This window comes from Anthonomus grandis, chromosome 5 (assembly GCF_022605725.1).
Source record: "Anthonomus grandis grandis chromosome 5, icAntGran1.3, whole genome shotgun sequence".
Classification (NCBI taxonomy): domain Eukaryota; kingdom Metazoa; phylum Arthropoda; class Insecta; order Coleoptera; family Curculionidae; genus Anthonomus; species Anthonomus grandis.
In genome coordinates this window covers 15,172,239-15,224,301 of record NC_065550.1, presented here as the reverse complement: position 1 = coordinate 15,224,301, position 52,063 = coordinate 15,172,239, and the positions used below count along the sequence as shown (strand labels likewise).

The following is a 52,063-nucleotide window of genomic DNA, read 5'->3' as shown; positions in this document are numbered from 1 at the left end:
TAATATGTAAGTTATGTTTTGAATAAAGAAGTATGAATAAAATAACTATATATTACTTCCTTACCTCAAAGTTACAATCAATCATTCTTCAGGTAATGTGTCGCGAAAGTTGCTGTATTTAGTCACTTTAGATCTGATAATGTTCAGAATGTATTTAAAAGTTTCTTTCTTCATACGTGTATAACCATGATACAGTAATTGGTCATTAGATAAGTCTTCCATAATATGATGAAATTCACCGAATTCCTCTCTTTTCAAATATATTTCACGCACCCACTCGGTTTTTCGATAGTGACGACGTCTCCGCAGTCTCCGAATTAGAAGAGAATTATCTTGAAGATATAGGTTCATTACGCTACAAATTCCAAACAAAACAAATAAAAAGTAAGAGGGTTTAATGAATACAATGTCACCGAAACACTGCTTATCCCTGGAAAAACGAGAGAACAATTATTTTTTATAAATTATTTTTATTGTACATATATTATATTTTATATTGTCATGCTTATTTAGTTTTTAAACTGGGTTTTGATAGAATATTTTAATTTATCTATTTCTGAGGAAGGTCGAATATTAAAATATGTTTGTTTTTATCATTATTTTAAACTTTTAAAGACAAATATTTCTTATTAGGACATCGTGATATTAGCTTTAAAAATGTCTATGAAAATATATATTTTTTCAAATGTGACAACAATGAATCTATGTTGTCATTGTCAATATTTACTTTTAGCCCCCTTAATATTTGTATCTGGGTATGAACTATCCTTAACACAATAAACACAGAATAGTAACACTTATCTTATTATTATGCGAATTCACTTGATATTAAACTACACGATAAGCAAACTCGCCAACCGGCGCTCAATCGTGAATTCACTTTCACAGGTTATCTCAAGTTCAATCCGTTTGACCAATCAGCTTTGAAAGAAATCGTAATTAAGTCCAGTGCCAAATTTGAATAAAATTAAGCGCGAGTTCAAGTTTAAATTCCCCTTATGTGCCAACTGTGCTATTTGATGTAGTTTCCTAGATTGGCAAACATGTACAGAATATAACCTGTAAATTTCACTTTTGGAACCAAAAGAATTGACCCTTTGAAACCACTTTTCACACACACTTTTTCTGCTTCAGAAAATGTCCTTGGGTAATACTGACACAAAATATATGTCATATGAAAAAAGAATATTTCTTCGGTAATTTTTATTTAAATTGCAGGTATAAAAATAAAACTTAATTGTATGATTTTATGAAAACAAAAATATATTATTTAATCATCTGGAAAATAAAAATATAAGATTTAATATATTTGAATACAATATATAATGAACACTGTTAATTTAGAATACAATACAAATTGTAATATAATAATAGTATGTAAGTGGAACATGTTATGTTTGTATCCCAAATACTGCCATAAATAAATAATAGTTTGAATAAATAACAACAAAGTTTAAAAACAGTAAACTTGTGCGAACTTCTAAGTGGAACAAAGAGTATGAAAAATGCAATATTCTATTTAAATATGCAATTATAATATCCTACATCCTCAACCTAATCATATTTAATGTTTATTATTGAGTTAACCATAGAACAAGAATTAAGTGAAATGTAGTTTATTAATACTTTCAATAAAACCTAAAAGTATCTAACAATGAATAACATAGTAACGGCAAATCACAAAAAAGATAATTGATACACTAATGCAAAAAAACGAAATATAAATTTATCATCAAACATCAAGGGACAACAATGATCTAGTTGACTATAGACTCTGCCTGCAATTTAAGGTGTTTTAAAATTGATTTGGGGTGTACAAAATTGAGAGGTATATTGAAAAAAGTGCCTTAGATATTGCATTTAAGAATTGAGCAGGCAAGTAGTAGTAGTAGTAGTAAGGGTGGGGGAGCTAGAGCTCAGCATGTAGGCCTAAACCGTCCCTTTTCGCCAACCCCAGAATCACCATCCCCTACGCCTTCACTCCCAATGCGCGGTCTTCACTACAAACAACAACACACCTACAAACAAATTACATCTGAACTAGTCTAGTAAAGGAAATAAAAATGAGAAAAATAAGATTTTGAAATGCTACCATTTTGCTATAGGTAAATGTAATGACTTAATATTATAAAGCCATAAAGCACTCAATGGGAGCTTTCAAACGATGTATCGCATGACTTCCCTTTCTATTTAATTTCATTTTTTAAAATAGCGTTTCTCCGCCATTCTGAAGTTTTACAAAATTAGCTAGGGCCCAAAAAGCATTATTTAGGTTGCTAATGATGTGTGCCAAATTTTAAATTTTTATATAAACGTATTGAAAAGATAAGAGGAGAGGGGGACTATTAAGACCCGCACTGTATATATTTTTTAAATTAAAAATGGTAAGGATTCCTTATTTAATATGTAAAATTTAAGAGTGTAAGGGTTGGTATGCGTTTAACTCAACTAAAGCAAATATAACCCAACTTAATACAATCCAGCCCAACCAAAACCAACCAAACCCAATTAAAGCAAACCAACGAATCCACGTCCAACCTTATTCATGACAATTGTCGCATTCCCTACGGATCATGCGACATAATTTTGATTTGTTTGATTGTCGAAAATGTTAGATGAGAGACATAAAAGACAGTTACTATAACTATTTTAATATCACTTTTTTCTATATTTGTATAGAAAAAGACATTGAAATAAACAAAATAAACTCTCCCATGAGACATCTTTATGTAGGGGAGAGTGGTACACAATGACACAATTTTTAGTAAATCCACTCTAGTGTGCGATTTTAACGTTTCAAAAATCTGCATTTAAGATGTCGTTATGCGTATATATATTCCTATAAAATTTAACAGTTACTGAATAAAAAAACACAATTAATTACATAGAAATTTAAAAAAAATATTTATTTCTGCATTTGTATCAATGTGTACCGCTAGTGGTAGTTTGAAATATAAGGTAGTTTACAATGAAACACATTGGAATAAATATATTAATGCAAAAAATCTTTATGTTTTTACGTTTATATCAGCGTACAATCATATTGTTAAACTCTAATCCAAATTTATAATAAGAAGAAAGCCCTTTGTTCTTTGTATTTATAGGTTTCAGTAATAACATAACGAAATCCGATTTCAGTCCCGTATGAATATCAGGAACATCCGGAAGGTAAAATGAATTGGACACCTTAACACTTTTCAAATTTCACTAATATAAATGAGTCTTCTAATCACACATAATCTTTTCCTGCTCTGAGGTAAATACTAATCGAACAGCATAATTTGGCTCCATTTAGGGTCATTTTCATCACATATCGCCTTAATGTGCTAAAGTTTATGTCAAACATCTCTGCAGCAACGCGAAGTGAAATTCCATTTCTTTTCACCTCTTGGACGGCTGCCGTCATTTGTTCGCTTGTAAATTTGGCTCTTGTTCGTTCTTTCTTGTTTCTTACCATGGTATACCTGCAACAAAAAAAAACGACAGTATAGATCGATCATAATGGTACACAATGGAACACATATCATTGTGTATTACCTGCATGTGTTTCAATGTGTACTACCGCATGCTTTAATTTTCAATTAAATGTAAGTGCGAAGGCTGAAAAATTTTGGCGCCAATATTTATAGGTTAAAACTTATACATCACAAGAAGTAAAATGACATATTAATAAAAATTAAATCTATTTATTTGAAGGTAACATACCTTTCTATGTTCGATCCTTTTTTCAATATTTATCCACAACAGCTTAAAAAAATTGTTGAGTTTTTAATCATTAGATTTTATTTCTATAAAAAATAAATAAAATATAATGATTAAAAACTCAACAATATTTTTAAGCTGTTTACCGAATTGCCTTGATTAATTTAGGAACGTTGACGTTTATAATTAACCGTCAGAATGTTCACGTTTCACATACATGAGAAACAGGTTGACATGACAAACAACCTGTTTGATTGCCCTATTCAGGGCAATATAATAAGTATAATAAGAAAAGTGTTAACAATATAATAAGAAAAGTGTTACTATTCTGTGTTTATTGTGTTAAGGATAGTTCATACCCAGATACAAATATTAAGGGGGCTAAAAGTAAATATTGACAATGACAACATAGATTCATTGTTGTCACATTTGAAAAAATATATATTTTCATAGACATTTTTAAAGCTAATATCACGATGTCCTAATAAGAAATATTTGTCTTTAAAAGTTTAAAATAATGATAAAAACAAACATATTTTAATATTCGACCTTCCTCAGAAATAGATAAATTAAAATATTCTATCATAATAAAAACCCAGTTTAAAAACTAAATAAGCATGACAATATAAAATATAATATATGTACAATAAAAATAATTTATAAAAAATAATTGTTCTCTCGTTTTTCCAGGGACAAGCAGTGTTTCGGTGACATTGTATTCATTAAATCCTCTTACTTTTTATTTGTTTTGTTTGGAATTTGTAGCGTAATGAACCTATATCTTCAAGATAATTCTCCTCTAATTCGGAGACTGCGGAGACGTCGTCACTATCGAAAAACCGAGTGGGTGCGTGAAATATATTTAAAAAGACAGGAATTCGGTGAATTTCATCATATTATGGAAGACTTATCTAATGACCAATTACTGTATCATGGTTATGCACGTATGAAGAAAGAAACTTTTGAATATATTCTGAACATTATCAGATCTAAAGTGACTAAATACAGCAACTTTCGCGACACAATATTACCTGAAGAATGATTGATTGTAACTTTGAGGTAAGAAAGTAAAATATAGTTCTTTTATTCATACTTCTTTATTCAAAACATAACTTACATATTATATTAACTACTGGTGTTTGGATCAAATTGCATACTGAGGGAGAGCACCTGTTGAGAATTGTGGACAAATATATTCTTGCGATAGTCCTTGTGCTGAATTATTTTGTGACATACTGAGATCAACATTAAACTGGGTCGAGTCACTAGATTGATCAAGCACTACCACAGGAGGTACAGCATTTTGTTCGTCTATAAGAACTTGTTGCAATTTTGATCTTACCATTAATTTCCGATGATTATCCGGGGATATCTTTTAAAGACGGCAGAAGGCTCATTAGAAATTGGGCATCAGGATCATTTGCAGTCTCTTGAAAGCACTTTAACTTTTGCTCTTCAATCTGTAATAGTCTTGTATCGATTTCATCTGCCTGACGTGTTTTAATTTTTTTCTAATGGGAGATTTAAATGTCTTCTTTGGATCGCTACTTGGTTCCGAAGATTGACCGGGGGACGGCGAAAGCATATAACTGCTACTTGTATTTGAACTATCTTCTCCATCAGAACTGTTACAGGTGTCTGGCACGCTACTTTTAAGCTCCTTTTTACACATTGTACTTTGAAGAAATAGCAGAAGCTGAAAATATGGTCATTTGAAATCGGGATATGAAGTACTTGCTTGGCCAGATTTTTTGTTGCTGACTTTTTTGAGCTCCTTCACAAAAATATCTCGTAGACCTCGCCATTTCTTTTTTAGCTCATAATCAAGGCAATTCGGTAAACAGCTTAAAAAATTGTTGAGTTTTTAATCATTATATTTTATTTATTTTTTATAGAAATGAAGTAAAAATGTTTTAGATCAATATAAAAGAGATTAGCCCGCGTTAATACTAGTGTATATTTTTAATATTTATGTCTATAAGTAAAAAGGTGTATAGGAAAATCGTCATCCATATAGAACATAAAATTTCTTGACATTCTTGTCTAAAATCCTGACATTTTTGAGATTTTCAGAAAAATACCAAAATTTTTAATAAATATATACTTACCGGGTGGTGCGTCGCCGAGCGAAACATAGGAAAACCCATGTAAATTTTAAGGGGCTTTTATTCTTTTTCAATTATTGGCTTCCCTGTACATTTTACAGAAAAAAATGTAAGATAACTTTTTCAAGAGACCAATCTGGCAAACCCTTGTGCAAAGTTTCAAAAAATTTTAATAAGCGAATCTTGAATTATTCAATTAAATGTAATTGCAAAATTAGCAAATTTTCGGTTCAGGTCAAACCAGACACCAGCAACCAGCAAACAAATGTTTCCCTGGTTTACCTGCTAATTTTGATTTACATTTGCCAGGAAGACGTTGCGCACTGCGCCACTGTGTGAACGCCAGTTCGAGAATAGCATTGTGAGGGTAGCGAAATTGCCATACAGGATTTCGCCCATATCCCAGATATCGTTCCTGCCAATCCTCTCTGCAAACGTCCTACTAAAATATTGAAAAACAACGACGTAGCAGGCAAATAGCAGAGCCATGAGTCCTAGAATCTCAGGACAAAACTTAAATTAATACTACTTAGATAGCAAAGTCCCGTAAGAGCCAATAGAACACTGAAAGTCGATTTACTGTTGCGCCCTCTGAATTTCGAGGATTAGTACTAACCGGAAATGAAAATGTCTTTGTGATGCCATAATAGCGGGTAATTTAAAATTTGATTTTGACGCCAAATTTGAATTTCGCTCTACTATACCAAGCGCTTTAAATTAGTGGGAAGTGCAAGGTTCTTTCAGAAATTATAGTACGAAAATAGAAAAAATGACAAATCGAGGACTTTAATTAATATGAGGACGAAAAAATCCCAATTAAAAGAGTGTTAAATTGGAACTTGTTAAATTGAATCATGCAGATTGAAAGAGTGTTTTTTTGGAACTTTTTTTGTCCCATTATGAAATAAATTCCTCAATTTGTCCCTTTTTCTGTTTGCGTACTATAATTTCTGAAAGACATTAGACATTACATTTCCTACTAGATGCATAGGTCTGAGTTTCAGAAATTAGGCAAGAAGTATTATAAAATGTATAACTATATTTTGAGAAGAGATTATAGCAAAAAATTCACAAGTTATAAAATAAAAAATAACAGTTGTACATATTTATTGAAACAAAAAATAAAATATAAAATTTCTTCCAAATTCCTTAATGTATAAACTTCTAACTTTAATTAGAAATTTTCTTGAATGAAGACCAAACTTTGTAAGTTAGGGTTTATTCAGGGTGTTACAAACGGTTATAGTAAATATATAATATAAATTTACTAAAATCACAAAAAAAAACTGCATATTCAATTCACCAGTATTGTTCCTTAATAAATATTATAAATTAAATAACTATTAACAAATTAGCAATGAAATAGAAACAAGTAATCTTTATAACAACAAAAAAAAATATAAGAAATTCACAAATGCATTACTATATTATAGAGAAAAAAAAATCCACAATTTATACAATCAAAATTAACAGTTATAAATGCTTGTTCGTATAATATTAAATATAATATAAAAATTCTTCCAAATTCCATGTATAAACTTATTTTAATGAGAAACTTTGTTGGAGGAATAGGAAAGTTTGCGAAATAGAGTTTATACAGGGTGTAGCAAATGCAATAAAATTTAAAAGGAATTACCCCTACTCAATTCACTAGTAGCGTTTCTTGCTAAATATTATAAATTAGATAACTACCAACAAATTAGTAATGAAAGAGGCAATAATTAAATATGTTTAAACTAAAATATACAGGAGTTACTATTGCCTTTTTTTCTATTTGCCTTTAAAAATTTCAGGCTCCAAGATTTGTATAAGATCCAAAAATGATGAAGCATTGAAACTGCTGAAATTGCACTTCTGTCAAGTTTGGCATCACATTTTAAGTAAGTGTTGACATTGAGGCTGTGAAAAAGTATACAGAAACAAGATAAATTCTGCTCCATATTGACCATCACTGGGCCATTTATTTTGGAATCCAATGTTTAGAAATAGAAATATTATTTTGAAGTATTAATTAATAAAATCGTTCAAAAAATATAATCTTACCCCATTTTGTCCGCTTAGAATCCTATGACATTACTAAGGACGTAGATTCAGTTTTAACTTTTAATCCGTCAGCAAATTCTATTGCCGACTGCTGCTCTATGTGATCAAAAGTAGTTATAATCGTGATCTGAAAAAGACATTTTTAAATGGAATGTTCTATAAATCTTGGACTCAAAGACCTAGGAAGATATAATTTTATTGATATATCAGACAAAATATTTGGCCACACAACAATGGTGTCAGTCTAAGAGACACGTTACTAAGTTCAGTATAATATTTTTTTACTGTGATAAAGCTAAATTAATAATTAAAGAGCTTAGTTTAACCTAAGCAATTTATCATTAAATTAAGCTTAAGCTTACACCTCTGGTGGGGTCACGTGTTACAAACACTATTCTAACTTACCTTATATTAAGCCTGGGTGATTAACTGCAGATTGAAAGAGTTATATTATAGTTAGGGTTATATATAGTTAGAGTATGACATCTGATTTAACGCCCCTGCTTGAATTGGACTTGAATGAATATGGAGTAAAATAATTTTTTCATGCATATAATTATTTATTACTGAGATTTTCATGGTTTCAAGACCTGAGAATCTAAACCCAAATATTATTCATATTGGCTCATCACACAGAACTAAACAACTGGAAAAATGTTATTCGAAATATGAGAACAGATCAATTTTGGTAAGATTTTTTGCAAAATTTGATTAATGAAAGTGAAAAGAAAGCCTGTGCAAGCTAAAGAACTATGAAAAGTGGACGCATTTTATATGACATAATTTGATGCTTGGCAGTCCGAGCAGCATCAATAAAAGCGGTAGCTTAACTAGTTTTGCATTTTTAGCGGCATCTAAATATCGAGTAGAAGCCTTTTAGCGTTCCGTAAATCGCCCAAGCTTTCAAGGCTCTCTTCAGGACGTTAGACGGTAGCTGAAAGCTGTCCGCAGCTTGGCTCAAGTGCGTTGCGCATCTGAAGTTTCCATCATTTAGTGCGTTCACAAAAACAAAATAATAACAATACATACAACACAACCTCAGCAAAGCAGAGGGTGCACAGAGCGAGTGGTGGGAAAATGTTCGTGCGTCCTAATTTTCGCCTCGCTGTATACACAGCTCAGAAGAGGCTTTAAACAACCTGATTTCTAGGGTTCCTGAGCAGAGCGCACGAAATGCATGCCTGCGCATTCCTATATTTCGCCTTTAAGCTCCTTTCTCTGCGTCATGATCGATTGCCTATATGTTTCATTAAAATCTGCCCTGCCTACATGAAATAATTATGGCATTCGTTTAAATAAAATTGTTTTTTTTTATTTAAATGAATGCCAAAAACTTTTACTTCTCGAAATATCCTGTGCACGTACAAGATCTAAAGGATCATAAGGTTGCCTTAGGGAAGGGAAAATTCGGTGTGTGGCGCAGACAACTCCCAATATTGATTGCTCATTCGTAAGGTAATATTATGAATTTATAGATCTTGGTGAGATTGACCACGCACATTGATTCTGTCAAGAATGACTTATCTCACTTTCTAAAATAATTAAAATTCCTCTATGTACTAAATCCTATACTCTTTTTCTCCCTACTTGTTTTTTATATTTCTGCTTGTAATGTGCAATTAATAAGTGCCTTGATAGCTTAGCTAATTTGCGTGATTTAAGAAGCTTATACTCCTCGACATTTATATGGCGCTAAGAATGCAAAACTACTTTAACTTCCGCTTTTACCGAGACTGCACGGACTGTCAAGCATCAAATTATATCATTTAAAATGCGGCCATTTTTCATAACTTAATTTTTTTAACTAAATTACCGGATTTTTTTAGATTTGTCAAACACGATAGGGTAATCATCAATTGTTTTTTAATATTTATCTCTAAAATTCCTAGAGTAACAGGTTTATCGTAATCAGGCATCGTTATATATTATAACGATGCTCAGCTTTACTAGAACGTCTTCGAAAATGCTTAGGCACAGCCTGAAATGTTGTTGGAACTGCTTGTCATTGAAATGAGGCGTAGTAACCTCGAAAACTAAAACTTGATTTTAAAAATAAAAGAAACAGAAAACACAAATGTAAAAATAATTGTTTGGTAACTAAACAAAAAAAAAACAAACATTTGCATTTGAAACTGACACTTCTTAATCTAATTTGACTGAATCGTTCGGCATTGTCAGATTTTTTAGATATATCAGATTTTTCAGATATATCCAAGTCACTTGACAAAAAATCGGTCTGGTCTCTATTGTTCTTTTTTTAAAAATTAATCTGTTTTTATTTTTTGCACAATTTTTTTAAAGTAGCAGTTAGTGCAGTGTGTTGTGTGTCAGCTGTGATTAGTTTTTATTTGGTTGACACGTGGGATACAGGAAAATTTCTAAGAAAGCAGTTATTTATATTGTTGTAAAAGAACTGAAATGTAAACAGTTACATTACATTTGTGACAGTCTTGAAAGAGTGAAAATTTATTTGTTGAATTGAAGATTTTACTTCCAAAATGGTTTACACACTAGCCGAAAGAGTGAAAATTATTCTATTTTATGGTGCCCAAAATCAATGTGCTCGGCAAACTGCCGTTACGTTTAACGCCAGACATCCGGAGAAGATAACTTCGCATAGGTCTGTTTTGGGCCTTGTTACTAAGTTTACTGGATCTGTTGCAAATAAAAAACGTGATCATCGGCGAATTTTGGATGAAGCCGCTCAAGTTGAAGTTTTGGGTCATTCTGGAATAAATCCTAATACTTCATTACGCAATATTGTTGCTGCCACTGGTATTTCATTAGGCTCTGTTCACACAGTTACCAGACTTCATAAATTTCATCCATTCAAAATGAAAATATTGCAAGAGTTAACCGAAGACGATTTCAATAGGCGAGTTGAGTTTTGTGAAAAAATGACTGAAGCGATTAATGATAATACTATTCATGTAAAGATTATCTGCTTCGGCGATGGATGCACCTTTTATCTAAATGGATTTGTTAATAAGCATAACCGTAGATATTGGAGCAATGAAAATCCTCATGCATTTGTAGAAGGGCATATCCAGTTCCCCTTAAAAAAATTAATGTATGGGCAGGCATTTTAGGAAATAAAGTGATTGGGCCATTATTTATTAACGGAAATTTAAATTGAGACATTTATTTGGATATGTTGGAAAATACCATCAATCCGCTTATCATTGAATCCATTGAAAACCAAATCGATGATGATGGAAACCCTATACTTGATGAGGCTGAAATATATTTTAAGCAAGACGGCGCTCCTCCTCACTATGTGCTTCCCGTTCGGCAATGGCTAGACGACGAGTTTCCAGATAAATGGATAGGGCGAAGGGGGCCTATAGAATGGCCTGCTAGATCTCCTGATATAACGCCGTTAGACTTTTTTCTATGGGGTCATTTGAAATCTATTGTGTTTACTCCCCAACCTGAAAGTCCCCAACCCCAAGTTGAAAATTTCAAATAAATGTCCTAATCTGCTTAACTTTTGAGCTACAGGGTGTTAAAATTTTAAGAAAAAAACCATTTCTTCATCATAACTTAATTTCCTAGATATGTTTATAAAATTTAGAACTCACCCTCTAAGTAACAACAGCCATTTTTTGGTGTAGGATTTTTTTTTTAAGTTTAACCAGTGCCATCCGTTGTGATTACCGCCGAAAAGAATAAAAACATTTTTATGCATGGTTAATTCATTTGTAAAGAAAAATTAAATTTATTTATTTTATAAATATATGTAACTTATTTTACTATTATAGTATGACAACTCTAACTATAGAAGTCTAGTGTTATTATAATATTAAATAGTTTCAAAAATGTTCATATAGGGTCTCCCAAATTTGATTCTAAGGATGACAACTTTCAACACTCTGTAGTTTAAAAGTTAAGGGGTTTAGGACATAGCTTTATTTCCTTCTTAAAATCATCTAAGGATTAAGACCCTTAAGGATCAGCATCTTATTCTGTAATACTCGTATGTATTAAGGTTTATTAGCTTAAGAAATATTTAATTTTATTTTTTTTAATAAATAAAGCGTAATTTTATTATGTTTGTCGTACGATCTCATGTGGAAAACCTTGTATTATATGTTACCTTTATTATATCCGCATAAACTGGCTGTCATTAATTCCTTTTTGGAAAAATATATACAAAATGATTGATAACCGTAAAAATTTATGGAAAACGAGACACGTTTTTTCTAAACTATTGAATTTATCTACATTTTTAAAGGTAAACAAAAATAAAAGGCAATAAATTACAACAGGAACTTTTAATGAGAAGGTTTAATCTACAAGGACAATGAAATCAAAAATATGTATAAAGTTTAATGAAATATATCTATTGACTCTTCAGGATTCCTAATTTAAAGGACACTTTAAATTAGGACTACACTTTTTACTTTTAGGATAATCTAAGCTCTAAAGAATAGTGTATACGTAGGATAGGAGTAATTGTAGAATTAGAATAGAACCGGACACATTCTTGTATGAAGGGGTTGATATTTTCAAGTGCTTGAAATCTGCCATCGTTATTCGTTTTCTTAAAATTAATTACCCCAAGCAGTATAGTACCTTAGCACTCTATCTATTCCTCCAATTATGTTCAAAATTTTCTAATGTTGTTACCTAATTACATTTTGCTTCTTATTAGAACTAATAATCGATAGCCTAAAAACTAATATTGTATCGTATTAAATGATGTAACGAATCATATTTTGGTGAAAGTATTCCATTGGTTATCGTCGAGATTCTATTAAAAGTTATTAGTCATAAAAATAACGATAAAAAAATCATACTTGAGAATAAATATTCTAAGAAATGTCTGTTAATTTCATTCCACAAGAAAGTGTATTGGGCTATAAATATAAGCAATGAGGTAGTCTTACATCAAGAACGAAACGATAACATTTGCAAGAATGTTTATAGACAAGTAATCAGAAAAAAAATAATGTGTTTGATGACCCCGTAGCTGAATACACTTCTGTATACCTCTAGGCATTGACAAAATAAGATAATCGATGCCTGGTTGTGGCACAATATTCCAAACAACTCGAGCTTCACGTTTTATTAGTTTGCGCCGCAGTCTATGGCGGATGGTGTATTGAGTATGAAAAACGTCCAAAGGCAAATTTAACCTTAATGTAAGCTGCGTAAAACGTAAAGCCAACATGTAAATAATTATTTTTTGTGACTATTAGGCATCTGGCTATTTACTTCTATTTAAATAATGAATTTCACAAAATTTGTCCCTTTGTTTTTAATGAATCTAAAAATAAGGTCGTGGAGTCAACACAAGAAGAAACGAATCATCAAGTCCTAGAAGACGAAATAAAAATTAATGATTAGCTTCTAGTGAGTTTTCTTACAGAAACAAGAAAAGCTAGTTCAAGCTGCAGTTTACATTTTTATTTAAGCCACGTTGTCAATAAAAATAACACCAACATTTTCAGAAATTATCTTCGCGAGAAACAAATAAGAGATTTTTTAGGAAACGTCTTTTAGTTTCCAGATGAAGAAGAAATATTTGAGTTTTCGTCGATCAAGTCGTGGGTGTGAATCGAAAGTTTGGCGTCGTTACTACTTTATCCTACGAGACCAAAGACAACAACAGCCCAACAGCACATGAAAACAATGACATGCTTTCTGAAGTATCGAGCAAGTCACTGTTTTCATGTATTTGCTTTGTATCTTGTTACAGCTAGAACAAACTTGTCATACCTACTTTAGAACAGACTTGTCAAACCTTAATGTAGTAGTTTAAATATATGTATATAATGATTTTACCTAGATCATATATAAAAAAGCCTCCTTAACAGAATTTTTTCAATAGAAAGATACTGTAAAATGAATTTTTTCTCTTCTTTTTAACTGAAATGTAGATTTATGGTTTAAAACAGTAGAATGCTTAATAACAACCTTAAAAAAAATTCCTAAGTAATCATATTTATTTTAGATTGCTTAAATACTGTAGTCCGTTTATTCATTTTTTCTAGTTCAGATAATCAATTGTTGTTTTGAAAACTTTTTTTTTTAAAGTAAAGAAATCTCCTCGGTCACTTAATGGAGCCTCGTCTGCCGATCGACTGATTTGGGAAATAGGTTTCCAAAAACGTCATTTTCCATTATTTCGGTAAAATTCGCGGCTCTATTGAATTTTCTAACATGTCAAAGTACGTCTCTCCCATCAAATTTTCAGGAATAAAGAAAGATACTATAATATATTTCTTTCGACTTCCGAAAATGCCAACGCACACACTTATTTTTTTAGGATATTCCCAGTGTCGCTCTCGAAGTAAATGTAGATTCGGATCACTCCAATATCAAGAGTTATGTCTATTTACAGCAGAGTTGCTCTATTAATTATACGTTGGTACATTAGTTCGCAAAATTACTTACTACCTTCTAAATTATTAACAATTTAAAATTAAAGAAAAAAGCAAAGTTTTTTCAAGATATAAAATGACACTGGCTGAAAAACTTCATGCAGAACCTAATAATTGAAAATAATGGCGATTTTAATTTAAAAGTCTAAAGTATAATGCAATATTATTTGGCTATTTATAAAAAGATGCCCTTCTAGAATCAGCAAATAGAAGTTGGCCGCCCTGTATATTATCCCTGACATGTTTAATAAAAATATGATACAACTAACTTTTGCTCGTTTAATTTTGACCTCAAAAACTTGATCATATTTTTTGAGTAATTATTGATATGAAATGGCTTTAAATGAAATATAGAAGAAAATATAAATTATGCAACTTAGCTGTAAAATGTAATTCTGATGTCAGCCACCATGAATATTCCTATGACCACTGAGATTATGATGGGAATCGCAATTTTAATGTATTTTTTTGTATTTTTTGCCTATATAACGTAATAAACTTTGTCAACCTACTTCAGAATGATTTTCCGTTACATAATTTTTATTTAAGCTTAAACTACGTTTTTTTTGAGTGTTCATATCCAATTACCACTACCTAAATATGATCTACAATGTTCATTTTAAATTCAATTTGATCACCTGTAGATGCATATTACTTTGTTCATAACTTTACCTTTTCTCTGCTCATATTTTTTAAGGGTAATTAATAACCAGTTAACATTATCATATATGCACCATTATATTTTTTTTACATTTAATTCTTTTTTTTTACTTTATCTTTGTAGAAGTATTGCTGCGGATAACATTAATTAGCTAGAGTATTTTTGATAGAATATTTTATGTTTTCTTTTTATTTTGTATTCTACATTAGTTTAATTAAATGACTTTTAATATTTTTTAAGATATAAGGAATAGGTATAAAGTACAAAGTTACTAGGTTTTTAACAACACCAATAAGTACGCAGAATCCAGATAAAAACTTAATGCTTATAATATTAAATAATGACCTCAAAAAATAAAACAGTCATCCAGTTTCACAACATTGTCGAGTTATAAAAAATCCCTTACTGATGATTCATCATACCAAATCAAATACTGACTAATAAAAGACTATAATTTATTGACCACATACACAATGATGTCCGCAAAAATCACATTATTTATTTTATCGAAATAAATAAAACCACTATCCTTCACTTTAGTATCTTGAAAACCATCAAGTTCAAGTCCCCAATTGGCTGGGCAAGAGCGCGTTTTTAGTAAAATTAACATTCCAAGTTTATACCTCGACTGGTAATACCATATTCAAAAGTTTCACTATTAATATAATACCTAATGTGGCAAATACGTATCCTACCTGTCTCCGCATATGCAGCGCGCAAACAATATCGTATTTAATCGACCTTTATCTTAAACTCTGATCAAACATATTATTATATTTTATCATTTTATAACGTATGATTTTTTTGCCACTATAGTGATAATATGGTTGTTTTGAATCATACGTGAAGAGTGACAGTGACGTATAATCTAAAAATGAGGATTTTTGGGGTTGCGTTTAGTGTATTTTGTGTCCTTATAGTAGCAAACTGTGGAGGTAAGAAATATTTTTAAACGAAAAGATTTAAGTAAAACATGCGAAAACTGCTTTTTGTATCATTAACTACATATAGTCATTATCTTAATAATATAACTTAAATTACATCTTGCTGTTTTATTAAATCTTACGTGGTATACATGACTAGCGTTACTGGCGATGTGGTAACTATGGTGACAAAAGCAACAAAGAACAAAGAATGTATCTATCAAAGGCAATTCTTTTTGAAAAATTACTTTCTGAAAAAAGAAAGATTGTCGATGCAAAAAAGATTTATACAGGGTGTCTTTGCCTTCTTGGGCTTTTCACCACATACCGAGTTGCAAAAAACTCCCTCATACGGCCTGTAACTTTTTAAATAACTATAATACGAAAAAGTAACCTGAATGAAAATTGATCAGTGAATTATTCCTCGCATTTTTATCTGCAGGTCATTTCTGGTTTGGTTGGAAATCACTTTTTTAATAGAACACCCTGCATCTGATTGCATATTTGGAGTGGAGTCTACTACGGGCACGCAGTTTTATTACTGCCTAATACCAACCATTTAAGTTCAGATGTTTGACATTCACTTAAGTGATATCAATTTTGAGCTCATGATTGATTTTCTGCTGAAGATTTTTAATTTACCTACAATATGGCTCACCTTAAATAAAAACAACGGATTTATTATTTCTTCTTTTATTTTTCTTTTATTGCATTAAAAAAAAACAAAGAAAGGTCTCCATTGCAACCAAACCAGAAATGATAGAAAAAAATTATGCTTTATGCTTAGATGTTTACATTACACACATAATCAATTATTGTATAGAACAAAGTTATTTTCCTGATCACTGGAAATTATCAATAGGTAAGCCACTTCCGAAAGTAAAAAATCCAACTAACTATGGTGATCTGAGAATAATTAGTATATTGCCGGCTTTGTCAAAGGTTTTCGAAAGGATTCTGTATAATCAGTTGATTGAGTACTGCGGTGTGAATAAAATTATCCCGGAGACTCAGTGTGGCTTTAGAAAGGATTTGAGTACTGATGTTGCCCAAATTGGAGTTACTGACGACATAATAACGTCAATAGATAAAAAGTTGTCTACTGCTTTAATTCTGTTAGACTTTTCGAAAGCGTTTGACACGATCAATCACGAACTTTTATTGGCGAAACTGAAATTTTATGGACTTCTCGATGGTTCGGTAATGTTGATTAAATCATATCTTCATAACAGATTTCAAAAAATATTTTCAAATAATTCATTTTCCGAAGAAGCTAGAATTTTATCAGGCGTACCTCAAGGGTCAATCCTAGGACCATTATTATTCATAATCTACACCTCAGATATACTTACATCATTAAAGTACTGTAAACTGAGAGCTTTTGCCGATGATACCCAGGTTTATCTTCACGTCAATCATCAGGATTATGCATCTTCTTTAATAAACCATGACCTGAATTTACTTAACCAGCTTTCTTCTTGCCATAATCTAAAACTTAACCCTCTTAAATCAAATGTTATGATTTTTGGACCTAATAAAGATTTTCTTAAAAATAATTTAAATATCTTATTAAATGATGTTCCTCTTCCCAAGATGGATCGTGCAATAAATTTGGGCGTTGTCCTGGATACTGAGTTGAGGTTTCGTGAATATGTTAAATTGTTAATTCAGAAGTCATTTTTATCATTGAAAATTTTATATAATAGTCGTCAGGTTCTTAGTTTTCATTTGAGAAAAATGCTTTGTGAGTCTCTGGTCCTGTCCAACTTCAGCTACTGTGATTTTATTTATGGTCCTTGCTTAGACATTGCAGATAAAAATCGTATTCAGAAAGTTCAAAATGCTTGCTCACGGCTAATATTTGGATTACGAAAATACGATCACATTTCACACACATTTGAAGAGCTTAACTGGTTGAGGATGGACAGGCGCAGAGAGTTACAGTTAGGTAATTTTTTATTTAAAGTTTTATTAAACCCCTCCCTTCCCTCCACTTTACGGAATAAATTTGTTCCTCGTTTAAACGTTCACACAAGAGTGATCCGATTTCCGGAGAGGATGACACTTCCTCGTCATTCGACTGCAATGTTTCAACGTTCTTTTACGTACAATGCCATTAAACTCTACAATAACCTACCAACTGAATTGTCAACTTTAGATCAGAAGTCATTTAAATCAAAGTTTAAGAAATATATACAAAGTTAAAGAAAGACATTTAACCTTCAGCCCGTAATTTAGGCCTTTAATTATTTATTTTATTTTTGTCAATCTTTTATATTTAGCTATTTATTATTTATTTAAATTATATATATATATTGTTCTTTATTTGGGTATTTAATGAATTTAATAGAGTTTATGAGATAATAAAGTTTATGACCGTTGAGTAGGGTTCAGTAGAGTAGCTGTCTTAGCTAGACTGCGCCCTGCTTCTCGGGTACTTAATTATAGAATGTTATTATTGTCAACTACATCTGTAAATTTTGAATAAAAGACATTTATTATTATTATTATTATTATTAAATATTGGAAAAAATTTACTGAACAATTTTCATTAAGGCCACTTTTTCGTATAAAAGGCAATTAAAAAGTGTAAGGTATTGTATCAAGAAATTGATTAGTGAAATGCGTAAATAATGGTGATGACTTAGATAATTTTTAACAAGGAGCAATTAACACACTTTAATAGTTTAACCCATTACCTCCCCATTAGCCCCAATCCAACCCATTCATCTCCTATGCAGAATCTAAAACACTTTCATTTTTTTTATATGTAATATCTAGCACGCAAATGAAAATTAATATTACGCTGTTTAATCAAGAAAAAAGAATATAAATAAAATATAAGTAGAACACTTATATATCTTGTTTGTTTTTGCGATTTTTTCATTATATTTGTGATTTTTTTCGTAGATGTGACTTAACTTTCTGTTCATTTTTTTTTCTTAGTACTTTTAGATTTAATTTAATTCTGGTTTGCGGTTTTTGCGTGGACGCAGGGATTGGTCTACTGCTTGCCAATATAATATCTATTATATTTCTATAAATAATCTTTATTTACTCTAAATGTATACATTGTTTTAATATTCATTTGAGTAATTTCTTTCAAAATGAAATTCGCCTATTCTTCAAATACAAAAATTTATAGTAATTAAAGTAATTCTTAAGGAAACCCTAACCATAGGCTTTTTATATAGGATTTCAGATAGAGTCCTATCTGAAATTACATGCCAATTAACTAAAAGTAGAGAGAAAATAAAAAAGTAACACTATTATACAAACCTATACACGATATAGACAACGAATTCAAAATTTGCATCTTAGCCAACTACAAAAATTCAATACAACTCATTATTACACCTAACTGAAAACAAAGTAATTCAAACATTTCTATGATATATAATTTTAAATAATCAAGGAAGAAAAGAAGATTTGTAAAAGTTGAAATATCCCTAATAGTTATTTGATAGAGAGTTAGTAAGTTATGTATGCGGCGCAGCGACTTCTCTCAGAAATTTAAATAGATAAAGGGTGTATGAGAATGTATTTTATGACGTAAGAAACGTAATTTTGTTTCATTTTGAGCCAATTATTTTTCAAAAATGAAATAATGACTTGGTACCTTGTCTTCAGATACGCCGAATAACACATACAAGAAATCTGTAATCTTGAATTCTGTGCTTATCCTCTCGAAGAGAACATCGCAATAGTCCAAAAATAACAATATTGTCGATTCGGTTAGTTTTTGCTTAGTGTTTATGTCTAATACAAATTTAAACCTTTGGGTTATAATAGGTGTCCATAACATAAACGTGAGACTTAGTTATATGAGTTCCGAATGTCAAATTTGGATCAAAGGTAAGTCCAAGATTTTTACACTCGGTCTTAAAAGGAACAGGAGTACCATCCAGAAACAACCTTTTAGTAGCAATACTATTATTTGCTTTCGGAGCTCATAAGCAGAGCAATTGTTTTTCCTGGATTTAACAATAACCCATAATAGTGCTAAAGGATGGAGACTTCAGAATGGTCGACATAAAGATGATAAGAAATTAAAAGATTTCCACGCATGTCAGTGTGAACAATGGTAACTTTGGAGTTTTGGATACCAACGCTACACCATCGATATCTATCCTAACCTGCTTCTCCGGACCAGTTAAGTATGGCTCAAACCATCTGACTGCATTTTGAAAAAATTCCATAAAATTTTGGGTTGGGTTGGGTCTAGTAAAACTGCGATTACTAAAGTCAAATGCCTTCGAGTAGTCATCTAAAAGATAATCAGATGGATGATTATACAAGAAACGGAAGAGCTATTAATTGTGCGCACAAGTTCATCGGTGAAATCTGGAAAAGCTGATACCATAGTACCGCTTAATTAACAAAATATTTAGCGAATCAATATGGAGCAGTCGTTTATCTATGATTTTCTTTATCACTTTGCAAACAACATTAAAAATGCTTTTAACTCTTAGCTCAGTAAGTTCCTTTATATTGGGGTTTTTGGGATAGGGTTTACAACAGCTTGTTTCCAATGATCGGAATGTAGATGTCAGAAGCGATGTATTAATAATATTAGTTAGCCCCTTACTATAGAAAGTCACATCTGTTACATTTCCAAAGATATCTCATCCGTTCCGCAACCATTTCCGACATAAATAAGAGTCTCCACACTATTTGATTACAAAATTTGGTTTTAGTCATTTAGCGGTTAATTTGTACTCTCTTAGTATTATTTAACACATTATTAATTATATTTAATCATTTTAAACATAGACTACAACAAAAATAAAATCGACGCGTCAAAGTTAAAAAAAAAATAATGAAAATTGTCCACAGGCTAGTGTTTCCTGCTTCTTGCGGTACCCGATGTATATATACATATATGTTGTATATATACAGGATTCTGATATATAATAAACATTTAAGAGACGTACAGAATTACAAATTTTATTTATATAAAAATGTTATATGAAGTTAAACTACAGAACAAATGACATGGAATGTCAAACATAGAAGAGGCCAGCGGCATACATCAGGAAATAATTTTTATATAAAGTACAATTACGTCGATTGGCAAAAAAAAATTACAAAATTGTTAGCGGTCAATATCATTGAGTTCATGAAAAAATTTAATTTTATATGGGTGCCATTTATTATATTTTGTGTTTCGTGGAGCTTCTATTACATCGGAAAGTTTTTGGTATTTTCAATATTTCGTTTTTTTAAAACATCAATTTTAGTTAAGCCTTTCATAGCATCTTTAAATCCAATATTTGTTTCAAGTAGTTACCTAAATCAAATTGAGATTATAAAAAAAAAATCTAATTTAATATATTTAAAGTTAGAAGCAATATTCATTCTATGATAGATTGCTTAACAGTAGCCCTCCATATTACCACAATGAACTATAAAAACTACTAAAAATCTTCTACAAAAATATATATCACACAGTTTTGATACATGACAGTACAGTTTAATAGGATGGTTCAGAAAAAAATGATTTTATTCGTCTTTCGGTGGGCTATATCACGTCTCCCTAACGTCGGCGAGTTGTTCGCGGTTTTCAGTTAGTTTAAATATTTGTTTGTTTAATACTAAGTGTTACGGTTCACGAATATTAGCTTTAACATCTCCAATTTCTCTACGGTCCCTATTTTTACCTTTCATTACAAGCTGAAGGATTTTGCTCGGTCTTCTCTAAACACATGATATCTTTAGTATCTTGAGAATTTTAAACAATTCACGAACGACATTAATTCTATTTAGTTCGCTTTAGCTTCAATAAAGCCTGCATAGCCGTCCAGAGTATCTGGAGCATTTTGCTATATTTAACCCCACCTTAAACGATTCCAAAGAACTGATCCTATTAGCTTTTCGAGTTCAGTTCTGCTTAGTATCTTTGACATAACTTTAGGTCATAGGATTTTAGTGGCAGAAAGTTGTGCGAGCATACTTCTTACTCTTTTGCACTGATGTATCCGAATATAGAGTACTCTTTATTGTTTTTTTTTTTGTTATCTGTAGACATAAGCATTGACTTGGGATTGACGGTTATAATACACACATTTTGTATTAGTGATATTCATTTTTAGACCTATTTCCTAGTCTGTCATAGTTACACAATCCAGTAATGAATGTCCTAAATATTATTGCATACGATGGCCGTGCAGTTAGGCTAGCTAATCAGTTCACCACTGATCTTAACACGTTTTTCCTCTTGCAAAGCCTATTTGAAAATTATATAGAAGCATAGATGTTGAGAATAATAACAGGAATAAAGTCCATTTTTGTCTGATGCCAATAGTTTTTTGCGCTTCATTGACTATAATATTAGTAATGGTTTTCCTATTACGCAGCCTTAGAATTCTTCTATCTTGATACATCTGCCTGAAATTTTTTCTTATTTTCAATGAAATAAAATTTATTTATGCCATGCTTATTCCTATAGTGAGTGATATTTTCCACTTATAATCATCAAATAATAATTAGTAAATCGATAGGTACTAATGGAATTCAAAGTTAAGTAGTAAATAACATAGAATTAACGTAAATTAAAAAGCAATGGACACCAAAACATTGTCGGCAAGGTAAATGAATTAAAATGATAAACTTGTATAATTATAAGGAAATAATAAATAGTTATTATATTATTTCATTGCAACCATGGTTATTTAAAAACGGAACGTGACACTTTTAAGTATTTATTATTATAGATCAGTCATGACGATGGATTTTTTAGTAAAACAATAAAAAATTAAATGAAATATAAACTCAATATTTAAAGCCAGAAAATTGTAACTATAAAAATGTAAATAATAGACATTTAAACGTTGTAAAGCTTTATTTAATTTAACTAGTGTTGTATATTGTATTACCATAACCATAATGATCAGACGATAATACATTTGTTTGGCATAACATTTAGTAGGCATTGTATGTATAAAAGTTGTTTGTAAATATTATGTCAACACTGAATGATGTTATTTTTGGCTTATTTTAAATTAAAGTTCATATGGATTTGTATCCTAAATTACCTTATTTTAAAGATAAATACTGTTAAGTTTTGTTTGTTGTATCTCTTTATTTTTCTTAAAAATTTAGAATGATGTCGATGTTTGAATTCAAATTTGTGTCTGTGAGGTTCTTGACATGCTAAATTTAAATTGTATCTAAGTGGCGCTACTTACATGAAGCGTCACCTTATTTTAAGGTTATCATTTTTGTAAAAAAGTTGGTATACATATTTTAGTAAGAAAATGGATTTATGTATCATGTTTATATAAAAGGTATATAAACATGATATAGTTAAAAAGCTTGAAGTTTTTGAGATAATTTTATTTGCAAAAATCGATGTATGCAAATAATTTCCACAAGTAAAAATTGATTTTTTCGAAAAAATTAATGTTCAAAATAACAATACATTCTAATAGAATTATCGTAGATCGTGATCTGCAAGCCATAAAATAATCTGTGTTTTTAAAATAACATAAGAAAACATTTAAGCCAAGAAATACGTATCGAATGTTGCACCCTGTGTATACTGTAAGTAGTGCTTTTCCCGTTCGTTAGGTGTGAATTAAAACAATCGAAAATGGTAAACTAATTCATTGGCACACTTCACGACGAAAACACACTCGCTCACGACTACTAGAGATATTTATTTTTACTATATTTATTTACAACTATTTCAATCTTGCGCCAATATCTCGAACTCTACTTTACTGAACTGACCACTAACTACTATCGGCGATGCAGCTCTTTATATACTCGGTAAAATGCTGTTCAGGAAGATTCCCGCCAACCTTAGAGACGTCGTGCAGTGTACCACTTGTGTCATTCAGGAAAATCACCTGGCTTCTCTGTGTGTACAATATCATTACAATATTCCCGAAAAATCTAATATCTTAAACATCGTTAAAAACTTTTAAACACATTAAAAGCTTTTACTATACCTATATATACTATATTTCTGTACTAAATTGTGAATACCCCTTCCAATGTGAAGCACTATTCAACTCAAATGAACTGGGTATTGCAAAACATAACAAAAAGTTTAGGCGGAGTTGATTGTCGCCAACTTCACAAGACTTAAATATAAAAAAATTAAAATTCATAAGATAGACAATTGAAAATGATCAGGGTAAACGCATTTATAAAGTAAGAATAGAACGGGGTCTTTTATCGTAAGAAAATATTTTTATTATACATCTCACGTACCATAGGTCATCAATTCCTATCCAAGCAGATAAAACTCCGTTAATAAATTACTATCAAAATAACATATCGGTACAATTAGCTTTAAATGGTTTAATTTGACTGAGGGACAAATAACGCTCATTAATGATAAGTCGTGTTGAACCTAACCAATCAAGCTTGTCCAATACTGCAAAAATAAGAGAAAAGCCATTCTCGAAATTTTAATGTTCTGCCATAGGGATTAAATAAATGTGTCGGCCATGTTAGCTGAGTCCTAATTTTAATGACTTATGAGGTAACGAAAGGCAAACTTTCGATTCGTGTATTATGAATACTCAATTTCTTGGTAAAACTTAACAATTATAACTTGATCATTACCAAAGTTTTTCCTTTACTAAGTCGAAATCATAAAGCAAACTATTATATTGCAACTTTAGATATATATATTTCAGAGCCCAGTCCCCACCATATAGACCAACGAATCTTAGAGAACCAAGACGGACTTAACTACACCTTAACAGAAAATGATAATTTTACTTATAACACGAATAACTTGATAACTGTTGAACCTGCCATCAATTCAAGCGTAATTGTTACCAGCACGCCATCCACTGATGAAGACGTTAGTACCGATGTAACTCGTATGCATGTAAATATTACAGCCCTCCTTAGAAACAAAGGTAATGTAGAAAAAAATGTGTGAAGTAAATTTCAATTTTTAAAAATGATTTTTTACAGATAATCCTGTAAATGTCATTCCTAAAAATCTTAATCAAAATATCTCCTTGTTGATGAATATTACAAATAATGAAACCACCGCGAATAGCGCACTGGCGGTTGATCCTAAAGCTATTGATACTGAAGTTAATGATCTCCTAAATCATAATTCACAAGAATCCCCAGAAAACCAAGGTAAATAAAAATATAATTTTCTTTATATGTTTAAATTAACTTTCTTTAATTTTTATTTAGGTCCTTTATATGAAAAGCAACAGCACCCAGTAGAATCCTTAGAACCTGTGCATTTCTCTGACAACATTGACACAGAAACAGAGCTAATAGAAGATGGAGAAAATACTGAAGATGAGTTGAGGAAGATAAAAAATTGTTAGTTAATAATGCAGCGGTCATTAAACATGAACTAATTGTTATTTTTAGATAAAATTGACGCTGAAGACAGATTGCCAGCGGTGCCTTTAGCTGTCATTTTGGTCTCCATATTTGTGACATTATCAGTGTTGAGCTATGCAGGGTTATTGTTATGGAGAAAATACTTAGAGTAAGAAATAATTTCTTAAGCATTAAGGTTTTAATAAAATAAAATTAATATATAGGGACAGATATGGTAGCAGAACGTTGTTAGTTGACGCCGAAGAATTTGCTGATTCAGGTGACTTAAAGCATTTTACTGTAAGTACTAATTGAATAGAAGTTTTTTTTTTAATTTAACAACTTTCTTGCAGATTTAAATGATAACTAGAGTTATAACCCTTATTATCTTATGGCGGTTATTGTATTAATAATGAAATGTGTATAATGTATTTTCATTAGAATTGCTTTAATTTTATACATAAGAAATATAAAATAATGAGTGTAAAATGGTAATTAAATAATGCTGCAATGAATGTCAGAGTCGATAGAATAAACTACGTTTTCGTAAAGTATCTTTTCTGAAAATGGTTTTAATCTGCTCCAATGTATGAACACGCCAATATTTGCAACTTTGCAAATGATTTCAATCTAAATGTGCTACCGTAAAACGGGGTTACTTTGCACCATTTTTTTTTAGTTTTATTTTATTAGTTAGGATGTAACGTCACTCGAAAGAAGATCTGAACTTTTTATTATAAATATCAATTGAGCAGGTGGTAATATAGCTCTGATTATAGCTATTTGTTACGTATATTGCCTAATCAAGAGAACAACCTAGTTTTATTAGTGGTGCAAAGTATACCCCAAAAAAGTCACTTTGCACCACTCAATATTTTATTAATATTTGGCTACTAAATGCTTGCTGGTGCATAGAAAACCCTTATTATTTCAAACTTTGCACCAATTAAATGCCAAAAAATGTCCGTGGGCCAAGTTTTGTGAATTTAAATCTACCTAACTACATATATTTATGAAACAAGCATAAAAGTAAAGAAAATTGCTACAATTTAAATGAACAAACTTTATTATAACATTATAATAGTAAAAATACAACGTTTGAAACTAATCCCACCACAATTTGTCGCATTCTGGGACAATGTACAATCCTCGTTTGGACATTTTCTTGGGAGGGCTAATGGCGCCAATTACGTTGTCCCACGAATACCATATTTCGTCACGTCTTTCTGGCTATTTCCAAAACTTTATCGATCTGGCCATAGCATTGATCATCGCTCCATCGTTTTCTATTGCTGTTATCACTCCAGGATAAACATGATCTTCATAGGAAAATAAAACGTACTCGAAAATACCTACGTTCCAAGAGAACCTGAGACGAGTTTTTCATTAAATTCTTTTTCTTCTTCCATCTCATTTATTTCATCATCTGATGAATCCCTGCCTAGTGGAAAGTGGTCGTCCAAAACAATGTCCTCCTCTGAATCATCTACGATTTCTGGTTCAACAGCTTGAAGAGGTGTGGATGTAGATGCTCCAGTTAGATCTGTTAAACTAATTTCAGAATGGGCAATACTGTATCCTGCTGAAACCGTTATTTTCTTCTTCCTACGTAGCTTAAACTGTGTGGCTTCCTGTCTTTTATCGTCTAAATACCAAAGTAATCGAAATATCTGAACAAAATTATGAGGAGGTTTTCGATATCCGACGAACTTGATTTATTTGTGTCGTTAGCAGTTGTCATATTAGATTGCTTAGTTGTTGTTAACCGCTCCAAGAGCGGTGTTACATCGTAAGGGACGGTACCGCATTTCCTAAATCCCGACTTTAATATCTCAGCGCTATTCTTTTGAATTTTTTCCATTAATGATCGTAAAGGCATTGGAAAATGCTGTTTCTCAAGTACATTTGATCTACTCCCTACATGAGTTTCCTATTGAGATAAAATGTCCCTCCAGGCTCTTTTCATGGGGGCAAATAATGCGACATCTAGCGGTTGGGTAACGTGGGTGCTGTTCGGAGGGAAACAGACAAAATCAATGTCGTGTCTTCCACATAAATCGAGGACTTCATCATTAATATGAGAAGACAAATTGTTTTCTAAAACGACCTTCTTTCCCTTTTTTTTAAGCCTGGGCAATAGGAGAGTGCTGAACCAATTTGCAAAGGTCTGTGATTAGAACCAACCAGATGCAGTATTTGCATAACGCGTACTAGAGGGACCATTCTCAGTCCAGGTGTCCCACAAATGCTTGGATTTGTACACCACATAAGGAGGTAGAAGCTCACCAGCTGCATTTCCACAAATCATAAGAGAAATGCTACTCTTTGAAGAATTACAAATTCGTTCGGGATACTTAACACCACGTTTAGTTAATATCTTTTTTTGACCGGGGTCATCGGTTAAGTTCGTCTCGTCATAATTAAAAATAGCATGCGACTCTACACCAGTTAATGTTTGTTTTAGATTTTCTATGTGTTCAGTTAGTTTGCATTGAGTGCTGCTCTACTTCTTTTTATTTTCGAGGCTATCCTTGCAGTAAGGTCCTTATGACGAGTTAAAGATGATTTGACCCAATACCCCCGATACCTGGAGTATTATCACTAAAACGAGTTATTTTTTTTTCCTTTGCGATTTAAATAGCTCTTGATTATTTGTCGCAATTCCATTCCAGTAACAGGAAAACCAGAATCACTAAGGCTATGAATGCATTGTACGAAACATCTTTCCTCTTCATAAGAGAATATTGATGGGTATCCAGGTTTTCTAGCGTGTGTTATTTTTAATTTGTAAAAAATAGTTCTCCTTGGAATGTTAAAGGATTCAGCGGCAACTCTTGTGCTCATGCCATCTTGTATTGCTGACAAACATGCCTTCAAATCTTCTTCTGAGTAGTCTGCATATCTGCGAGATACCAGTTTCCTTTTATAACGTCTGGGCATTTTCTGAAAACCATTTACCTATTTAACTTTTACTCTTGCAAATGAAAATAGTTTGGACGTGACAAGTAGGGGATACTTTGCACCACTTGAGCGGTGCAAAGTATACCCAATTCCACGTGATAAGTGCACATGTAAACAATGTTTGTTTTTTATTGCCATCCTTGTTTAAACCCGTTATTTTAACAACTACAAATCGCAATCGGTTATAGTATAAGCCTTTAGACGTGTACTTACCAATTTTTGTACTCTGGGACTTTCTGCACAGTATGATTTTGCAAAGCCAGAAAATCATAGAATTTCTAGGTTAATATTCGGACGGTTGCTGATAAACAACTGGCGACCAGTAGAGATGTTGAAAAAGTAACTATTCGTTACAGGAGTACTCGTTACTCATTGATACCCGAAGTAACGAATACCGAATTCAAAAACATATGATTACTACCTAATACCTATACTCTATACTATTTATACAGCATCAAGCGCAGACCACCGTACGTATGTATGCACGTTTTAAAGTTTTTTCATCAGAACATAATTTCAATTTGGCCAAAGAACACTTGGAAACAGAAGTAGCTCGGATGATAGGTGCAGAACGCCGGGATTTACCACGTGAAACTGAGCATCTGCTAGAAGAAGCAGATTCCGAAACGGAACGACAGAAAAATTTTATTTGGGCAGATTTTGATAAAATTGCAACTCCGCGAAAAGAAATTGATGCAAAAACAGCAGCTATTTTAGAATGTCACTCTTATATAGCTGAGGATCTTTTCAACAGAAAAGAAAATCCATTAGACTGGTGGAAAGCTAAAACGGCAATATATCCTCATCTTTGTAAATTAGCAAAAAAATACTTATGCATAGCAACATCAGTCCCATCTGAAAGGTCATTTTCCACCGCAGGACAGATATTGTCAGAAAGGAGAAACAGGCTAAAAGGTGAAAACGTGGAAATGATCATTTTTTTACATAATAACTAACATTTATAAGTTTTATTTTTCGAAATGTTACGTTTTGTTGTTTTTTTATAATAATAAATATTTTTTAAAACAATATATTTTAATTAATAGGTAAATACCAAATCAGCATTTTTATTCTTAATTAAATTTTAATTTTTTTTTATACTTATTATTATTTTTTGTGCATGATTATTGTCAATCGATACCGATAGCGGTATTTTACATGCAAATACCAATAAAAGTAACACAATCAGTACAGTAATCATAGTAATCAAAGTAACGAATACTTTAAATGACTTTATTGCGATGTTGCCTATGTGTTCTAGAGGTAATAGAAATATCTGAACAAAATTATGAGGATTACAGAAAATATAATTTTACATGTTCGGTGCAAAGTTTCCCTGCTCAGTGCAAAGTAACCCCGTTTTACGGTACTGTTAATTTGGTTAGAACTTATGGTTGGATCATTGATTATTGAAATTAGTTTGCATTTTAGTATGAAGTAATAATGTGAAAACATTATTATTAAAATTAAGCTACTGGCAACACATTTCTCTCGATATATTACCTAAATCCTCAATGTTATGTATCTACCTGTGATAGAGAAAAAATTTAAAAGTATGTAATTATTTAAAAATAAAACACAGTATTAATAAATATCCCAGTGGTTTTATTTATCAAAAAATTAAGCTAGAAATCACAGATTTATTAAAGCAAATAAAACCAATAGACAGGATGATACACAGACCAGTGGGATCTGGATGATTAAATCATCTAGATATCTACTAAACAAAATTTTAAAAAAATGGCTTAAAATCTTGTGTAGTAACCTTACAAATACAGGTTCTCTGGGAGCTACCTAAATCCATTATAAAAAAATGAAAAACTTCTATGGTCGCTTATTTTAAAATTAACGCCATATTTTTTTTGTATTTTTTACATCTGTCGTTTAAATTAAATTTAATTGTTGACCTATTTTGATAAAAGTATTATGGGTGTAAGTATAATATCAAGCTTTCCAGTTTATTTAGGAAAAGTGACGTTTTGAATATTTTTAACATCTATAGAATGAAGATTATTAGACTTACACTGAATTCACTTTGAAATTCCTATATTAGTTATTAAAAAGGTGTCGGTTTCATGACGCCAGTAGTTATAGAGTACAAAAATTCAAAAAAAATTGATTTGCGAATATAAAAAGCTTATTAATAATCTGTTTAATTCTGTCATTAATAAAGAGATTAAAGCTGAAATTCAACAATTTTTGACGATTTAACAATTTTTAAGATCTATCCTAACTACGAGTAGATAAAAATATTAGAGAGAACTTGCAAAACCCAAATGAAAGCGAAGATTTAGAAGAGGTAGATTAAAAATTTATTATTCAATATATATATTATATATTATTATTTATATATTTTTAAATTAACCCTCTTTATCTATTTCCAAGATCCCAATGGTACAAGTCAAAATAGCCTGTAATAAAACAATTTTGTCATTATTAAGAGGAACATTTTCTAAATTACTGTTTACATAATTGGGATAATTTCATATTACCAAGAAAATTTTTACTTCTCCTACTTCTACTCGTTTTAAATGATTTCGTTTAAAAATACGAAATCATTTAAAACATCTTATGGATAAGAGACTATTTAAGCTAAATCAAGTTTGCAAAAATTATCTTTAAAGAATTAAACTCGGATTATTTTACTTTTAATTTAAGTATTAACTTCGGAAACAGAACAAAGAGAATATTTTTTGGTAAAATAACAAGTTATCTTAGACTAGATGCGAAATCGTCCGATCTACAATCTAAAACATAAGCCAGTCAGTGGTTGTATATAATATGTAACCTCTAGTCTTATGTTCAAAAAGTTCTAATTTCACCCTTTATATCGATAGTTTTAAGTACCATGATATTAAATAGTATTGGTACCAATTTATTTTAAAATTTCATTAAGACATTTCGAAAATGATCTGGGATGATTTTAACCAGGTATTGATATAATAATCAGACTTTAAAAGACATAAATAGTAGCTCAACTCTTATGGCTTTTCCATTTGATAATTCGAAGAAACCCTAAACAGTATAAGCAAGAAAATATTTAAATTAAACAATTTGAAATAATAAATTGAGAAACAAAAATATAGATCTCGATAAGAATAACATTTTTCATTAATTTTTTCAAACACCTTAATTCTTCATGAATTCAACGAAAGCACTCTGTAGACTAGTGTGATCTTGACATTTTTTAGAATAAATGCCAAAGTGTGTGAAAATATAGGGCTCTATGCGTAGATTTCCCGTACACTAAGTGGCCCAACATTAGCTCCGGTTTTCTATCAGGATATCCAAGAAAAAAATACTGTTTTGCTCTACTTCAATTGTTATTGATTCAACTAATTTATTATTAAACCGGATCTTGGAGTAAATAGAATTCAAATATAATCCTGAAGATAATTCCGTCCATGTAATAAAATGACAAAAATATCTTCAACCTACTGTTGCTAGATTTTTGGCATGAAGTTAATAAATTGAAATTTAACGATGGATGTCGTTTAAAGCATTCCAAAAAGATTATGCGTTCTAACAGAAGAACCTATATCAATATCAGGAATTAGAAGTTTGTAGTGACTCCACGTCAAACGTAATATGATAATTTTATGGTTTTCAGTTGTTGGACCAAATGAGATGAATTAAGATCAAAACTATCGGTTTGCAACGGAATATGAGGACTGAATATGAGCGGTGCTGACGATTAGCGAGGCATGAATATATCATCAACAAATTCAGGTGCCTGTGTTTTTTATGAAAACTATTTGAATAATTTATTTATAAAGCATTCCAAAGAACATAGTTGATGTTTTTTGTCTATTACGAAATAATAATATATAAACGTACGTGATTTGGTACAGAAAGAACACAAGTGCGGGTACGCCTGGCTTTTATTCTTGTTATGTTTCATTTAAAGTAGGAATAATCCAACTAACATTACATCTTAAAAGTAAGAAAATAGCACGAAATACCTAATTAAATGAAACACTCAATTTTGTACTTTTCTATTAATAAAGTTAACTTGTCTTTATTGTAGAAACAACCCATGTGACGTTTTCCAAAACAAATTTAACTTAAATGAAAGGCAGACGTTTTTTTTCATTTCTTTCTCTATAATACTAAATAAATCCATCGAAACTACATATTAAGATCAGCTTTTAACAAACACAGCATCACAGCAAAATGAGGTTATTTTTTTACCTCCTGAAAACAAAACTTCTAAAAATATCGTATGGAATGTTTCGGAAATAACAAACGATTCATTGGTAGTCCGTTTACCTTGTATGGTATTATTATACGTTTCGTTCGTTCCTATTAAATTGTGTTCATAATATATTAACATTTTTTAGTAACCCAAAAACACGACTATTATTTGTAATAAGCTGTATAACTCTGTTATCAACACTAACAATAATTATCAGTGTCAATTATTGACAAAGATCTAATGTTTATATTAGGTGTCGGTCGGGTCATGGGAAGGTATTTGGAGAATATCAGAACATACTAAGAATAACGTTAATGCATACAAACGTATCACTTTATTTTATCTTGCTGTTTTGATTGTATTTTAACAAGTTCTCTGAAAAATACCTGGATTATTGTAGTAAGAGGTATACTTTTTTGTTTTACTTTAAGGTCTTTTTGTAATTTTATTTGGTTTTGTTTATATTATTTTTTAGGTCTGATGATGCTCTTAGAAGCGAAACACGTGTCACCACTCTAACAAATTAAAGAATTTTTTGAGACTGATACTTGGGGCTGTTCTCCTTTGATTCATTTCGTATTACCCGAATTTGCATTCTGCCACGCAGGCGCCGGAAAAACTCTTTTTATGAATGCTCATTAGAATTTTAGCAGATGATTTTTATGCTTGTGCTATATACTAATTTATTGTAATGGTTAGTGGGATTTCCAAATATCAGCCGCCCTAAAAGAATTTGGTATCATCCCCTACCCAAATATATTGGTCTCAAGAACCAATTCTAAGGTTAGTCGAAGTTTCGCACCTAGTTATAAAAAACGTTACAGATCCTAGAGAAACAACTTAAGGTCGGACATGTGCACTATTAGGTTCAAAAGAACATAAGGAAAATATATTTTTTAACATAAGATTCCTTAATAATAACAAAATTCTTTGATCAAAATTACATTATAAAATATCAGTACTTTCAATTAAATGTAACAGGCACGTACAAGTTATACATATATTATTCGAGCGTGCAAACAAAAATAAAAAAAGCTTTCAATTTCTAAATGCAATCATAACATAGGCGTAGTAAAAATTAAAAAAATAACTTGTAAATTCATAAATACTTTGGCTTAGACAATATCGCAGAGATATCTCTGCATCATAAAAAGGCAGATTAGGCAACGTTCAGTAAGTCACTCGAACCTAATGTAAGAACATTGAAAATATCTTTTATATTCCAATATACCTATAATAATTTTAAAATTCTTCGAAACACCCTGCTTAAAATATTTCATTTTCTGACATAACTATTTACGTAAATCTAGGACCTCCAAAGGTGTATTTTCTATTTTTATATGATCAGCATTCTGAAAAAGTCAAAATAACAATTAAAAATTCCCTCTATTGGTGTTTTTATTAAGTTATGCAATCATCTTTAAATGTAGCTTACCTTAAACAAAGCTGGTTCTGAAGGATGAGGGTGGAATCCACTCTTTCTACAATTGGCTATATACTGCAATCCATAGTTTGGGGTAAGTGTAAAGAATCCAATGCTAAAAATATATGTGATTATAGGATCATGAATTACAAAAAATATTCACCTCTTATATTTTGGACAACATACAATTGCAATGGCTTCAGGCATAAGTAATTGGTACGGACATTGAGTATGCAAATCCACACTGGACAAAAATGCTGTTTGTGTAGGATGAGTCTAAAAAACCATAAATATAGTCATTTTCGTAATAATTTAAAGTATTTTTAAGCATACGTGAATCCATCCAATAGTAATTAAATTATGCTGATCTTGATAATCAAAGATTTCCTCCTCATTTGTAGTGGTACACGAATCTGGAGTACCATTTTGCTTTGGCAATATCATATGAGTGATTATTAGCTGGTTCTTTTCCTACAAGTAAATAAAACCGTTCTCACAGTTGTGTGTTTTAGATCTTAAAACTTACTAATTTTCCAGCTAGTATCCCACAAGTCTCAATATTCTGATTTGTGTTTTTCTGGGCCAAAGTTTCAAACATCGTCATCACTTTGGATGGCACCAAAACGTTCCTTAAAGTATCCGCATCATACTTTTCATCAAATCCTGATCCTGATGGTTTCTTGCTTCTATCAAATGCTGGTAAAGATGGTAAGAAATTTTCACTAAAAATGGGGGTTTGCAAATTGTTAGATTAAGGACTATTTAACAGATTTTATTTACTCATCATATGATGGTGGAAATTCTGGCGCAGATGGTGTTAGTGTAACTGATGATCCAGTTAAATTAGGATCTGGATAGCTAATACCATCAATTGAACCAGGAATTTGTGCTGTCACAAATTCTGGTTTTGGAGGTACGGGTTTTTGCGCCTCTTTTTTCTCTTCGTCTGATTTTCTTTTCCTCTGTTCTGCTTCTTTGGCTAGTTGTGTCTAAGTATATTATGTAAGGTTGAGTCAAATTACAACTATTGAAGTGACATTCTTCATTTGCATTTACAGTTTTAAGGAGTATACACGACGGAAATTAGGGAAATATTTTATTACAGCAGCTTAAAATAAAATTAATTCTAAACCATATTTGTTTTTATTCTTAATTTAAATAAATAAATTAAACTGGTTCAACAACAAAATAATATGTTTAATTAAGATTCCGTGATATCTTTTAGGATGTCATGGAATGATATCAGATATCATGGCTTTTACCTACCATACAGAATTCTTAAAAATCTTATACGATCCGTTTATAGAATAATTTACTATGAATAAATAAAGGACTGATATTCATCATCCTGATCCGATCAGAAGAAAATTATAGGCTTAAATTTAGGATAGAAGAAATAAAAGGATATTAAATTAATAGTTATGAATAATGAGCAACACTAATAGACTTATATTTTTAACTATTATTACTTTATATATTTGTAACCACCCTAATATTTTTAAAATTGGGAATTGAGTGCTACAAATATGTAGTAACATTGCTACAACACAATATCACATTCTCATAATTTATTTATACCGGGTGGTGCGTCGCCGAGCGGAACATAGGAACCCATGTAAATTTTAAGGGGGTCAATTATTGGCTTCCCTGTACATTTTATAGAAAAAATGTAAGATAACTTTTTGAAGAGACCAATCTAGCAAACCCTGTTTACAAAGTTTCAAACAATTTTAATAAACGAATCTTGAATTATTTAATTAAAAATTAGTAATTGCAAAATTAGCAAATTTTCGGTTCAGGTAAAACCAAACAGGCACCAGTAAAATGAATATTGTCACGACCTGAGGAAAGGTGTCAATAAATCAGTGACAGTCGATATTTGGAAAGAAATATGAATTATTCAATCGACGAAAAAATGGCCATAATTAAGTGGCATTATGCGGGAAACAGTTTTAGAGCAGTATCTGAAATGTTTTCAGTTTATTTCCCCACCAAGCCCATTCGGTCCATTTCAACTATTAAACGTATTATCAATAAGTTCGAGTCCCAAGATACCGTAATAATTAATTGTAATTGTTTAACTCAGGATATCGAAAATAGAGCCGAAGAAAGAGAGAACAGAGATTATAATATTCTACTGAGTGTGGAGGAAAACAAGATGGTTAGTACGAGGGTTCTTAAGCAAGAGGTAAATAAACATCATACAACGGTATTGCACACTTTAAAAAAACACAGATATTATTCGTATAGGTTCGAAAAACATCAAGAGCTACAGGAAGGAGACGAAGAGCGAAGAATGGCATTTTGTTTTGAAATGATGGAAAGAGCAAATAATGATAGGAATTTTTTAAGAAATATTTGTTTTACCGATGAATGTACGTTTACTCTCAACAATGAACCAAATGTTCAGAATTGCCGGTATTGGAGCCAAGAAAATGAACATCGCTTTGTTCATACTCGGACACAGTATCCCCAAAAAACAAATGTATTCGTGGGAATTATCGGACACCATATCATTGGACCCTTTTTTATGAACTATAACCTAACAGCTGAAACCTATTTGGACTTATTTCAAAATCAAATTGGACCCGCCTTGGAAGAGGTTGTTCAGGAAGATCAAATGATCTGGTACCAAATGGATGGTTGCCCGGCCCATAATGCCCGTATGGTTAGAGAGTGCTTGGAAAATGCTTTTAACGGCAATATTATTGGTCCATGGTACCGGATACTTTGGCCAGCCAGGTCACTTGATCTTTCACCGAATGACTTCTTTTTGTGGGGTCATGTAAAAAGTGTCATTTATAAAAGTGTAAAATTTGAGAATCTAAACCAGTTACAAAACGCTTCGTTAGAATGTAATAAACTTTCCCAATATCAACTTAGTATCATTAGAAATAAATTTTATGATCGGTTAGGATATTGTTTAGCTGTTAATGGGGGGTTGTTTGAACATTTGATTAATTGATGTTTTTATGTAATTCTTTATTATTTAAAAAAAAGTTATTGTATTTTATTTTATTTTTCCACACTTAGTAAAATATTAAGAGTTCTGTTCTCTCTTTTTTCGGAGTTCGAGTTAAACATTTACAATTATTTATTGCAATGTCTTTGGACGCGACGTTTATTTACTAACAATAGGTTTAATGGTTGAAATGGACCACACAGGCTTGATGGGAAAATAAATTAAAAATATTTCAGATACTGCTATTGGTTTAATTAAATTCTAAGTATGATAAAATAATTTTTTTAATAATCGATAATAATAATTGTTATTGGTTTAACATCGTTATATTAAATAAAAGTTTAGATAAAAAAGTAATGTTAACGTGTCTTACTTTGAATGTATGGTTGTGAGATTGATAAAACTAAAAAAAAGCATTAGTTGTATTCGGCTGTACGTCAGATTTGACAAAGCCTTTTAACAAATTGTTTGCTAGTGGCTGGTGTCTGGTTTTACCTGAACCGAAAATTTGGTAATTTTGCAATTACATTTAATTGAATAATTCAAGATTCGCTTATTAAAATAAAATACATTTTTTGAAACTTTGCAAGAGTGTTTGCCAGATTGGTCTCTTCAAAAGGTAATCTTTTTTTTTCATACATTTTAACATTTTTTCTATAAAATGTACAGGGAAGCCAATAATTGACCCCCTTAAAATTTACATGGGATTTCCTATGTTCCGCTTGGCCACGCACCACCAGAGCCATTACGTAAAATGATTAAACCATAAAGCAAATACCTGAATATGTTTGGATTAAGTTTAATCTTATTAATTTAGGTGTGTTTGTTATTTTTATTAAACAACCAAAATATAATATATGAATAGTTTTTAGCTGCTATGAATATTTTCCTAAACAACTTATACTACATAGGTTATATGCGTCTTTTAGGGCGGTTTTCTGAAAACTTTAATGATGGATTAGAGAAAAAACAAGTTTGGTAACATGGATATATGGGGAACTGCAAGTAAAACATTTTAATTGTTTTCGCATGTCCAAAAGTAAATGTAAATTTCGTGAATTCAAATGAAGCCTTTATATTAAAATGGACTCAGGAACACACTTTTTATTTTTAAAGCTAGATTATCAAACTATAACCTCACTCGCCTTAAGTGTCTTTCTTGAATTGTTTCCAAGATGAAAAACAAAACTTAAAAAAAAAACAAAACAAAAATGTCATAAAGCTCTGCTTTTAAAGACCCATGGAATAATTTGGAACATTTTCTTTAATTTACCTGATGTGGACCAATAATTTTAGAAGAACACTGATAGTCACAGCAATCAAGTACATAGAATGTAAATAAATTTAAATTGGTAGTATTTATAATAAGATAATCTAGATCGGGAACCTAAAAAAAAGAACTTCTAAAAACTAACCCTAATATGTGAAAGACTACTAGACTAAATGTAAGTAGAACTCTAAATAAACGTAACTAATTAAGCTAAGAAGACGTAAATATGTGTTATGTTTAATATCCTAAGCCTAAGACCCGGACTTTAATATTTAGTTGTCAGAAGCAATCATGGTCTCCTTGACAGAACTTATCATGGTAAAAAATCTTTTAAACATTATTTTTTACTTAAAATTTAATATCTGGAAAACCATTTGACTAGGTACATTATACAGGGTGCGTTAGCAAGGCGTACCGCTAAAATAGCGCCTAAACTATACCGAATGGAAAAAAGCTTATGTGACATGGGGACAACAAGAGCTTTACACTATCCCTCATTTTTTAAATTTCATTACGGCGTTGCCACATAATTCATATTTTTAAGATATTTTTAGTGTTTTAAGGTGTTTATTAAAATTCTTATAGCAACCGCTGTGTTCAATCTAGATAACCGAAATTTTTAATGTAGTTAGTTTACGGTATCGGCTTTATCTTTTAGTGAAAGAAGTTTTATTCATACAGTGTTATTTATTGTCTACATGTCCTACATCTAACTCGCTTTTTTTTATACTTTATTTAAAAAACGATGCCAATAAAATCGCCTATATTAACTTTGTATGTATTTATACTAACAATTATGTATTAAAAGTAACTAATACAAGTTTAAACTAAAATTAAATTATAACTACACTACAAACTATCCTCAATATGGCCTCCTAAGTTTCGTGCGTAAGCATTAATTCTTTTTAAAAATGAATCACTCACTTTTTCTAACATATTAGGTGTTATTGTTCGGATAACCTCTCTAATTTTAAAATGCACTTTTTTACTTGTGATTGGAGCCACTTAGTACACTTTCTCCTCTATATATCCGTAAAAGAAGAAATCCATCTTAGTCAAATCCTGGGACCTGGGTGGCCATTGCACTAGTGCACCCCTACCTATCCATGTATTTAGAAACCGATCATCTAAATAAGTCAGACTGTAATGAGCTGGAGCTCCATCTTGCTAAAACCAAATCCTGTCCTGAACATAATGTGCAGGCAACGTTTCCAATATTTCATTTAGTCCATTTTGTAAAAATTCCAGGTACATTTTACCTGTGAGATGTCCATGAAAAAAATGCGGTCCAATGACATAATTCCCAATAATCCCTGCCCGAACATTAATAGACCATCTGTGTTGGTGGTGAGTTTCACGTGTAAAGAAAGGATTGCTGGTATCATAATCATGAAAGTTGTGCCTGTTAACGCTGCCATTATTATGAAAAGTTGCCTCATCCGAAAAAAGTATCAAATTAAAAAAACCAGGTTGCTGCATCATATTTTGTGCCTATTGACAAAAAGTAAGTCGTCTTTCATAATCTTGCGGCTGTAATTCATGTAACAGTTGAATATGGTAAGGATGAAAATGTTTACTTCGAAACATCCGTGTAATGGAAGTTGCACTAATACCACCGGTAATTCTCTAGCGAGTTGTCTTCTTATCTTCTGTTGTACTTCTTTGGGCATCTTCAACTACACTTAAAGGTACCATCATTTTATTTTATTCGCTTGTAGCTTTAATGTAATCTTTCTTTAAGTTTCTCAAATACTTGTAGTTGAGGGTGCCTTCTTTCAGAGTAATGTTGCGCATAAATTCTGGATGCCAAAAGTGTATTTTTATTCAGTAGCCCCTAAAGCATATATCATTTCGACAAGTTCTTCCCGTGGATAATTCATAATTTGCAAGTAATTCAATAATTTAAATCTTTAAAACTGATTTCAGCTCTAATGCGAAATATTTTTATTAACGATATTCAAAAAAAAACAGTAAACGAAATTTTGCCGATAGTCTGTCAACAATACACACAAATTTTTCTAAGCAATCTTGATAGATTTTTTAAAAATATGTATGTAAAATATCTCAAAAAAGCGAGTTAGGTGTAGGACTTACTTTACAAGAAATGTAGACAATAAATAAGCAAACTTCATGAAAGAGAAAAATATAGTAGACTGTTCCATTTAAAAAAATCGAGTTATTGCATATTTTATTTGAGTACACTCTGTATGAAGAAAACTTTAGACTTTTACTGAAAGATAAAGCTAATACTGTAAACTAATTTCATTAAAAATTTCGTTTATCTATATTGAACATGTTGCTATAAGAATTTTAATAAACCCCTGAAAACACTAAAAATATCCTAAAAAATTAAATTACGTGGCAATGCCATAATGAAATTTAAAAAATGAGGTATCAATGTAAATCTCTTGTTCTCCCCAAAAGCATAACGCCATTAAATACAGGGTGTTCCATTTGAAAAAACTACATATTTTTCCGTAACTTATTTTTTACGCTCCCTGTATATGTAAAATAATTTTTAGCTTGTAGATTTTTGTCAACCTTTTAACCATGTCACATAATTTTTCTTCTACTCGGTATAGTTTAGGCGCTATTTTAGACGTACGCCTTGCTGAAGCACCCTGTATATAAATTAGTTTCAAATTTTCATGTGAAATATAATAATATTTAGGGTGTTCCATTTAAACTTGACATCTACTTTTGGTATAACCGGACATCTCAAAAGTATAGAACTATTTCACCTGGACAAATTTTCATTATTTTCCTGTTATCCTAAATTGAACAAATGCTGTTCCCTAAGGACCACTATCTGTAAGCTTTTAAAGAACTATACAGGAATGTGTTTTTGAAATATTTTTCTCAAATTTTAAACATCACTTTAAGAGACCATCTTGACTAACTTTGCATAGCCTGACTTAATCAGCATTATACAGGGTCTTCAAAACACATTCCTATACCTAAGTAGTCGCGTTTTAGAAATTAAAAAAAAAAGTTTATTTTGCCTTTTAAATTGATATTCAAGTAAAATTTTTAATTTATGAAGAGCCACTAAATATTATTATTTAGTCAAATTTTTAGAAATGTAAGTAGTTTTTTGGAAAATCAGCTATTACAAGATTTTCGTACTCAGTTTCAACTTAACGCCTTACTGTGGAGACAGTTTAACAAAAGAACTATACATGTTCGATGATAGATGGTTTAGGTATATGGGACCATAGGATTTGATGGCGGGATCACCATATCTGATACCCCTTGATTTTTATTTGTAATATAAAGGAAAGGGCGTATGCAACACCAGTAAATATTCAAGAAGAAGTACGTCAGTGAGTATTACCTGTTTTGAAGAGCTAGATGAAAGCAAAGTTATAAAAGCGACGAATGTATACTATAAAGTGCCAGTAAACGATTTTATAAATGTTTAGATAATAATGGTAGTCATAATAGCACTTTTTTTGTTACTTTTATATATGTATAACTAACAAAGTATTTTGTAGTATAAATAAGCTTTCTATATCCATTGGTTGTAAATCTAGATACAATGATATATTTTCTACATGTTCTTGCTATTATTTGAGCACATAACATTGTCCATGGAAAATAAATAATCCCATCAAAACTCCATTTGAGTAGTTAATAATTGAGTAGTATTTAATTTTCGATGACCGACCCTGTAAAATGTTGATTAAATTGGGCTATGTGAAGTTAATCAATATGGTCTTTTAAAGTGATGTTTAAAATTTGAGCTTTTTAGGAACTTAAATAGATGAGAAATAAACAATTAGTTATCCCTTGGTTTTTAACAAAAAACACAAAATTATTTTCTTTCTCAAAAACAGCTAGAGATATAAAAGAAAAAATAAGAAAAATAGATATAAAATGAGGAAAATGGAAATGAGGAAAAAAGACTCAAAAAAAAAGCAGGGAATCAAAATATCTGAAAATATATAAGATGTTCCATTTAAAAAATCAAAAGTGATGGCATTTTTCTATATAAGCAGAAGCTCTGCAGTGTTGAAAATAATATTTTAAACCAATAGAGCATTGTCTGTTACCATGGCTACTAAATTTTCAGAAAAAAAGCTACATTCCATCTTCCATATACGGCTAATGTACCATTGGTCATCAATCACCCTGTATCTAAGTCAGTAATATCAGTTATTAAATTTCTATTGAGGGGTAAATAAAAAGTTAATAAAATGTCCATACTAATATACAAGGTTTCTAGCACCACAAATTATTAACTGGTAGAAACATGTAAATAGATAGAAGTTATTCAAAATCAGTATCAAAAGAGCTCACAAATCTTATAATAATACTTACTAATTTCTTTACATAATTATCATAGTCTTGCTTGTAGATGTCCAGCAGCCTTTGTTTTAATTTTTCAGCCTTTGGTAAGATTTCTCGCAGCTTGGCCTGGTTAGCTGCTTTCATAGTAGATGGAACAGTGCTAAAATCTGGATGTTTCCTAATTTTTTCTAAGAAAAGTGTCATAAATTTCAGATATAAACAATAAGCTTTCTCTAGATTTCCCTCATCATAATACACATTAGCCATCCGAACCATTTCCAATCCAGAACGGTAATACCTGTAAATAAAATTGTTATTGAGAAAAATGATGTTTAATAAGCACATTACCTTGTTGGGGGTACATGAGGATCTACTTCAATCAAATTGCTAAAATCAATTAATTGCTTCAATCTTTCTTGAGGTTCAATACTTTCTAAAAAGGCTGCTATCTTGTTTTTAGCCATTTTTTTTGTTTTTTTTTGGGAGTGTTACAGATCTATTATCCCGCCTTGCATTTCATGTATTTTATAGCTTTATTACCCTTTCATACAAAATGTTTATGAATCATCCTGCTCAATTAGGAAAATTTTCTGATAATGTAAAATGTTATTTGTTTTGATTCTCTTCCTGACATGCAATCAGCTGCTTACAAAAAGTCAACGTTGCCAAATTAGTTAAGTACCTTTTTTACTTGAAGCCATTCGGCGTTAATGGTAGCCGCGTTTGTTGCGCGATTTCATTAAACATTGTTAAACATTGACTGCTGCTGCAAAAGGATTCAATTTTCGTTGGATGGAGGAAATCAAGAGTGGAGGATTATCTGCGCATCACCAAGTGCTATAGATGTTGTGCTTACGGCCATAAAGGTAAAGACTGCAAGGAGAAAAAAGACAGTTGTCCTAAATGTACTAAAGATCACAAATTTAGAGAATGTACTTCAAATGACAAAAAATGCATAAATTGTATTAGGGCCAATGCGCAAAACAGGAATAAAGTAATTCCAACTGATCATTTTTCTTTTGATCGGGATTGCCCGACTTATCTATATCATCTTACCAAGCTTAGGTCAAGGGTAAACTACGAGTAATTTCTACCGCATATTTATATAAGTATTCTTTTTTTTTCTTTTTTTGTTTTTTTTTCTTTCTTTGTCTTCCGAATTATAATAGCTAGAAGAAAAAATGAAGATTTTTTAAGCATTGCCAACATTAATGTAAGATCTCTTTTGCCAAGTTTTGTAGAATTCACTCAGCTGGTCAAAGAGAATTATGATGTTATTGGAGTGTGTGAAACATGGCTGAATAATGCAATAACCAGTGATGCTATTGACATGCCAGGCTACTCATTTTTTCGAAAAGATAGATTAGGTAAAGTGGGAGGTGGTGTAGGAATTTACATCAGATCATTTCTCTCATGTGAAACTGTGGAAATCAATGCTAACAATGTGAGCTTTGAATATTTGTTTTTAAATGTTAAATTTGGCTTATATAAGATTGCTCTTATTTTAATATATAAACCTCCACGATCCAAAGTATCAGAGATAATAAACTTTTTCGAAGACAATATACCCAATATTTTGGCGATTTGAATATTGATATGCTAAAGCCAAATTTGCTATATTCTACCCTAAATTCCTATGGATACGATCAATTAATTAATGAACCTACACGGATCACCAACATATCTGCTACATGTCTGGATCCAATATTTATTATTAAAAAACTACAGTGTGACCCATTTGTTTTCGGGTCACCCTGATAAAAAGTTTATTTTTGGTGCGATTTTGCTCGGGTTTTTTTTTAATGTTAGGTCCAAAAAAACTGCATCATTATAACAAAAAAAAATTCTGCCATGCAAATTCCAAGGCCTACTAATGTCAGTTTTTAAGGGCCATATTTTTAGAAACCATTTTTAGAAACCATTTAGCAAAAAATGTGCACACCACTGGATTCGGCATCCCCCAAAACAGCCTTATACCAAATTTCACCAAAAAATATTAAATAATAACAATTTTATGATAAAAAAAAAGAAATGCGCTTTACTTCTAAATTGTCTCTAAAAATTATTGAAATATTGAACTCTATTGTGTCTAAAAATTATTGAAATATTGAATTGTCACATTTAACATCTAACTGTCAAAAGTGGTAATAGAACGTGTTTAGATAGTATTATTTATCATGGAAAATTTAAGTTAAAGAGGAAAAATTGAAATTGTTCGTCTTGTTGGTGGTAACACGCGTTCGATGAGAGAAGCTGCCAGAGAATTTAATATTAGTCATCCTGATAGACCAGTAAGTCTAAGTACTGTGCAACGTGTTAATAAAATTTTCAATGAAGTAGGATCTGTTTCGAAAAATCTACTTAAAAATAGACATAATGGACGGCGTGGGCTCAAAAGAAATAAAAATTACATTGGAATATTTTAACGGCAATCCTCGAAGTAGTGTCAGAACGGCTAGTTTGGTCCTTAACATGCCCAGAGAAAGTATAAGAAGATTTTTGAAAAAAATAACATAAAAGCATTTAAGCCAAAATTTTTGCACACCTTAGAGGATGGTGACCAGGCATGAAGATTAGAGTTTTGCTATTGGCTTCAGGGAGAATATTTAAACAACAGAAACTTTTTAGATGAAATCCTTTTTAGCGATGAAGCCACTTTTACCACAAATGGCGTAGTCTCCAGTCAAAATTGCCGCCACTGGTCCGTGCAAAATCCAGAATTTATAATAAATGCAAGGAGACAGTATTCGCAAAAAATTTACGTTTGGTGTCGAATACTAAGCGACAAAATTTTTCAAAGACCTTTTTTCTTTAATGGTAATTTGAATACAATTGAATTTTTGAATTTTCTTGAAAATGAATTTTCGAGCGCATTAGAAGATTTACCCTTAGGATATCACCTTAATTTGAAGTTTCAATTAGATGGTTGTCCTGTTTATAATGCTCGTTTAGTAAGAGACTGGTTAAATCAACATTTTGAAAACTGTTGGATAGGACGAAACAGTCCTTTCGTTGAATGGCCACCGAGATCCCCTGACTTAATGCCACTCGATTTTTTTCTCTGGGGCTTACTTAAAGAAAAAGTGTACAAATCAAGACCTCAAAATTTAGAAGATGTACAAGTCAGAATAATCCAGGTTTGTTCAGAAATTACTCCAGAGCAAGTCCGTAAAGTTATTTTAAATGTAGGCAAAAGGAATGTAAAATGCATAGAAAATAATGGTGGATTAGTAGAAATTTCAAAAATTTAGTGGCGGTTAATTTTTAATTTTTTTGTTTGTTGTTTTTATTTTATTTGTATTTAGTTTGGAATTGTTATTTGCTTGTGTTATCTTTGTTCAATTTGTTTTTTTCATGGCTATCTACACATTTTTAAATGTAAATAAATGCATAATTTCCCTGTTTATTTTTTGTTATAAAATTGTTATTACCTAATATTTTTTGGTGAAATTTGGTATAAGGCCGTTTTGGGGGATGCCAAATCCAGTGGTGTGCACAATTTTTTGCTAAAAAATGCCTAGCATGATTTCTTAAAATTTGGCCCTTAAAAACTGACATTAGTAGGCCTTGCAATTTGCATGGCAGAATTTTTTTTTGTTATAATGATGCAGTTTTTCTGGACCTAACATTTAAAAAAAACCCGAGCAAAATCGCACCAAAAATAAACTTTTTATCAGGGTGACCCGAAAACAAATGGGTCACACTGTATATGTCATAAGAGCGGTACTGTTGTTTCGGATATAAGTGACCACAATAAAATGCCTTTCTGTACATTAAATATTCTCATTAAAAAAGTTAAACAAAAAGTTATTAAAATACGCGATTTTAAAAGTTTTGACTTTAAAAACTTGATGAATTTAAAACGGATTTAACTCAAATAAATTGGGACCATATTTTTCATTTAAATGATATAAATGCAAAAGTACACTTTTTAGAACAAAATATTAATATTTTATTTACCATTCATGCACCTTATAAATATGTTAGAATCAGTAAAAAGGCTGCACCTTGGCTAACTGATAATCTCAAGTTAATTATAAAAGAAAAAAACAATGCATTAACTAAGTACAAACAACACAAAAGTCCACAAAATTGGAATCGTTATAAGGAGTGCAGAAATTTTGCACTTGCCTCTATTAGAAGAGAAAGGCTGCATATCTAAATAGCTTACAAAGTGAAAAATCTGGTAACAAAATTTGGCGTGGTTTGTACAACGTAAACATTAAAACTGCAACAGACAATAATGATCTACCATCTACTTTAAATAACCCCAATTTAATAAATGATTACTTTATAAGCATTTTCAATAAGTCTGATAACTGTCTTGACAGAATTAGCTTTTATACCAATCAAAAATATACAAATAACATTTTTCAATTTTCTCTAGTAGATCAAGACACTGTTTTTAAAACAATACAAAATATTAAATCCAATGCTGCGGGCTCAGACAATGCTACTATACACTACTACTACAATATCACTAAACAAATGCTACAGCTGTGCTTACCGAACATTTTAAGTCACATTACCAATATTATAAATAGTTGCTTGCTAACAGGCTATTTTCCAAGAGCTTGGCGGGAATCAATTGTTTTGCCTTTTCCTAAAATATTAAATCCTCAGTGCTTGCAAGACTTACGCCCCATAAGCTTATTAAATGTTATATCCAAGGTTCTAGAACGGGAACGGAAGCCTTTGATGTTATAGATCACGATTTAATTGTTGCTAAGCTAAAGTTTTATGGGTGTAATGACGTTGTCTTATCTTTTTTTAAAAGTTATCTCTGGAATCGAACTCAAAAGGTGCGACTGCAGGATAGCTTTTCGGATCCCAAGCATGTGGTATCAGGAGTACCGCAAAGGTCAATACTTGGTCCACTTTTATTTTTAATTTACACGTCAGACTTGCCTAATATTGTCAGTACATCTGAAATTTACCAATATGCTGACGACACGCAGCTGATTCACTACTTTGATTCCAATGAATATGAAGAGGTAGGCAACAATATAAGCACTGAACTCGACCTAATATCGAATTACTCAAAGGAACATAACTTAATCATAAATCCTAATAAAACGAAGATGTTGCTATTTACTAATAAAAAGTCTCGTAGAATTATAACTTCAATATAAAAATTAAATTAGAAAATACATTAATTACTTTTTCTGAGAGTATAAAAGTTTTAGGTCTCACGTTAGATGCCTCTCTTAGATTCAGAGAGCATGTTAGTACTATTCATCAAAAGAGCTATTTGCGTTTGCATATGCTTTATGCTAATAAGTCAATATTAAACTTCAAGACTAGGAAAAAACTTGCCGAAACTTTTGTTATGTCAATTATCCAATATTGTCTGATACTTTTCTTTCCGTGCTTGGACCAGCAGACATAATACCGGTTACAACGTGTGCAAAATACCTGCTGTAGACTTATCTTTGACCTAGGAAAGTTTGATCATGTGTCCCAAGGCATGTATGGTTTGGGGTGGTTAAAAATACCTTATCTATATAAGCTTTTGTACTGCACCTTAGTATATCGCCTTTATAAGTCCAAAGCTCCGATATATTTATTTGAGAAACTTATACCTAGAAATCATGTACATGCCCGAATTATTAGGCAAAACACTCTGACTATGCCCCATCACTCAATGGCTCTCTTTGAACGATCATTCACTTACAACGCAGTCAAATTTGTGAACGTCTTTAGGCCTGATTTTAGCAATGGCCTGTATGTTTTTAAAAAACATTTCAAGAACCTGTTACTACAGGAATCATTTAGGTAAATCAAAAGATTTTCTTATTTCTGTTAAATGAATATTGTTTTATTTTCTATTGATTTATGTTTGTTTATTTTGTTTTTTTTTTGTGTAATTTAAGAAGGTTAAGAGTTTAAGAGTAGCTTTTAGCTAATCTTCGCCTTCGAAGGCAAAACTATGTAAAACTATGTATTTACTAAGATCCCGCAGGGTAGTAATAATTAAGCAGTATTTATATTAAACCAGATAAAATGGAAAATGTACACTTTTTAATTAACTGACCATTCGCTTGCTGAATGCAATAGTGGCACAATCCAAAAAACCAATATAGTGAGAAATCGCTGTTGGAAAAATTCGGAAAATTTCTATTAGAATTAAATACCCTAAAGTAGCATTATAATCATGATTTTTGTTGTTGTTAGGTAATTGTTTGTAGTATTTGAGATATAGTAAACCTAATTTTGTAAAATGGTTTGGAAAACAAAACTTTAAAATAGATGTTAAAAAAAGATTTTGAGTTGTGCCACTATTGCAGTGGCTATAATTTTTGTAAAATACTAAGTGACATTTTTTGGAAAAAAAGCCAGAGTTATCCAAAACAAATGTATTTTTCAAAGATTAAGCTACTAGTCGATGAGTCACATCAGCTACAAATAAAATAAAAACTGAAAACATATGCCAAAAGATAAGGGATTAAATTATTTTTAATTAAGTTAATTTTCAACTTTGACAACTAAAAGCTAACTTCTAACATTATTTCGTATTTTTTAGTACATTTAAGTATAAACAGGTTAATAACTATTATACATTTACCTCTTAAGGAAAAACTTAAATTAGTATCCTAAAACATTACATTTTCTAAGTATGGAAATTATTCATGTGTTAAAGATCTGTAAAATTCCGCATGGCAACTTGGAATAGTTTTGTTAGCAACCAAGGATTGCAAGTCGTCAAATTTGCATTAACGTCATCTAGTAACGACTTTCTGGTTTTGACTGATTTAACATTGACGCACCTAAATTCCTGTTCTTTATAGGACGTTTTAATGAAGAATTTATTTGGCTGCCGTTTTTCTTATTTAATAACAGAAATGTCATTAAAATTAAATTTAGTTCCAGATTCATCTATATTAAAGTTATTAGCAATTTTGTTGGTAAGATCTTTTATATCAAAAAAACTGTTATGATCCAACTCATAAACTTTAATAGGTTCGCCAGTACGTTTTGATGTTCTAATTATGGCAGAATACTGGGATGGTACATAAATCGGTCCAGACCTTAAACATTTTTTTATGCCTCTTTCTATTAGAGAGTGGGCGCAATCTCCCTCATTTTGTGTGTGCCCGACTACAAGAAATTTGTGGATAATTGATTCAAATTTAAAACGCGATACTGCATAGAGATAACTTGGTATAATAAATTTATTTTTGCATTGTCCCCCACAATTATCTGAATAAAATGTGATGTTGAAGTTGGCGTTGCCTTCTGTGGTATTTGAAATGCGACTCAAGAAACTTATTAGACAGGAACCAATTTCTTTTGATCCTCGCTTTCCCTCACCTTCGTGCCAAATAAAGAATTTATAGTGCCAAGTCCTTGCTTCTTAAGTTCACAAATAGTAAAATTGTAAGTAAGAAGTTTGCTTTTATAATAAAAGACCGATACTTCACCTTTTGGTGTGGGCAACGCAGCCTGTAAGCCAAAACAAGCTACTATGTTATTTTCATTTATCTTATTTTTGTCATCCTCCTTCTCTTTTCGGCTCAATTCTTTCTCTTCATGGTGTAATTCATACTCAGTCTTTTTCTCCGCTTTTTCTTTATCATTTGAGTTTTTGTATGTCTCACAAAATTGGCACAAATCTTTTTTTGGTTTAAAGAAAGCTAAGTTAAACTCATAATTGAAGACGTTTCTGTAAATAGGATATTTAACAAAATCCAAATGTTGACTGACACGTTCTTTTTTATAGTCCTCATACAACTCCGTTATTGTTTTTCCACCTTCTATGTAACTTTTAAAGGTATAAGCTCGAGTGTAGTGGTTTTCTATTACAGGGATGGTTTTAATGTGGGTCCTCACACTTTCCTTTAATTCATTTGAAATCGTTAAATTATTATCATGCTTTCCTCGCTTATCATTCGCGACAAATCCATCTTTCGATTTACTTATTACAGTCCGAATTGTTCTATTTGTGATACCTGAAGGTGGCTATCAGAAATTTTTTACATATCCTTATTTTCTTATCATTTTTTTCAAAATAAAAAGCATGATTCATGCAGGTCTATTCTCCGTAGGATATCCATACGCAGGATTTATGGGAAACATGCATCGTGAAATGAAATTTCTTTGATGGCCAATAATGCCTTGAGACCAATAATTGGTAAAGAACTGCTCCCTTTCTACCTGGGTGAATTTTGTAAAACATTTTAATCGATATTTGTCACCACAAGGTTGCTGCAGTTTTCTAGCTGCCACGCTTTTGCCTTTTTTAGATGTAAAATAAGCCTGACCAGTATTTCTTAACTGTTTGTTGACATTTCTTTTCTAATCTTGAGGTTTGGCGTTTCTTTTTCTCGTTTTTTTGGGAGAATCTACAACACTATTACTTATCTGGTTAATTGCCATGTTTTCATCGTCACTTGAAGAGGAAGAAGATCTGGTTAAAGATGAGGAAGATACTACGGTCAACATAGTTCGGATCGTCGTCTGAATCATCAAACTTACTTGATGAGGTATCAGAAGGGTCATTGATACTACCTGTAGATTAAAAATTATGATTATTTAATAATTTAATCTTTTATTATTTTTTTTTATAATATAGAAACTAATTAAAGCAATGGCTTCTTACCTTCTAAGACTAGAGGTTCGTTAAGTGGGATGTTATTGAGTTGCTCTATGTTCTCGGATACTTCAGGCAAATTAATCGCACCAGATTCTAAATCATAAACGTTTCTTGCCGAAAAATCAGAACTCTCATTGATACCATCATCTGTAAAATAAAAACATTTTAATAAAAAGTTAGAATTTAATAAACACTAACGATAAGTAGCAGGAAACACTTCTTCGTTAATTGCCAAGTTAGATAGAAAGTTTTCATTTATATAGAAAAAAAAACTTCAATAAATTTAGTCAGGCACCAGTTAATTATATCGGAAATATACAAAATTTTATATTAACAATATGCTAAAAATCCGTACCTTAGTCCAAGATTTGCCTCACATAGCATTAATTCTGCTCTAGAAGTCCCTGGTTGGATATTCATAATGACGTAACAAGTATATATTATTATTATTGTCATATTATAAAATCAGAAAAATGTCACTATTGCACAAAAAAAATTATACAGTTTTTAATTCAACAACGGTACAACTTAAAAAGTGCCAGTGTTGCGCCAACGGAAGGTCCTACTTGGATGAGATCTCGTGGCGCACTAAGAAAGTGATATTGAACTCGTCAATAAGAACGATTTGCTCAAGTTCAAACTGGCACTTAGCCGCCATCTAGGTAGTATCTTTGAAAGGAGCCAGTGTTGTATTAAAAGTATATTTAATTTGCTATCCAATAAACTAAAAAAGTCAAATTTAAAAAAATTTTGAGTTGTGCCACTATTGCATTTAGCAAGCGATATAATATATAGAGGCTGATATTTCTACTTGCCATTTACTTCTTACTGGTAGGTTTTTTGGTATTTCTTTTCTACTAAAGTAAATAAAAATACATCATATTACTCTCCGTTACTACACTGCAGAAATAAATGCAGGGCCTTTATTACTCAATAATTTATTTAATAGCCCTTTAAATTAGTAGGTATTTTGTTTTTAATTTTTAGATGATAATCACTTCACTATTTAAGACAGGTGACAATGACGGACCACTTTGCTCAGTTTGGTATAAATTCTGAAAATGTTGATGCAACAATAAAAAGAGTTGAGACTCAGCCACATTGTCCGGAAGCATTAAAGTTAAAAGTAAAGTTTTAATATTAGTCCATGCCAATATGTGTATTTGAAACATAACACGAATATAGCAAGAACCATAACCAATAAAAAAAACAGCAGAACCATTGAAGTATCGATAAAAGCGCT

At 31.1% G+C, this 52,063-nt stretch overlaps 2 protein-coding genes and 1 long non-coding RNA gene across 5 annotated transcripts; 1 reads left to right on the top strand and 2 right to left on the bottom strand.

The window, feature by feature from the left end:
* Positions 1–7,139: 7,139 nt before the first annotated feature.
* LOC126736389 (uncharacterized) lies at positions 7,140–8,313 on the bottom strand. The gene is made up of 3 exons (XR_007660659.1): positions 8,256–8,313; positions 7,851–7,977; positions 7,140–7,706 (listed from the first exon to the last, which is right to left on the bottom strand). It is a non-coding gene; the product is annotated as an uncharacterized LOC126736389 (long non-coding RNA).
* A 7,249-nt stretch (positions 8,314–15,562) lies between these two features.
* Positions 15,563–29,681, top strand: LOC126736014 (uncharacterized). 2 transcript variants are annotated; one of them, XR_007660587.1, is made up of 8 exons: positions 15,563–15,832; positions 24,469–24,696; positions 24,755–24,928; positions 24,989–25,123; positions 25,175–25,295; positions 25,351–25,426; positions 25,480–25,642; positions 29,526–29,681. XR_007660587.1 is itself a non-coding variant. In XM_050440196.1 (7 exons), exons 1-7 carry the CDS (start codon positions 15,772–15,774, stop codon positions 25,483–25,485), a joined length of 801 nt encoding a protein of 266 aa, XP_050296153.1. In that variant the 5' UTR covers positions 15,563–15,771; the 3' UTR covers positions 25,486–25,680. The 2 variants fall into 2 exon arrangements, 1 of the variants encoding a protein (XP_050296153.1); XM_050440196.1 differs by lacking the exon at positions 29,526–29,681 and having other exon boundaries at positions 25,480–25,680.
* LOC126736013 (STAM-binding protein-like) lies at positions 29,672–42,877 on the bottom strand. Of its 2 annotated transcripts, XM_050440194.1 has the most exons (8): positions 42,576–42,874; positions 42,258–42,525; positions 34,486–34,694; positions 34,232–34,427; positions 34,039–34,176; positions 33,869–33,981; positions 33,718–33,820; positions 29,672–33,634 (listed from the first exon to the last, which is right to left on the bottom strand). In XM_050440194.1, exons 1-8 carry the CDS (start codon positions 42,689–42,691, stop codon positions 33,575–33,577), a joined length of 1,203 nt encoding a protein of 400 aa, XP_050296151.1. In that variant the 5' UTR covers positions 42,692–42,874; the 3' UTR covers positions 29,672–33,574. The 2 variants fall into 2 exon arrangements, with proteins under 2 accessions (XP_050296151.1, XP_050296152.1); XM_050440195.1 differs by lacking the exon at positions 29,672–33,634 and having other exon boundaries at positions 33,892–33,981; positions 42,576–42,877.
* Between the last annotated feature and the right edge of the window lie 9,186 nt (positions 42,878–52,063).

Bases quoted from the DNA above. Each gene is read 5' to 3' on its own strand.
- LOC126736014 (XM_050440196.1), top strand. From the start codon at position 15,772: ATGAGGATTTTTGGGGTTGCGTTTAGTGTATTTTGTGTCCTTATAGTA. The intron at 15,833-24,468 runs GTAAGAAATATT...TATATATTTCAG, and splicing joins TATAGTAGCAAACTGTGGAG to AGCCCAGTCCCCACCATATA. The intron at 25,296-25,350 runs GTAAGAAATAAT...ATTAATATATAG, and splicing joins TTATGGAGAAAATACTTAGA to GGACAGATATGGTAGCAGAA.
- LOC126736013 (XM_050440194.1), bottom strand. From the start codon at position 42,691: ATGGCTAAAAACAAGATAGCAGCCTTTTTAGAAAGTATTGAACCTCAA. The intron at 34,177-34,231 runs GTAAGTTTTAAG...ATTTACTTGTAG, and splicing joins GGATACTAGCTGGAAAATTA to GAAAAGAACCAGCTAATAAT. The intron at 33,821-33,868 runs GTGAATATTTTT...ATATATTTTTAG, and splicing joins TGTTGTCCAAAATATAAGAG to CATTGGATTCTTTACACTTA.